This window comes from Quercus suber, unplaced genomic scaffold, assembly GCF_002906115.3.
Source record: "Quercus suber isolate HL8 unplaced genomic scaffold, Cork oak 2.0 scaffold_60, whole genome shotgun sequence".
Taxonomy (NCBI): Eukaryota; Viridiplantae; Streptophyta; class Magnoliopsida; order Fagales; family Fagaceae; genus Quercus; species Quercus suber.
The window spans coordinates 848373-920461 of record NW_027069525.1 but is presented as its reverse complement, the minus strand read 5'-3'; the positions used below and the strand labels follow the sequence as shown (position 1 = coordinate 920461).

Here is a 72089-nt window from a genome sequence, read left to right as displayed (position 1 = left end):
TGGAATCAATTGTTCATAATGACATAAAGTCATACTCAATTTGTGATAATGTATCTCAGCCATTAAAACTTGATTTGATGATAACTTTCAATCTGATGATTCAATTAGGGCTTATGACCAGTTGATTTAATTGTTACGACATCAAGATCATTTTGATGAAATGAGATTAATGATCTAATGGCTAGAATTAAGATACTTATTTCCAAGGTGAAATTACCATTTTACCCTCCATGTGAGGTTAAATGTGGGTTGTAAAATGAGGTGTCAACACCCATGCAAAGAAAAGTCCCTCTTCTAGGGCCTTAACTTTGGCTTCCAGTGGTTCCAAAGGTAGAGGTAAGTGTTTACTCAGAGCAACTGTGACTCTTCCCGCGTCATCCTTTATAACAGCCCCCACACTGTGCATAATTGCCTTTTCCTCCTATCTCATGTTACCTTAACGAACTTCATTCCAATTGTGCCAAATACCCCATGCCACCATGATCACAAGTTACATAATTTCTTCTAAAACGTTTATCCAAATTTCAGGTGCCACAAGAGATCGATGAACTCGGGAAACACCCTCCCTTTGGCATCAAACAAGATCCTAGTAAGCTTCCATACGACGAGCTTTTTCACAATCCCATAATGCATACCCACTATTCTTAAGCTCACAACCACATACCACACACGTTGGATCATTAGTAACCCATCTATGGTATAGATTGGCCTTTGTTGGTAATATATTCTTACTTGCTCTCCCTGCAAAGGATTTGACCTTGTTAGGAATATTAAGCCACCATAAAGTTTTCCAAAAGCCCTTCTGATCTTGCACATTGGATGAACCCCTAGAAGCACTATTTTTTCCTAAGATCACAGCTAATTTATAAGCGCTCTTAACCATGAAGTTCCCTTTTGGTGAGTAAGCCCAAACTATTTAGTCAGCGGGTAATCTTGCACTTAAAGGATACTCAATATCATATGTCGAAAATATTTCTTTGATCATTGCTGATTTCCAATACCGTGTATAAGGATCAATAAGAAGAGACACCCTTGCATCCAGATGTACAATCATGGGTTTGGAGATAAAATTGAATGTACTTAGTTTGTGCAGCCACTTATTGTTCAAGATATTAAGAGAAAGCCCATTACCCACATGCCACCTATACCCTTGTTGAACAAGAGATTGCACTGCCATATTACTTCTCCATGCATAAGAATGGTGGCTTCCTAATTTGGCTGAGAAGAACTCCCCTTTTGGGAAGTAGCGAGCCTTGAACACCCTATAAACTAGAGAGTTTGTAGCAGTTTGCAAGCCCCATCCTTGTTTGGCCAACATTACTAGATTGAAGGCTTTTAAATAGCGAAAACCTAAACTACCTTCCTCCTTGGGCATGCACATCTTCTCACAACTAAGCCATGCCATCTTATTCTTGTCATTAGCTTGACCCTACCAAAACCTATGCACTATGTTAGTCATTTCATCACAAAGGTTGTTAGGAAATAGGAAGTTTAAAGACAGTCATAGTATATATTGGCATAGCCTGGGCCACTGTATTGATTAAATTTTCCTTCCTTGCATTGGAGAGCAATTTTTCTTTCTACTTTAATATTTTATTGTTCAACCTCTCGATTAGTTGGTGAGAAGTATTTCATTTATTTTTCCCCACCAACGATGGCAAACCAAGGTACTTCTTATGTTCCTTTATGACAAATGAGCCCTAAAAGGAGAGGAATTGAGCAGCTCGCAAGAGGTTTCAATACTTACAATCAAAAAGTCAATCAATAAGTCTAGAGACAATGAATTTCACATAAGTTTAGGGTGACAAATAAGTCTAGAGACATAACAAATTTCACATATGTTTAAGGTGACAAATAGTTAATGATAGACAAAGTAGAGTTAGTGATAGGTCCATATAAAAATCAATAATAACATGGCAACTCAATAATCATAAAATTTGTTGCTACCCTTCAATATGATAAATCTCTTTGTGGCAAAAGAGTAAATAGTCCACTTGTTACATTTTTCTCTTTTGGACAAATTAGAACTTACTCACTTGTGGTTTAGCTGAAATTTAAGTTGTCTACCTGTAGTTTAAAATTTGACACTTTACCCACTTGAAATTTGACTGAAATTTAAGTTACCTACCTGTGGTTTGAAATCCCATAGTGTAAGTGTTTTGCATTTTGGATCTTCTATTTTTATGTTTTTTGTGTTTTTAGAGGAGAGAAACATAAAATTGAAGCAAAATTACATATTTAGCCATGTTTTTAATAGAAGTGGGTTAAGGAAATCTACCTAAACTAACCTTAGGTGGGTAAAATCTTAAATTTTAAACTACAAATAGGCAACTTAAATTCCGGCCAAACCACATGTGTTAGTTGTAATTTACCCTTTTTTTTTTTGGGAATACCATAGTTTGTTTTTGAGAAACTTAGGATACCATAGTTAAGTACAACAACAGGAGTCCACTTGTTACTTAAGTCGTCCAACATTTGCTGGGCTTGCCAATTATGCCTTCGTTTGGGAAGTGCGTTTTGCGCGTTTCCTAATGAAAGCATTTTTTTTTATTGTGGGTCCCGTGCACTATTCACGGGACTCACAAGTACCTTCATTTAACAACTTTTTCTTTAAAACTGGGTCCCACGATACTATTCACACATTTAAAAATTATTTTGTTACATTGTTTGTAGTTTTCAGTAATAAGCGGTATCTAAACAGACCCATAGTCTTTTACTAGATATTTTGTATTTTTCTATCACGATAATAAGAAATTATTGCGTACTCCCAGAGTACTATAAATGCGTACTCTTTCCTCTCACATGAATGATGAGTCCCACTAATTAAATTCATGGTAGGACTCATCATTCATGTGAGAGTGGAGAGTATGCATTTATGGTATTTCGAGAGTATCTAATAATTTTCCCATGATAACTATGGGGAATTCAGTCGGATTTGATTTTTTTTTTTCTTTCTAGTGTTAAAAGTTACTTAAAAGTTAAAACTTATCACAAACAGGAAAAAAAAAAAACATTTACTTACATAGAGTCAGCCATGCCTTTCGAAACAAAACGTCAACCAACTAGGCTTGAATTGAAGGGTGATAACTAAATTAATAACTATAATCGGAATATTCAAAACAAAAAAAGAAAGTCTTTTAATAAAAAAATCAACGTGGCTTGATTTATCTTGTCTTAGTTATATATTTATATTCAATTTTTATTAAAAAGAAATACTTAAAAAGCAATTTCTGAACTTTAATAACATTTTTTTAATAATAATGTTTTTTTTTTTTTTTTGGGGTTAAAACATCCCCGGTCCTTATTTGCAACAAGTAAGAATTCTTGGATTAATTCTTAATTCTACTAGTACGTGCACATAACTAGTTTTACATTTATATTTTTTTATTGTAAGGACAAAAGCCCAAATTTGTCTAGTGGGCCTTGGGCCTTATCTGGGGACGTGGGTGTGTCCGAGGAGGGGTAGGTAATTAAGAGGGGCCCCATGCGTAGAGTCACATAAAGAAGGAACGGAGGACTAAAGTCCGAGGAGGAACTCCTTCTCGGATACAATGAATAACTGATCAAATCTGTATTTCAGCAGTCTAGGTGACCTTCCAGGAGGTTTCCACGATAAGGATGAGCCTCATACACGTACCAGAGCGATAAGAACTTAGAAATATCTAATAGAAAAGCTGCTACTACCGCATTAAATGCACTGCAGCTGCTTTTCTGGCCGCATTTATGTGGAGAAGACCCATGAACAGTGTAATCTTGGCTACTATAACTCACAAAAAACTAAAGAGAATATCTGATGAGACATGCACTCAAGTGAAGACTTAGATGATTAACAAGTGTAGGATCAAGATGGTAGAAAATGACTATATAATGTAAGAGACCTTCTATGAGGAGGGAGGGGAAGAAAAATAGAAAAGAAACACTGTAGCAATCAAGGTTGTATTTGTAAACAGTTATATTGATTTATACCCAGAATCGTCTCCCCGAATAGTGAATTTATTCAACCCTATGTATTCTGTTCTTGTTTAATCATCTTCTGAATCCATACTAGTCGTTATTAAATTTACTAGGGCCTAATTCTTTAACTCACACTCTACAAATTTATTGTACTGGGCTCACGAGGCCATCATCCCATTCATCTTGGGCTTAGGCCACAAATTGTGTCCCTACATTTATATTTTGAAAAATTTCCAAGATAAAATGAAAAGGTTGGAAAAATAAAATTAATAATAATTTACCATATATTTTTGGCCTCTAAGAGTTATCACTTATATTTTAATCTTAAAAATTGAAATGATTTTTGTAGGGTTAGGATTTGTGGCCTAAGTCCAAAACAATAAATTTGTATAGCGTGGGTGATAGAGCTAGGTTGATTGTGAAATTCACAACGGTTAATCATAACATCCAAGTATAAACCATCATAAAGATACATGTAAAGATGAAATAAGTTGAAGTCCGAAAAGTCTTATAATAAATTGAATAATGATTACAATTCTTAGGGCTACAGTAAAACATTTTTTTTTCTCTCGTTTATCTTCCTCTCCCCTTTTATCAAGAGCTCTTCTTCTTTATATAACATCCTTCCCCATCATCCCCATCGTCCACTTGTTCCTCATTTGGGTATCTACTTGAGTGTATGTCATGTCATATATCTTTTTTAGCTTTTTGTGAGTGGCGGTAGCTAAGGTTACACTGTTCAGGGGTCTTCTCCACATAAATGCGGCCAGAAAAGTTGCTGCAGTGCATTTAATACGATGGTAGCAGCTTTTCCTTTAGATATTTCTTCGTTCTTATCGCCTCCATACATACTCAGAGCTTATCTTTATCATTGGGGTTACTAAGAAGATCATTCGGACCTTCCACACATTTGATTAATCAAGACTATTCGTATCCGAAGAGTAAGACCTCTTCGGACCGCTGACGACCTCTTCGGATTGTATTCCTTCTTTGTTTCCAAGTATCCTTATTCTAGATGGACTCCATCTCAGTCGGTTCCTTCTCTTCAGATACGCAGTAATTCTCAAATAGGGCCCTAGGCCTATTATGTAAGGTTGGGCTTTTCCCCCCACAATAGCCTTTCAAAATTTTAATTTTTCCCTCGCATCCGAGGAGAAAAAAAAAAAGATTTTGACCTATCACGTAGTAAAAAGCTTGAAAAAAAAAACACATAAATATCCAAGCTTGCACGTGTGTAGGCATAGATGCAAGCGCTTCATCATTGTCGCTGTCGTTTCCGTATTCCCAAAGCGCTGTATTAATTACTCCAGGCGGTGTTTTGTCTTTTGCATCCAATGGTGGGTCATTGATCTAACGGACATGGTTCTTCTTCGCGATTTGGGCGGGATGAATTACACCCTTTCATCTGTCCCCGTATATAAGCCCTCAGAGGAGGTTATTTCTTCTTTACCTTACGAATACTCAGACTATCCAGTGAACTCACGCACTCAAATCCTTCAATCTCCTCCAATCACCTGTCTTATTACTTCCCAGAATCTACAAAAAATCCTTCTGCAAATTCAGAGATCATTTTCTAGTTTCGTCTGTGTAAGTTTCTACCTCCTTAATTCATCATTCTCTTCTCGACCAGGGTTCTCAACCTTTAAACCCTTATCTCCCGATTATTGCTTCGAGTCTTTCTTAAAAATGGGTAGATTTCCATACTTTGTCGATTGTCCTACCTTAATAAAAGAATTTAAGCAGACCTATGGTATACTGCAGGGGGTAAATTTGAGGTATTGCCCTCCAGAGCATATATTAACTGACCGAAGAGAGGGGGAAGTCATAATCCCCATGATAGCCTTCATTGAAGGGGGAATGACTCTTCCAATAGGTTCTATCACCATGAACTATTTTCGCAATCATAGACTTTCTCTCGAGCAGTGCGCGCCCAATACCTTTAGGATCCTAGGAGCCATTGATGCCCTGAACCTTCATCTAGGATTAGGATTGACCTGGCGTGACTTGGTACATATGTATGAGTGTCATAGCCAGAAGGGAGCAGGATATTACCTTAAATTCCGGTCCAACACCGTTAGACTTCTCTCCTGCCTTCCCAAGTCAAATAAAGGGATGAAAGACGACTATTTGATCGTCTTGGGCACGTGGCATGACGGTCTTCACTGTCCGACCCAACTAGGAAAGCCAAGTGTGGCTTCCTAGACTTAGGATCTCTAACAGTAGATTTATGATCTTCACTCTTCATAATCTGTCTTCTCCTTTATGTCATTATTTTCCAGTTTTCTGACTAAGTTTTTTTTTTTTAAATTTTATTTTAATGTTAACAGATAAGGATTACACTTCTCCTCGGCTTAGCCTCACCAACACAGCCGCACTTAATTATTTATTACGCTCGGAGATCTTTGTGAGTAAAGACGGACAGCTTCGGTCCGTTCCTCTCATCCTCGGCTACACGCCAAAATCAACCGATATTCAGCCAGTCGGCAACGCCATTACACAAGGTGATTATCGACTTTGGCGAATAGACGTCGCTTGGCATGACTTCTTAGCGCCATACGACCTTGAACCCGTACCACACCCAAATCCACAAGGTGTGCCATTACTTGTTCAGCCAGTTCAGCAAGTCCCCCTTGAACCGGTGGTTGTAGGCGAGAGGGTTGGCTTCTCGTCCTCTTCACTAGATGAATAAATAGACAAATTCAAATTCGAAGGAGAAGCTTCAGGAGGGGTTCAAGTGATACCATCCTCAAACTCCGAGGAGGAAATTGATAGGCAGTCCAGTGTCCATCCTCCAATTCTGATAACTGCTTTTCCAGAAGACTCTTCGGAAGAGGAAGACATGTCAGACTTAAAGGCTTTGATGAAGAACAGAGGCAAGAAGGTTGAGCCGAAAGGGACTGGGAGTTCCCAACCCGTGGTGAGTTTGCCTCTACCGCCACCTCAGGTTCCTGATCTCGGCTTAAAGCCCTTGCCGGATCTGAGGAAGAAGAGGCCCTTCCTTGAAACTGAGGAGAGCGAGGTGGTGGTGTTACCAAAAGCAACCAAGCAATAGAAGGTGTTGAAAGACCACTGGAGCAAAAGGGCCTCATCTACTGAGAGTCGAGATGACCCTCATATTGCTGATGTGCGCCGAGGGCCACGCACATGGTCTCCCAAGTTGGAGTTGGACGGCGCTCCTATTCCTTGGGATACTTCCCTTAGAAACTATGATGGGGGAAGAGCAGAAATATTAGCTGACGCCTTGGAGCAACCATTGCTCCTTCCTCGAGACATGGATTCATATAGGCGCTTTAGCCAGTATGAACTCTTCATGTCCCTAAAAAGGGATTTGGCCATGGTAAGTGAGTTATTCCAACTCTTCAGTTTGGGATGTTAATTTTTGTTTGTTTCATGCTGACTCTTTCACTTTGCTATGCAAATTACTCAGTAAGTCTTTGCGGCTGAAGAGTGGAACAAGAAAACCTATATCGAAGCCCAAGCGGAGGCCCACTCTCGGTCCGAGGTAGAAAAGTCTTTGGGCAGCCTAAAGGAAGAGTTTTTTCAACTCTCTGAGCAGCTCAAAAAGGTAACTAATGAAAGGAATATTCTTAATGCGGGCCTGCAGAATGCTGAGAAGCAGGCCGAAGCCCAACGCAAGCTGCTAAATGAGACTGAGACCAATTTGGCAACTGAGAAAGCGCTTGTGAAGGAACTTCGCGCCGAACTTCAAAAGGCCAGGGAGACTGCCAAGCTGGCTCAGAAGAATGCTCAGCTGGCTAAGGAGGCGATCGAGGCTAAAAGAAAAGCAACATACCAGCTAGGGGTGGAGGAGACCGAAAAAGGTCTCACTGAGCAGTTTGCCATGGTCAGTCGAGACTATTGCGATATAACATGGGGCAAGGCACTGGATGCTGTTGGGGTCCCTGTGGACTCAAAACTGAGACTGCCTGGGAGCATATATTATGACCCTGATATCCAAGAGCTCTCAGGGTTTGATCCCCCTCCTCCAATACAACTCAAGGAGGCCTCAGAGCAACCCTTGGTCAGTCAAGTTCCTTCAATCACCCTCGAGGCCTCCAAGGAGTCTGGCCAGCCTGGTGATCAGAGCAAGCCAGCTGAGGCACCCAAGGATAAGGATGAGGGCTTGGGAAAGAAGAAAACCCCTCCAGCACCTAAGGACCAAGCCCCAGAAGCTGCTGTAACTCAGTCTAGTTAGGCTGCCAACCCCTTGGTCCCTCAAGTGAAGACTTAGATACTTAGGTGTTTTTTTTTTTTTTTTTTTTTTTTTTTTTTTGTACTTGTATTTGTTTTTCTTTTATGTAAGGGATTGTAAACTATTTTCTTTTGATCAATGAAACAGTTTTCCTTTTACTTCTGGTGTCTTCGTTGCATATCTTATGACTTACTTTTGCTGCAAATAACTGTACTTTGTAATTATGGTAATATAGGTAAACATAACCACCATATCATACTGACAATGTACATAACCAAAATTGGTACTGAAAAGAGCAGTTTGTATAAGAATTACTACTAAGTAATGAATGTAACGAGTGATATAAAAGCTTCACAGGTCTTTTCAAACATGCAAAAAGAATGTTATCATAAGTTAGAGTTAATTTAAATACATTTGAGAATTTCAGGCATGACTTATTCCAAAGTTAAACTTCAATAACAATAACTGTACGGAGGTGTTGACTAATCCATATTACCTGGTCCGAGGACTGCAGGCATGCGAATGAGTGTTAATTAACCCAAATAATCTGGTCTGAGGACTATAGACATGATTGAATTTAAGTTTAAACACTTAGAGAACCGTTAAAGAGTGTTAACTAACCCAAATCATCTGGTCCGAGGACTACAGATATGATTAGATTTAAGTTTAAATACTTAAAGAACCGTGAAGGAGTGTTAACTAACCCAAATCATCTGGTCTGAGGACTACAGGCATGGCTGGATTTAAGTTTAAACACTTATAGAACCGTTAAGGAGTGTTAACTAACCCAAATCATCTGGTCCGAGGACTACAGACATGACTGGATTTAAGTTTAAACACTTAGAGAACCATGAAGGAGTGTTAACTAACCCAAATCATCTGGTCTGACAACTACATGCATGACTGGATTTAAGTTTAAACACTTAGAGAACCGTGAAGGAGTGTTAACTAACCCAAGTCATCTGGTTCGAGGACTACAGGCATGACTGGATTTAAGTTTAAACACTTATAGAACCGTTAAGGAGTGTTAACTAACCTAAATCATCTGGTCCGAGGACTACAGACATGACTAGATTTAAGTTTAAACACTTATAGAATCGTTAAGGAATGTTAACTAACTCAAATCATCTGGTCCGAGGACTACAGGCATGACTGGATTTAAATTTAAAAACTTAGAGAACTGTGAAGGAGTGTTAACTAACCCAAATCATCTGATCCGAGGACTACAGACATGACTAGATTTAAGTTTAAACACTTATAGAACCGTTAAGGATGACGAATTGTCATAGTGATTGAAGAGAAGCTTCGATTAATAATAGTACCTGTGGGGGCCTTTATTGTTATGTTGGGCTGGGCTGCCCCTTTGTGAATATAGGCCCAAGTGTTCTGGGTTGCAGGAGTTGAGACCGAGCCAACTAGAACTCAACTTGGCCGGTTTGTGCGCGAACTTATGCCTCGTTTGCCAGGAGAGTGCTTGCCGCAGACTAAGCTGTTTCAGAGAAGAGCTTACGGCAGGCAGAGCTGTGTTAGAGAAAAAAGCTTGCGGCAGGCAGATATAATCGATAAAACAAAATCACATATTCTGGAATGACCAGATAGTTCTTTTAATAAGAAATGACCGAACTATAACATTAACAATCTTTTACAAATAAATGGTAAGGATAGATGGCGATAAAGATTTAATCGACAGCAAATAAATTCAGTTCGGTCCGCAGAAGTAAGGCCAAAGAGGAAGAACGCCACTTTTTAACGCGATAAACCTCCGAGGAAAGGAAAACAGGATTCCTATCGTGGAAGTTAATGGGTTTGAGGGAGGCTGACCTGAATGGACAATTCTCAAAATAATTATAGAAGAGAACAGGGATTCGAAAGGGAGAGAAGGGAAGGGGCCTATCGGTGCATGCCACTATCACTTGCTCTTTTTTTTTTCTCTCTCTTTCTTTTCTTGGTCTTTTCTTAGTGATTTCCACAATGGTTATTTTTTAGTGTTTATCCTCCTTTGTTCTTCTAAGTTAGTTACAGAGTGTTTTCTTTTGAGTTGTGTTGTATTGTTCTTGTGCTTGTTGTTTTTGCACACGGCAGAGGCGTCCTTTTATAGTGCCTGCCGTGACCGATTTTACTATTCTACCCTTTAACCGTTTTCGTCTGGTCTGGGCGCACTCGCAGACCCTTACTGCTCTGTCTGCGAGTCCCTCTGCCACAGACACAGACAACGTGTCGTCTGTTATTCCGCCACGGCACCTTGTCCTGCCGCGGTGATGTTTCTTTCTCTCTCTATCCCTTATGGCATGCACCTATTGGTTCCCACTCAGCCTTGCCTCTTTTGGGTGGTATGTCATCCCAGCAGGACGTATTCCCCAAAAGAGCTCAAGCAGGAATCCCAAAACAGGTCCCCCCCTTCTCCCTACCTCCAAACCATGCCCTCTTACCTCTGACCCATAACCCCACCATGTCCTGTATTGGTTGGGTACAGGCTGGTGGTGTCTGGGTCTTGCGCGTGGTTTATGTCTGAAGGCTGCCTGCTATTCATGTATCTGCCGTTGCTTGCATTGCTTGCTGTCCATTTCTGGCTTCCCGCGAGTTGCTGCTTTGATTTTCTGTCCTCGTAGGGCCTGGGCTTTACCGAGTACTGGGCCTTGTGTTCTTTTTAACCCAATTCTTTTCCCACCGTGTTATTTGGCCTTTCCTGTCGTGGCAATTTGTTCCTGCTAGGCCTCTTTTCAGGCCTGTCATTCCTTTCTTTCCCCCAGTGGCTTAATATGGCCACTGGTGTTCTTGCTCGTGGGCTCCAATGTCCCTCTCTTTTCACTTGGGCTTATCAGGTCCATTTATTTCCTTTAGACTTCCTTGGTCCATTTACTAACTTTGTATTCCATGGGCATTTACTAACTCAATTGGGCTTCCTCGGCCCAATTTCCTCATTCTCATCCTTGGGGTTCATGGGCTTGCAATTATCCCCTACTTTCTTTTTTTACATTACCTTGGGCCTGCCGCGGCCCATTCTTGCTTTTTCATAACATACATTGCCCATGGGTGTCATTTCTCTCTTTCCGGGCCCTTTAGGCCCATTTACTTCCTCAAGACCCATTTATTCATGTTATGGGCCTGTGTCCTACCTTTTCTGCCGCTTGGGCCTAACAGTCTTATTCCATGCCTGCCACTCTTATTGCCTGCTTCGCTGGGTTGGGCTGGCTTTACAAAAACGACTCTCAACAGTACCTTTTGAGGTTATTTACATTCCAACGGCACGGTATCACATGACTATCTAGGTCTTCCAGGAAATATGTCTCAATGCCAGCCCCTGAAGTGATACAATATGACCTTTCCCAATTGGGTCCTAACTTCCTCCAAGCTGGGTTTTTTGCAATGCCCACAACTTTCCTAAGTACCAAATCACCAGGTTCTAGACGCCTTAGCTTTACGTTGGCATCATAGTCTTGCCTGAGCTTCTGTTGGTAATGTGCCAATTGAACCATTGCATTTTTTCTCATTTCCTCAATCAAATTCAAACTCTTTTCTAGCAGCTCATTATTGCCAGTCAGACTGAACGAGCTGGTTTTCAGAGTTGGGAACCTAGTCTCCAAAGGGATGACAGCTTCAACTCCAAAGTCATCGAGAAGGGGGTCTCTCTAGTAGATTTGCGAGGCATAGTTCTGTAAGCCCAAAGTACGTATGGCAATTCTTCCACCCACTTGCCTTTCGCTTCGTCTAATCTCTTCTTTAATTCATTAACTATGACTTTGTTAACTGCTTCTGCTTGTCCATTCCCCTAGGGACAGGTAGGGGTGGAGTATCTGTTTGTGATTCCCAGTTTGCTACAATAATTCTGGAATGCTTTGCTGTCGAACTGTAGGCCATTGTCCGAGATAAGAGTATGAGGAACTCCGAAACGAGTAATAATATTCTTCTATACAAATTTCTGCACATCTACGTCTCGGATGTTAGCTAGAGGTTCAGCTTCAACCCATTTGGTGAAATAGTCTGTGCTGACTAGAAGGTACTTCTTGTTTCCTACTGCTTTTGGGAATGGACCCACTATATCTAAGCCCCACTGAGCAAATGGCCATGGACTAGATAGTGGGTTGAGGACTCCACCTGGTTGGTGTATGTTCGGCGCAAATCGTTGACATTGATCACACTTCTCAACATACTCATGGGTTTTTTTTACATGTTCGGCCACCAATAACCTTGAGTAACGGTTTGGTGAGTTAAAGACCTACATCTAGTGTGACTCCTACAGATTCCTTCATGCAGTTCCTCTAGCAGCAACTTAGCCGCTTCAGGATGCATGCATAACAGGTACGGTCCTGAATATGAGCGTTTGTATAATTTCTGGTACTCGGATAGCCAGAATCTGATCGCCTTTCTCCGAATTTTGTCAGCTTCCCCCTTCTCTTTAGGCAGAATATCTTCTTTCAAGAATTTAACTATCGAATCCATCCAGCAGAGCCTGGTTCTGATTTGGTGAACTTGGATTACATTTCTTCTTGCCTCGGTAGGCCCATGCAAGTCCTCGACGAGGATAACTCTCAGCAAATTTTACGCCGAAGAGGTAGCGAGTGTGGCCAGAGAATCAGCATGTGCGTTACCACTTCTGGGGATGTGCAGCAAATTGAAAAATTTAAACTTCAATTGCAGACATTTAACTTGGCTCAAGTATCCCTGCATTCTCTCATCCTTCGCCTCAAACTCACCTTGTACTTGACCCATGACTAACCTTGAGTCTGAGAACAATTCCACTGCCTTTCCTCCCATTCTTTGGACCATAGACATTCCCATCAATAGGGCTTCGTACTCCGCCTCATTATTTGTTGCCAAGAAATCTAGTCTTAACGATTTTTCAATGATGATTCTCTCGAGAGATATTAGCACTAGCCCCACTCCAGAACCTTTCTGGTTCACTACGCCGTCCACATATACTTCCCAATGGGAGGGGCCTTGTTGAGAAATCATGCCAATCGATTTTTCATCCATGTCCTTCTCTGCCATTACTTCTTCTGGACTAGGTTCCGTGAACTCGGCCACCAGATTTGCAAGGACCTGCCCCTTGACTGAAGTACGAGGCATGTATTTGATATCTAAAGCCCCTAGGATAGTGCTTCACTTGGCTATTCTTCCTGTGTAGTCGGCACTTTGAAGTATGGATTTAAGCGGGAGTTGTGTAAGCACGATGACCGTATGTGCTTGGAAGTAATAAGGCAATTTTCGTGTTCCGAGTACTACTGGTAAGATAGCTTTCTCCAGCGGCAAGTACCTAATCTCAGCCTCATGTAAAGATTTACTCATATAGTAAACTGGCCTTTGCACGCCTTGATCCACTCGTATCAGTACTAGACTTATGGCATAGGGAACCACAGCAATATAGGCAAACAGGACCTCATCCGGTTCAGGACTAGACATAATTGGTGGCCGAGCCAAATAGTCTTTGAGTTGTTGAAATGCTGAAGCACATTCTTCAGTCCATTCAAATCCTTTCCACTTGTTGATCAGTGAGAAGAAATGTTTACACCTATCTGCCGACCGAGAGATGAATTGGTTCAGGGCAGCGGTCATTCCTGTCAATTTTTGAACCTCTTTCGGATTCCGAGGAGACTGTAGATTTTGGATAGCCTTTACCTGATCGGGGTTAATCTCAATTCCCCTATGTGTCACCGTGTACCCCAAAAACTTGCCTGACGCTACACCGAATGAGCATTTGGAAGCGTTCAAACGTAGCTTGTGCCTTCTTAGGATTTCAAAAGTGTTGTCAAGGTCATTCACATGCTCAGAAACGACTTTGCTTTTCACCACCATGTCATCTATATAAACTTCAATACTTTTGCCCAGCTGTGGCTCAAACATCCTTGTCATCATTCATTGGTAAGTAGAGCCTGCATTTTTCAGACCGAATGGCATCACTTTATAATGGTAATTACCAATAGGGGTAACAAAAGCGGTATTCTCCTACTCATCTGGGGCTAACGGTATATGGTGGTAGCCTTGGAAAGCATCCAAGAAACTCATCCGAGAGGATAGCCGACAGTGGCATCTACTAGCTGATCAATTTTCGGCATAGGGAAGAAGTTCTTAGGACAAGCCTTATTTAAGTCGGTGAAATCTACACAGACTCGCAATTTCTCGCTCTTCTTCTTCACCACCACAGTATTTGCTAACCATTCGGAGTAAAAAACTTCTTTAATAGCTCCAGTCTGTTTGAGCTTCATTACCTCTTCTTTGACTGCATCTGCATGTTCTTTAGATGGGCGCCGAGGAGGCTGCTTCTTGGGGACAATCAGTGGGTTGACCTTCAGATGGTGGCAAATGAATTTTGGATCCACTCCTAGGGCTTCATAAGCATTCCAGGTAAATATGTCAAGATTTCTCTTAAGGAACTCAATTAGCTCTTCCTTTTCTGGTAGAGGCATCTGAGATCCGACTTAAAAGAGCCTTTCGGGATTGTCTCCAATTAGAACTTTTATTAAATCCTCACATCTAACGCCTTCATCTAGATTACCGACGGGCGATACCCGACTTTTTAATTGCTATAAATCTCTCTCGGCCCCGGCCGAGGGCTCAATTTCGGGATTGTGCTGGATGGTAACCACCAAGCATTGTCTGGTCGAGGATTGATCTCCACGGATTTCACAAACTCACCATTCAGATGGATATTTAACTTTTTAATGCAAAGTAGAGGAAACAGCCCCTAGCGTATCTAGCTAAGGTCTGACTACAATTACTGTATAAGGGGAATACACATCTACGACAATGAAGTCCACCTCCACTACTTCCGAGCCAGTCTGTACAGGCAGCCGTATCTGGCCCTTCGGGGTGACGATTTTTCCCTCGAAGCTAACTAAGGGAGAACAGTATGGTGTTAAGTCATCAGGTTTTAGGTTCAGCCCCCTGTAGAGGTCAGGGTACATTATCTCCACCGCGCTACTCTGGTCCACCATTACCCTCTTCACATTATATCCTCCAATTCTGATGATGACTACCAGAGCGTCATCATGAGGTTGGATGGTTCCAATCTTATCTTCGTCTGAAAAGCCTAAAACTGGTTGGATAATCAGTCTAGCTCTACTCGGATCTCGGTCAAAGTCCCCTGCCGGTAACCAAGCTATTGACATAACCTTGGATGGCCAGGACCCTGTTTTTCCTGGTGCTGTGAAGATGACATTGATAGTTCCTAATAAAGGTTTCGAAGAATCATTCCTTTGGGGCTCGAAATTCATCTGACCTCCTCGGCCACTAGAGTGATACAAGAGGTGTCTCAATTTACCTTTGTGGACCAGTTGGTCCAAATGATCCTACAGACTTCTGTAATTTTCAGTGGTATGCTCATGGTCTTGGTGGTATTGGCAATAGAGATTGTGATTGCGCTTCTCAGGATTCCCCACCATCTTACTCAGCCACTTAAAGAATGGTTCATTCTTGATCTTTTCCAAAACTTGGTGGACTGGCTCCTTGAACACAGTATTGATTGCTTAAGCATTTGCTGATCTTGACTGCCCAACAAAATCTCTTCATGGCTTGTTGTTATTGTAACGGTCCGACCTGAAATCCCTCCTCTCCTGGGGGATAACCTTGTCCTTACCCTTCCTTTGTTGCTGATCTTCTTTAACTCTTTTATATTTTTCAATATGGTCCATGAGTTGAAGCATGTTAGTAACGGGTTTACCAGACAAGGACGTCCTTAAACTGTGGTCAGTAGGGAGGCCGAGCTTGAACGTGTCGAGGGCCATTGCATCAAAGTTGCCCTCCATATCATTAAACATCTCCCAATACCTATCCGAATATGCCTTCAAGGTCTCACCCTCCTGCATGCTCAAGGATAGCAGAGAAGACAAGGGCTTGGCCACTCTTCGGCATGTGACAAAACGTGAACCAAATGCTTAAGTGAGCTCTTTGTAGGAATTGATGGAATCTGCTTTCAAGCTATCGAACCACCTCATTGCAACCGGTCCAAGACTAGAGGGGAAGACTTTACACATTAGAGGTTCATCTCTGGAGTAGACAGCCATCCTTTGATTAAAGTGGCTCACATGCTCTACAGGGTCCGTTTTACCATTATAAATGGTAAAGGTTGACTGGTTAAAACGCCGAAGAAGTCTCGCTCTTTCGATCCTGTGCGTGAAGGGTGACTTAGAGATTTGATCCAAGGCTTTGCTCATAGCATTGTTTCCTACTCCTCCACGTGATGGGCTTTGAGGTTGCCTCTTGCGACGGTGATCCTCTTCGTATGAAAAGGATTCACTGATTGGTGTTTGAGATTTCTGCTCGTAAGTGACATCTTGCTCGTCGCTCCAATCCTCATCAGAATGTGAAGAAATCCGTTTTCTCTTTGTATGGCGCAACTCCCTCTTTAGCCTCTCAATTTCCAGTTGCATGTTGTTCTTCTCTGCATGAAACACACGACTTCCTCCATGCGATTGACTTCGCTCAGGGTGCGTAGTATGCACACTGCTTTCACGATCTTGTCTTTGCTCCAAATGGAGAAAAGGGTCTATATGTTGGGACGCCCTAGATTCTGCTGGTTGTTGTCCTGGTTTAGCCATTATCAACTGTTACTTCCACTTCTGCTCAAGCTCTTCCCACAGACAGCGCCAATTGTAGGGTTAGGATTTGTGGCCTAAGCCCAAAATAATAAATTTATAGAGCATGGGTGATAGAGCTAGGTTGACTGTGGAATTCACAATGGTTGATCACAGCGTCCAAATATAAACCAGCATAAAGATACACGTAAAGATGAAATAAGTTGAAGTCCGAATAGGCTTATGATAAATTGAATAATGATTACAGTTCTTAGGGCTACAGTAAAACTTTTTTTTTTTTTCTCTCGTTTATCTTCCTCTCCCCTTTTATTAGGAGCCCTTCTTCTTTATATAGCATCCTTCCCCATCATCCCCATCGTCCACTTGTTCATCATCTGGGTACCTACTTGACTGTATGTCATGTCATGTATCTTCTTTAGCTTTTTGTGAGTGGCGGTAGTTGAGGTTACACTGTTCAGGGGTCTTCTCCACATAAATACGGTCAGAAAAGTTGCTGCAGTGCATTTAATACGGTGGTAGCAGCTTTTCCTTTAAATATTTCTTCATTCTTATCGCCTCTAGACATACTCAGAGCTTATCTTTATCATTGGAGTTATTAGAAAGATCATTCGGACCTTCCACACGTTTGATTAATCAAGACTATTCGTATCCGAGGAGTAAGACCTCTTCGGACCGCTGACTACCTTTTCGGATTGTATTCCTCCTTTGTTTCCAAGTATTCTTCTTCCAGATGGACTCCATCTCAGTCGGTTCCTTCTCTTCGGATACACAGTAATCCTCAAATAGGGCCCTAGGCTCACGACGTAAGGTTGGACTTTTTTCTCCACAATTTAATTTTTTTTTTTAAATTGTAAACATATAATTAGTCATTCCATTATGTAATATCACTATTATTCTTGTTGTTTACATGACAAAATTCAACAGAACTTAGTGGCATTCCTTTAAAACGATAAGACTACAAAACAACTATTTTAATATATTTATTATAATTGACTATTTCTTTGAGAGGATTTCAACCTGTAGTGTCTGCTCTGATGATAGTTATTTTATCATTAAATCAAGATACCAATTAATTTTTTGTGTAGGTAGGGATTGAACTCTAGATTTCTTATACAACTATCAGAGACTTCACAAATAAGTTTTTAGTGTAAACTCTTATTTTGTAATTGACTATTTCAATTACAAAATAAAAGAGAAAAATATCATATTTTAAGTCTCTAAAATTTGTACCATGTGTAATTTATGGTTTATTTGGGATTTGCTTATTTTGTTGAAATTAAAAACTTTTTGTTGAAAGTATTATAAATAAAGGTAAAAGTTAGTTGAAATAGTAAAGTGAGACCCATGAATAGTACTAAAAAGTGCAGTGGGGTTCATAAATAATAGCAAAAATTAACTGAATAGTAAAATAAGTTGACAAAAATTAAGCTATCCAAACGGACACTTAGTATGCGTTTGGATTGTGTTTTTGGCCGTGCTGCGTTTGCGTTTGCATTTTCCTTTTTTATTTTTATTGAGAAGCACATTTCACGTGGGAATGTGTTTGTTAGTGGGTTCTGTGCATTGTGCACGACATCCACTACCTCTTTGAACGTTCAAATTTTTCACTGGAACATGACTGTTCAGTGGGTCCGTGCACTGTTTACGAGACCCACAAACCTCTTTTTTCAACAAAACTTTTATTAAAAATGGGTCCTACGGTACTATTCACACATTAAAAATTATTTTACTACAATTTTTTCAGTTTTTAGCAAAGTAAGCGGTATCCAAACGGGCACTTAATCCTTAAGTAATATAACCATTATAATTTTTATATATGTTGCAAAATTCAACCGGCGTTCACTCATAAAGAGTCCTACTCATAAAGAGTCCTAACAACAAGACTACGAAATGACTAATTCGACACATCTATAATTTTTTGAGAACTAAAAACGATTTTAACTTTAACAATTTTAGGACCAATTAAGTATTAAAAAAAAGAAAAAGAAAATCCCTCAAAGAAAAAAAAAAAAAGAAAAAAAAAGTTTGTATGGCGCAACTCCCTTTTTAGCCTCTCAATTTCTAGTTGCATGTTGTTCTTCTCTGCATGAAACACGTGACTTCCTCCATGCGGTTGATTTCGCTCAGGGTGCGTAGTATGCACGCTGCCTTCACGATCTTATCTCTGCTCCAAATGGAGAAAAGGGTCTATGTGTTAGGATGCCCCAGATTCTGCTGGTTATTGCCCTGGTTCCACTTCTGCTCAAGCTTTTCCCACAGACGGCGCCAATTGTAGGGTTAGGATTTGTGGCCCAAGCCCAAAACAATAAATTTGTAGAGCATGGGTGATAGAGCTAGGTCGACTGTGAAATTCACAACGGTTAATCACAACATCTAAGTATAAACCCACATAAGGATACACGTAAAGATGAAATAAGTTGAAGTCCGAAAAGGCTTATGATAAATTGAATAATGATTAAAGTTCTTAGGGCTACAGTAAAACCTTTTTTTTTTTTTTTTTCTCTCGTTTATCTTCCTCTCCCCTTTTATCAAGAGCCCTTCTTCTTTATATAGCATCATTCCCCATCATCCCCATCGTCTACTTGTTCCTCATTTAGGTACCTACTTGACTGTATGTCATGTCATGTATCTTCTTTAGCTTTTTGTGAGTGGCGGTAGCTGAGGTTACATTGTTCAGGGGTCTTCTCCACATAAATGCGGCCAGAAAAGTTGTTGCAGTGCATTTAATACATTGGTAGCAGCTTTTCCTTTAGATATTTCTTCATTCTTATCGTCTCTAGACATACTCAGACCTTATCTTTATCATTGTGGTTGCTAGGAAGATCATTCGGACCTTCCACACGTTTGATTAATCAAGACTATTCGTATCTGAGGAGTAAGAACTCTTCGGACCGCTAACTACCTCTTCGGATTGTATTCCTCCTTTGTTTCCAAGTATCCTTCTTCTAGATGGATTCATCTCAGCCGGTTCCTTCTCTTCGGATACACAGTAATCTTCAAATAGGGTCCTAAGCTCACTACGTAAGGTTGGGTTTTTTCCCCCATAATTTTAATTTTTTTTTTTTAAATTGTAAACATATAATTAGTCATTCCATTATGTAATATCACTATTATTCTTGTTGTTTACATGACAAAATTCAATAGAACTTAGTGGCGTTCCTTTAAAACGATAAGACTACAAAACAACTATTTTAATATATTTATTATAATTGACTATTTCTTTGAGAGGATTTCAACCTGTAGTGTCTGCTCTGATGATAGTTATTTTATCATTAAATCAAGATATCAATTAATTTTTTATGTAGGTAGGGATTGAACTCTAGATCTCTTATATAACCATTAAAGACTTCACCAATAAATTTTTAGTGTAAACTCTTATTTTGTAATTGACTATTTCAATTACAAAATAAAAGAGAAAAATATCATATTTTAAGTCTCTAAAATTTGTACCATGTGTAATTTATGGTTTATTTTGGATCTGCTTATTTTGTTGAAATTAAAAACTTTTTGCTGAAAGTATTATAGATAAAAGTAAAAGTTAGTTGAAATAGTAAAGTGCCATGAATAGTACTAAAAAGTGCAGTGGGGTTCATAAATAGTAACAATAATAAACTGAATAGTAAAATAAGTTGACAAAAATTAAGCTATTCAAACGGACACTTAGTATGCATTTGGATTGCGTTTTTGGTCGTGCTGCGTTTGCGTTTGCGTTTTCCTTTTTTATTTTTATTGAGAAGCACATTTCACGTGGGAATGTGTTTGTTAGTGGGTTCCGTGCATTGTGCACGAGACCCACTATCTCTTTGAACGTCCAAATTTTTCACTGGAACGTGACTGTTCAGTGGGTCCGTGCACTGTTTACGAGACCCACAAACCTCTTTTTTCAACGAAACTTTTATTAAAAATGGGTCCTACAATACTATTAACACATTTAAAAATTATTTTACTACAGTTTTTTCAGTTTTTAGCAAAATAAGTGGTATCCAAACGGACACTTAGTCCCTTAAGTAATATCACCATTATAATTTTTATATATGTTGCAAAATTCAACCGGCGTTCACTCATAAAGAGTCCTAACAATAAGACTACGAAATGACTAATTCGACACATCTATAATTTTTTGAGAACTAAAAACGATTTTGACTTTTACAATTTTAGGACCAATTAAGTATTAAAAAAAAGAAAAAGAAAATCCCTCAAAGAATAAATAAAAGAAAAAAAAAGTGAAAAAAGAGCAAGTTGGAAGCAATGGATCTTGGTATTTTTAAATTTTTATTACAGTTTTATTATAAAAAAAAATAAAATAAAATTGTCATGGTATTATTTTCTCAATCCTTTCCTCCTTGTTCGTATAGTAGGGTTGAGGTTGCAGCAGATAGACGCCACCACTTTCTTTCTTTCGCTCTCTCTCTCTCTCTCTCACAATCTATCTCACACCGCAGCCCTTTACTAAGTTATAACTATTAAACAAGACAAAACCCCTACTCTTCCAATTCTCTGTCTCTCTCTGTCTCTGTCTCTGTCTCTCTCTGGTTCTTGCTCGCTTGCTGTGAGAAACAATGGGTGCTTCGCTGCCTCCAAAAGAGGCAAACCTCTTCAAGCTCATTGTTGTAAGCTTCCGATTCCCTTTACTCTCTCTCTCTCTCTCTCTCTCTCTCTCTCTCTCTCTCTCTTTGTTTCAATCTCTTTCCTTTAATCTCGTTCTGTCTTATTCACCACAACACGATCGAACTTCATTCACTTTCTCTTTCCTTGTTTCCCCCTAAAACCCTAGATTCTCTCTTTTTTTTTTGGGTATTTTAATTCTGTTTAGCTTTATCTATTTGTGCTCTGAATCTGAAAGGGAATACTGGGTTTTTTGTGTGTTTATGCTTTGTTTTATTTATTTTCGGAGGAAAATGGAAGATTTTGTTAACTGGGTTGGATTAAGAAGTTCAGTTTAGTAGTGGAAATACAAAGATGGAAATTTGGGTTTTTGGTTATTCCGCTGATTTTGCTTTTTGCTGGGAAATATGAGTGATTTGGTCAACTGGGTTTTCTGTGATTGTGAAAAAATGATTTAATTCTGGTGGGATTGGATAGTTTTGAAATGAATACAAAGTCTACATGTTTGAGTTTCATTTTCTTTTCATATGCCATTGGATGTGTGGATAATGGCAATCAGTTTTTGAAGCTGTACAACTATGGCACTGCATACTTTGTAGACATGTATCTATGTAGGGCCATATGTATGTATTACTTAGGCAATTTTTTATTTTTATTTTTATCGTTGTACGCATTTTAGAACGTAGATGTTTTGTGATTGTTAATTGAATCTTCATTTTGCTATGCAGAAATCATATGAAACTAAACAATATAAGAAAGGGCTGAAGGCAGCTGATGCCATATTGAAAAGGTTTCCAGAACATGGAGGTACGTCTCATTTAAGAGCTCTAAAGCTATTTTTGGGGAAATGAATTGGGCACCTGTTAGCCTCACTGAAAAGAGCTTTGAACCCCCGTAAAGATGTTTTGTAGTTATTTATAAAAAAAAGTTGAAATATTTGGATCTCTTAGGAAAAAAGCTCTACAATTCTTTGTTCATGCTTTATAAATCCAGAATTTTAAAGCACAACTCACTATTATTTGTCATGAACGGTCAAAATTCTGAAGCTCTTTTAAAGTTAAAAGCTTCTTTTCAGTTAAATCTCTTTATTGTGTAACCAAAGCTCTACTGCCTATGGCAATACCAAACGTGCACAAAGTATTTTTGTTGTCTATTTTCTTTATTGTCTGGACATATTCATTAGTTTTAGCCTTACTGTCAGAATTCACATGTTTTCTATGTGGTATTTTCTCTGTGAAAATTCACAAAATGGGACAATCAGGCACAACATAGAAATGCATTTCCTCAAGTGCAAATTATTATGAGAATTAAGGGTACTAAGAAAAACATTGAAAGTGAATAATATATGAAGAGCCTGAAAAGCTATGCAATTTATTTAGTGGCTGTTGAATCAACCTCCTGAGGGAGCAAGCTGAGCATAAAAGAACACTTGACAAGTGCAAGTGAGAAAGGACATTAATTTTCTTTTTTAAAAATAATTTTAAATTTCATGATCTGTGTTGGAGAATGGAAGTGCTGATGAACTGCTCAAATGGCAACTCCATCCCTTTTAAGAGCATGGTGAAAGGTGAGGTTGTAAGAACGTGGGTGTGTGTAATCACCTGTAAGAAAATTTTTGGGTAATGGAAGTACCTGAACTTGTGTGAGGATAAACTCTTTTAGCAAACCGAATCCTTACTTCACAAACTGCAGGAAACTAATTTCTTGGCTTACCAATGCTTCCTTGACCCGGTTTTCTATTTGTTTTAAATTCAAACTTAAAATTAGAGTTCAATTTATCAAGAAAAGAAGCACAAGTAGCATAAAATCCTGGTAATTTTACTACTAAAAAAGCATTGTAGTTACAGATTTATATGCACAGTTGCCAAATGTTCATTTACTATGTTGATCCTTGTTCTTTTTTTTCTTTGGGAGGGGGGTTGTTATCCCCATCCTTTCATAGTTTGATTTTCATTTATATTTTTTCTTAATTTGTATTTTTATGTCTATTCATTTATGTTTCCTGTTTGCCTCATGGTTTCCAGAAACTTTAGCTATGAAGGGTCTGACATTAAATTGCATGGACCGTAAAACTGAAGCGTATGAACTTGTCCGGCAAGGGTTAAAGGTAGGGGGATGTTGTCTCAGACTATTTTCTAACTAAAACAGCTTTAATTTCAGAAACCATTGTTGTATAATGTAATGTTGGGCTTAAATGCCTATATTGGTGCAGAATGACCTCAAAAGTCATGTTTGTTGGCATGTATATGGTCTCCTTTACCGGTCAGACAGAGAATACAGGGAGGCAATTAAATGCTACCGAAATGCACTGAGGATAGATCCGGAAAATATTGAGATACTTAGGGACCTGTCACTCTTACAGGTATTTGTTAAATGCTGATCTCTTCTTTGATGATTATGATTAGTGAATAATTATAATAATAATTAATAACTATTAGTATTATTATTCTTAAATTGGTAAGTATGCAACTACGAGCCCACGGTCTCACTCTCCATCCTGTTCTTATGGGTGAAGGATAGCTTGCTGCAGATTAATTTGGAAAACATCTCTATGCTAGTCTTTTACTTTTAATGACCATACCAAGGACTGTGATGGCTATAAGTGTTTGAAACTGGCATAGGACATGACAGTCTTCAAATTGTATTAAATTTGTGGACGCTGCTTGATATCTGCAACAGAGTGGAAGGAAATTCTATTGGTAGTGACTTTTTTACTAGTCTTGTTACTAATGCTGGCGTTTGTGGTTTGCTTCTTTCAAATTGTTATTTGTGAGTCACGGCATTTGGCTGTCAAAATATATTGTTGAGGCTCTGGGGCATATTCTCTGCCTGCACGCCTGTACCTCTCATGGTCCTTTTAAACTCAATATTATCATCATTTATTGCAAATTCTTCTTAGAGTTAATCATAGTGAAAATACCTGTTAAAATTTAAAAAATTCCTTAGCTGACATTAGGTGTGACAAAAACAATGCATCTCTAGTCTCCCTGAAGCACCTCTGAAGAATTTTTCTTGAATATTAATCTGGCCTTTTAGATGCTTGATTTCATAAAGAAGAAACCCCAATTCAAGTAACCATATTATGTAACTAATAAGTCTTTCCATTTGAATCACAGATAGAGCTTGCTTAAAATTTTTTTGGATACAAATTGAACAATGTATGTAGAGTCACATTGCCACACTCGCCTTTTGGGGGGGGGGGGGTGGGGGGGGGTGGGGGATGACCTTTAGATGCATATTTGAGTTGGATGGTTGTTCATTATAGTTTGTTCTTATCATAGCAATGGCCTTTAGATTTTGTCAATATTTTTTGGTGCCAATGAGCTCTAGCTCAAATGACATGTCCTCACTTTGTAAGAGCAAGGAGTGTGCGGTCGTAGGTTCAATACTTACAGTGTATGTATAACTTACCAATAAAAAAGCTTGTTTGTCTCTTCCTTTTTCTCTAGTCTTTTTGTGGTTTTTAGGATTTTCCATTTCGTTTTGTTTTTGCTAATGATGTTATTTACCTTTCATGTTACAGGCACAGATGCGGGATTTGGCAGGTTTTGTTGAGACAAGACAGAAACTTCTGTCTCTGAAACCAAATCATCGCATGAATTGGATTGGATTTTCTGTTGCCCATCATTTAAACTCAAAGTATGATTCGATCCTTGGATTTGCAATTTTCTGTTGCCCATCATTTTGTACAGTTTTTCATTCTTATGCCTGTTAATAGTATTACATTATGAGTTCTTATTATCTTCTACTGTTCCACCAAAATGGTGGTTACCGTAATTTAATGATAACTACTTAATATTAGTTGATTTGCGTGTGTTGAATATGATCTTTAATTCATTAAATCAGAATCAGCTTCCCTTCATTGTGGTAGCATCAATTTCATTGTATGTATCCTCATCTATTTACAGTATAGCTGATATCTATTCAAGTTGTTTAATGTCTTGAATTGGAATTTCTGTGACCACATATTTCTCTTCCGCTGCTTTCTCATGCTTTTCCTTTTAAAATTTGCTTTATCTGCTCAGTGTAACATAATCAGCTGTGGCACATATCAATAAATCTGTCGACAGAGGAGAGTGTACATATCCAATTTGTCATTAAATCCATGCAGACATGACATTTATCAATGTGATTTAAATGTAGTGAGAATGTAATTAAAGGATTGACTGCTTGAACTCACTCAAAAGAAATCTGAACAAATTTTTCCACATGTGGATGCCTGGATGATAATGCTGCATGTAGCAAACTCTTCTTTGATAGGGTGCTCATTTATCTGGCACAAGAATCTTAAGGAGAATTTTATTGAGGAATGCCAGCTTTTCTCTCCTTTCTTTTGTTATATTGATGGTTCCTTATTAACTTTCTTTTGATAGGTAAATGCAACATACATGCTACACGGGATTGAACCCGGAGAATTCTTTATTTATGGGGATGATTTCTTTTGGCAACTATGCTGATTAGATACCCAGTTGGGCTTGTTGTATTGTTGGTAGCTAATTTATCTTTATTTTTTTAAGCCTTTGATAGAAGAAGTTTGATCAAGTTATTTCACCTTTGTAACTCCTGGATTTACACACCTGTGATCCATGAATTTTTTTTTTGTGCTCCAGTTCTATGAACTGATATTTTAGGTCCTGGATTGATTGAATACCCTAAACAAACATTTTTTGTTTATGTATCAGTGCGTCAAAAGCAGTTGAAATTCTAGAAGCATACGAAGGGACGCTAGAAGACGATTATCCTCCAGACAATGAACGTTGTGAGCATGGGGAAATGCTCTTGTACAAGGTATGATTGCTTATGACACACATTATTTATTGGTAACTACATAGGCACCTGGTGGTTCTTGAACCCTTCACCTTACTCTTACAAGGGAGAGGAGGTGCCATTTGGTCTTGTGCTCATATGTTTAGATTTCCTTTTTCACTTTTTTGATGCCTGCTTCCTGATTTAGACTTGTACATATAGTGGTTTGCTATTATTTAATGATGATGATGATGATCATTATCTTTATTATTTATTATTATTATTCTATAAACCTATGCTGAATACTCCTAGTGCCTAGTGCCTTTTGTTGAGAAGTAAGAATGTTTTCTTGAAAGTGTATGTCCAGTGACCTTGAAGCTGTTTCTTAGTGACATTATTTTCAAAAACATTGCAATCACAAATTCAGTTCATTGGTTTGACCTTTTATGTCTCATGTATATTTTTCATATACATTTTTAATAAGTAATGGTATTTTATTTAGAGAGAAGATTACTTCATGTTCACGATTAAGAACACAAAGTAACTTAAAAAAGTTACAAAGAATTTACACAAAAGTGAAGTGAATATTTGAACTTGAGAATGGAGTTTTCATGTGTAAAATCCCACGCCCAAGACCAATTAAATAAAGTTCGAATCAACGAGGATTCCAACTGATCTGTTGCTCTTTGTATCTTCAAAAGTGCGGATTTTACCTTCCCTCAATATCAACATCAAACATAGCAGAATAAGATTCCAAACATTTGAAAAGTGACTTTCAAACCAAATCCTCCATCCAAATCACAGTTTTGCTATTGATTTTGCAACACTCGATGATTCCCAAACACCTATGCCTCACAAAATATTTGCAACATCACAATGGAGTAGTAAATGGTCCATTGTTTCCCCCTTGCACTGGTACATACAGCACTAGCCAACTAAAGAGACCTCTTTTGGGAAGGCTCTGAAAGACACCCTCTTTGGGGCCTTAACACACTAAGTTCTCTTCCAAGGGAATGGAATAGCATTGGTACCTCAGACAACATTATAATAGGAATGAGCATCCTATTGTACCCCTCTGGCTAGGCAAGTCTAAATATAACTGCGGCATCTTTGTCAACTGAGCACATTTACAAGTTAGGGTACAAATCCACTCTTTTAGAAAATGGTGCACACTCCATTTATCGTGTTAGATCCTTACTTGTGTGTCATCCCCTTCATTGACGGCCCCATTATGAAAGGAAAGAACCAGATTGGATACTACGCTTACACTTATGAGTCCCTCTACTTGGTTTTGAACTCCAGCCACCCCCTCCCCCCCATACATAAAAGCTATCGCCTGCTGCCATAAGTGTGAATCTTCATTTGCAAAGAACCATGACCATTTCCCCATAAGGCATGATTAAAGCTCCCAATTTTCCTAACCCCAAGTGACCTTCAGCAATGGGTGAACAAACAAAATTCCACGCCACCAAAGAGCATTTGGACTACTCTTCTGAGGCACCCACAAGAAATTTCTATGTATTCTCTCTAGTGTATTTGCCACAAACGTGAAAATAGTTAATAAAGATAGATAATATGTCGGTAAGCTTGAAAGTGTACTCTTCAACAATTTTAGCCTCCCTCCCTTTGGCAAAGTAATCTCTTCCAACGAGGCTGTCTACAGTCCCTTCTCTAAGATAGGATTCAACACAGAATGTGCCTTAAAGGGGGGATGGGGACCCAATGGCATTACCAGGTAATTCATCAGCAGGTTCCCAATTTACAGCATAGTATATCTGCTAATTATGTTCCCACATTACCTATAGGTACCACTTCAGTCTTGCCTAGGCTAACTTTAAAATCTGTAACAGCTTCAAAGCAATTCATCACCATTCTGATATAAAGAATTTGTTTAGTATTCACATCACAAAATAAAATGGTATCATCAGAAAATAAGAGATGGGAGATACTTAGCCCCTTGACAGCAGGTCCTGCCTGGAATCCTGTAATAAACCCCCCTCCGCAGTTTTCTTCAGCATGATGCAACAAATACATAACTAGTATAAAGAGCAGTGGGGATAACGGGTCACCTTGTTGTAACTGTCAAGGGGTGCTAAAAAAGCTAGAAGGGGAACAGTTTTATAGAACTTAGAAATGGACTGTAGAAAACTAGAAATACATGCATGAGACCAACTCCACTTCTCACCACCATTCTACACAATAGATAAAGTTTTGCATTCCAACTTCTTCATCTCCACTTCTCGCTAAACCCCATTCAGTAAGCGTATGAGCACCACACCCAAATGTATGTTGCACTTCTAGTTTCTGTAATCTCTTTGCATGCATCCCTTTCTCCTGAACAAAATGGTTTATGTCCTTTTTTTGAAATTTTAAGTAATTTAGATATCCATTATTCTGGAACAGTTTGTTCAAGATTAATTGATACGTTTTGGTAAAAATTAAGAAGCATAAATTCTACGGATAGTTGATAGGGTCTTCATTTTATTTTGGAAGCATGAGGTTCAATTTTTTGTTGACCTGCATGGTTACTTATATAGAAAACAGAACTTTGATTGACAATTCATTCTTAGATTCTTTAGGAAGACTGATAAATTGCCATATAGCTTCTAAAATACAGTACGAATATTGGGCAAAAAAGTGGAAAATGGGGTAAGCGTGTAGGTTTAACTCATTTCATATTGGCATACTAGTATCAGAAAAAAAATTACAGTGCAACATACTTATCAAAAAAATTACAGTGCAACATGATATATTTTCAAGCAGTAGAAAAAACAAAGGGAAAAACCCTGTTGGTGCAAGGTAATATTTTATTCTTATGCTAATATAAATCTCTGTGAAGTACAGCTTCCTGATACTGATCGTGCCAGCATATTCTCATATCTAAGGAACCATCTTGTCATCTGGACAGATGGGGCAATTGCCCAAGTCAGATACATATCAAGCAATATACAAGTTTTTATTAACTCTTTTTGCATAAACTCTTTGGTTGTTACTCTTACTTTTTCAGGCATGAATGCTTAGCTTAATATGGATATGACTCTTTACATAAAAAATGCTACATTATATGTTTGATGGTTATATTTATATAAATTGTTTGTCCAGATTTCTTTGTTAGAGGAATGTGGTTTTCTTGAGAGAGCACTTGAAGAGTTGCACAAGAAAGAGTTTAAAATTGTGAGTATTGTTATATGTGTTGCGAGGATATTATTACATTATTAACTTTAATTGTTGAATATTTGAAGCATCAGATACCAAACATTAATCCTCGCACATGGCTTTCTAGGTTGATAAATTGGTTTATAAAGAGCAAGAGGTTTCTCTTCTGGTGAAGCTTGGTCGCCTGGAAGAAGCTGAAAAATTGTACCAGGCATTACTTTCCATGAATCCTGACAATTATAGGTACTTCTATAGACACTTTAAATCTTAAAATTGAAAGCAGAATCTATCTGGTTGAGTTCATTTGATTGAAAAAAATCAATTTTCTTATCAGTTTCTTTTGATTGCCTGTTTGGTAATGTGTAATGAAATTACACTTTTTTCAAAGTACATCTGTTTTAAACTTCACTTTTTTTAAGGTAAAGCTTTTACAAACTACCTCATTTTCGAAAAGCTGAAAATTAGGTTGTACCAAACAGGACCAATAGGGGGATGAGCATTGAAAGTGGCTCATTATGTTGGTTGTTGTTTCTAGTGTTAGTGAATTGTTGTTTTTTGTAGCCTACATATGCTTATTTATGATCCATGTACATTTGACAATAATATTTTTTGATTAAGATGTATTATTTTCTATTTAGCCATCATGTTTCCTAGTCTCTCCCTCTCTCTCTCTTGTGCTTCTTAAATCTTATTAAGGGAAAGCATTGTGGTTGTTGAAGATTTTCTTTAGTAGAAAACTGCGAAGTAAGAAGGGTGTTTGGAAAGCTAAGATCCCTAAGAGGATGGCATTTTTTGTGTGGACAGCGGTTTATGGGCAAATCCTTACATTGGATAATCTCAGGCTTAGGGGGCGCTTTTTGGTGAATCAGTGTTGTATGTGCCATAGGAATGAGGAAACTGTGGATCATCTCCTCCTCCATTGTCCTGTAGCTCACTCTCTGTGGGTTTATATGCTTCAGTTCTTTGGGACCCAATGGGTCATGCCAGGCTTTGTGGAAAGCTTGGTGTATTGTTGGAGTTATTGGCTGGGTAAATTTAATTCTGACATTTGGAACATGGTTCCCGGCTGTTTGATGTGGATTGTTTGGACGGAAAGAAATCGGCGCTCTTTTGAGGATACTGAGAAATCCTTGGCTCAATTATAAGCTCTATGCCAAAAAACTTTATTTGATTGGTCTAGATGTTGAGGCTTCTCAGATTGCTCCACTGTTTTGGAGTTTATTTCTTCTCTTAGTATTGCTCTTTAAGTTTTTTCTTCTTGTTTGTTGCTGTTTGTTTGTTGGTTGCATTTCCTTGTGTTCACCATCATGAACACCTTGTATTTGCTTTGTTCTATTTTTCAATGTGTTTAATAATACTCTTATTACCTATCAAAAAAAAAAAAAAGAAAACTGCGAAGTAATACTTCTCCTGAAAGATGCAATGTGCTCATTATGCAGTTCATTCTTTTGGAGATTAAAATTTGTAGTTGGTGTTAGTCCTGGGCCTTTTGATGCAATCCACATGGTTTGATGTAGAGAACAAGAGCTTGTGAAGGGATATCAATTAGCAAGAACACCCACTACTTTCCTAAAACAAAGGAGAGAAAAAAGTCATACATTTGTTTGAAATTTCATTTTATACTTATTAAAAAAAAACTGCTGTTACAACTTTTGAAAGCCTTAAATTAGATAGCAGAATGTTGCAGTGGCAAAGTCACAATTGCAATCACTAATTTAGAAATATAATGCATAGTTTTAAGAACTGGACCTGACCAGCTGGTCTGACTCCTCAGTTCAAGTGTGAAATGGGACATATCCCGTTCCAGTCCACATTCAAAAACCAGAAAAGTAAAAAAGCTGGTCAAAACTTGGAACAGGAACCAGTTGAATGATTTTGAAATTTTTTTAATAATTGTTGAAAAGTTTTTTAACTTACCCTTTACATGCAGTACTTCTTTAATAAAGGAGTAAATGGCCAAGCAACAAAAGAATGTTAAGCCCATTAAAAAACTTGCCCATACAGGGTGCTTCGAATTCTTTGTTTCCTTGGAAGGGTGTTTGGAAACCAAAGATTCCTAGGCGAGTGGCGTTCTTTTTGTGGACAGCTGCACATGGTCAGATCCTCACTTTGGATAATCTAATGCTTAGGGGTCGCCCGTTGGCTACGGGTGTTGTTTGTGTTGCTGTGATGGAGAGTCGGTAGACCACCTTCTTCTTCATTGTCTTGTTGCTCATTCCTTATGGACTTTTATGCTTCAGGCTTTTGGTATTCATTGGGTTATGCCAAGTTCAGTGGCGGGTTTGTTATCTTGTTGGCATTAATGGCTTGGGAAGCATAATTCGGACATTTGGAATTTGGTTCCAGGGTGCTTGATGTGGATTGTGTGGTTGGAACGAAATCGTCGTTCCTTTGAGGATAATGAGAAGACGTTGGATGAGTTAAAGGTTTTATGCCAACGTAGTCTTTTGGAGTGGTCTCGTTGTTGGGGTTTTACTGATTGTTCTTCTCTCTCTGAGTGTATGTTTTCCCTTAGCTTAGATTCCTGATTACTCTTTTTGTTGTGCTGTTTGTTCTATTTTTTCTTATTGTTCATTATCATGAACGACTTATACTTCTCATTTTCTTCTCTTTAATAATAGTTTTCTGATTACCTATCCAAAAAAAAAAAAAAAAAAAAAAAAAAAAAAAAAACTTGCCCATACATTCAATGATTACAATTCTTGATGGAGTGTGGTATTTATAGAGGAATACCAGTAAGACTTTCATTTCTCCAGTGTGGGATTTTCAATAAGACTTTCTCAGAGAAGAACAAGTCCCACATGGAAAAAGAAGTTGATATTATGAATGTCTTTGACTAATAAATGAGCCACTCTACCCCTTTGTCTTTCATTCTTTATGTGTAAAAAGTCTTATATTGGAAAATTTATATGATAATTGACAAGAAGTAAGTCTTTATAGATATCTTTCGTAAGTGATTAAACTCCATACACCCCTTTACGTTCAGATTTACAATATTATCAACCCTGAATGTTCTTGCGTTCTAATTTTTGCATTTTAATAGAGGCTTTCACGATTGGGAGTTGGGTTCAGTGAATTCCTTTCTAGGCTTAATCTACTCCCAGATGCCTGGGGGTGGGGGGTGATAGGTTGAGATGGTGTTTGGTTGGGAGTGGTAAGTTTAATGTTCGATCTTAAATATTAATATAAGGCTATTCATGGAACAGCTGTTAATTCATTTCCTTCAAAGAGTATTTGGTGTGTTAAGGCTCCCAAGAGTGTGTCCTTTGTGTGAACAGTAGCTTGGTGTAAGATTCTTACTAATAATAATCTTCATATGAGGGGTTTCTTCTTTGTTTTCTGGTGCTGTATGTGTTGTTGTAATGGGGAAATGATGGATCACTTATTGCTTCATTGTGATGTTGCTTATGTTTTGTGGAGGAGTATTTAAGATATTTTGAGTTCTGTGGGAAATACCGTCAACAGTAGCAAATATAATTTGGATGAAGGAATTGGTTTGGGAAGCACTTTTCAGATGTTTGGAATCCTACTCCGTTATGTTTGATGTAGATAGTGTGGAAGGAAAGGAATAGCCGTACTTTTGAAGACAAGGAGTGACCCCTTGATCAATTGAAGTTCTTGCTGTTTTGTACCTCGTTTAATTGGTCTTGTGCTTGGGGTTTTACTCATTGTAATCCCATTTTGGAGTTCCAGGACTCCTGTTGTTTTCCTATATGATTTAATGAAGTAATCTTCTTTTTTTTTGAATAAATAATATTACTTTTCAAAAAAATTCAAAGCCATAAGGTGTTAACTAATTGTGTATATTTGCTAAAATAGAGTGGAAAACCATATGTAACAAAGTTTTTTAGTATATATGTACCATCATGTCTGACAACTTGGATTCTTTCTAAACGTACTGAAACTCCTGTTTTCTGATAAGTAAAAATGTACTGAAACTCCTCCATACAAATTTCTAAATTTTCAGGTGATATACCTAGGAAAGAAAAGAAAAGAAAAGTAGAACCATATAAAATCTAAAGACTTGATTAACAGTATCGATTTAGGTATATGAATTTGCAATTTTTTTTTTTTAAATTTTTAATTTTATAATCGAAAGAAGGGAGAAATATTGCAACTAGAATATACTTAAAAGGATTATTATTATTGTAATGTTAATTTATTTATTTCTACTTTGTTGTTTCTACTTTTTTAATACAAGGTGTTAAACATACTTTTTTTGTGTGGATATGTACAAGGTGTGAAACATACTTGAAAATTTTTTAATTTCTTTTGGATATTTTTTCAATAAATATTTTTACTTTTTGACTTACTATGAACCTCTTCTATTTATTGTATTCATAAATAGTTATGAATTAAGTTGTTTATTATCATTTATTATATTATGATATAATTATGAGTTAAATTATTTACAATGTCTCTCGTTCAACCATTGATTGGATACTTGGATCACAAATCAACGAAAGCACTCTCTATTCCTGTTCTTTGTACATTCCGGTTTTTAAAATTATGATCTAGTGGCTCTAAATTTATCATACAGTGGTAATGTGATTATTACATATAAAACTTAAATCACAAACAGAAAACATTTTAAGTTTAAACATACAAAACAGCAACTAAAAGAAACCAAGATTGATCTCACAAGCTTATGGATGTCAAGGGTTCTATAACGTTAGTAAAAAGTCTTCTTCCACATGCTTTCTACACCTAATAGAGTACCTTAGTGTTGTCAGATTGGTTATTGACCTTATGTATGTGGAAATTATATAGTAAGAGTGGTGGGTATACTTCATGGTCATTCTTAAATCTTAGACGAAACTATAGATCAATAACTTTCATATCCTGATTTACATAACAATTTTCATTGTGAACTTTGTTAGTTACCTGCAGAAGAAAAGAAACAAAAAAGGGGGTTGAACACATATTTTTCACTTATGTCTGTCAGAATCATAGTTTGTTTTGGGCTGTTTTATGAAGCTTTCTTGCATAATATCTTGATCATTGCTACCTTTGACTTTTCAAAAATACTTGTCCTTTCAGTTAAAAAATGAGTAACTCTAGCATTTTTAGCAGGAGGAACTTGTCTTATGAGTTCTCTCTCTCTCTCTCTTCTACCTACTGTGTACATACATACTATATGTCTCTTTGCGATTTCTTGCGTTGTACTTCTAGTTTTTTGGTGTGGACTGATTTTTATTATTTTGCACTGTTAGATATTATGAAGGCCTACAAAAATGTGTTGGGCTATATTCAGAAAATGACCAGTTTTCTGCTGATGAAATTGATCAATTAGAAGCCTTATACAAATCTCTTGGGCAGCAACAGAAGTGGTCATCTGCTGTTAAGGTAGCAATTTCATTGATTTTTTTTTTTTCTAAATTTTCAGGTGATATACCTAGGAAAGAAAAGAAAAGAAAAGTAGAACCATATAAAATCTAAAGACTTGATTAACAGTATCGATTTAGGTATATGAATTTGCAATTTTTTTTTTTTAAATTTTTAATTTTATAATCGAAAGAAGGGAGAAATATTGCAACTAGAATATACTTAAAAGGATTATTATTATTGTAATGTTAATTTATTTATTTCTACTTTGTTGTTTCTACTTTTTTAATACAAGGTGTTAAACATACTTTTTTTGTGTGGATATGTACAAGGTGTGAAACATACTTGAAAATTTTTTAATTTCTTTTGGATATTTTTTCAATAAATATTTTTACTTTTTGACTTACTATGAACCTCTTCTATTTATTGTATTCATAAATAGTTATGAATTAAGTTGTTTATTATCATTTATTATATTATGATATAATTATGAGTTAAATTATTTACAATGTCTCTCGTTCAACCATTGATTGGATACTTGGATCACAAATCAACGAAAGCACTCTCTATTCCTGTTCTTTGTCCATTCCGGTTTTTAAAATTATGATCTAGTGGCTCTAAATTTATCATACAGTGGTAATGTGATTATTACATATAAAACTTAAATCACAAACAGAAAACATTTTAAGTTTAAACATACAAAACAGCAACTAAAAGAAACCAAGATTGATCTCACAAGCTTATGGATGTCAAGGGTTCTATAACGTTAGTAAAAAGTCTTCTTCCACATGCTTTCTACACCTAATAGAGTACCTTAGTGTTGTCAGATTGGTTATTGACCTTATGTATGTGGAAATTATATAGTAAGAGTGGTGGGTATACTTCATGGTCATTCTTAAATCTTAGACGAAACTATAGATCAATAACTTTCATATCCTGATTTACATAACAATTTTCATTGTGAACTTTGTTAGTTACCTGCAGAAGAAAAGAAGCAAAAAAGGGGGTTGAACACATATTTTTCACTTATGTCTGTCAGAATCATAGTTTGTTTTGGGCTGTTTTATGAAGCTTTCTTGCATAATATCTTGATCATTGCTACCTTTGACTTTTCAAAAATACTTGTCCTTTCAGTTAAAAAATGAGTAACTCTAGCATTTTTAGCGGGAGGAACTTGTCTTATGAGTTCTCTCTCTCTCTCTCTTCTACCTACTGTGTACATACATACTATATGTCTCTTTGCGATTTCTTGCGTTGTACTTCTAGTTTTTTGGTGTGGACTGATTTTTATTATTTTGCACTGTTAGATATTATGAAGGCCTACAAAAATGTGTTGGGCTATATTCAGAAAATGACCAGTTTTCTGCTGATGAAATTGATCAATTAGAAGCCTTATACAAATCTCTTGGGCAGCAACAGAAGTGGTCATCTGCTGTTAAGGTAGCAATTTCATTGATTTTTTTTTACATCTTCACTTTTTAGAATGAAAACATTATGTCTTGCTAGGTTTGCAGTTTTATTTACACTTTTTCTAGTTCTTGTCTTTCATTGCTATGCTGAAAATTCTTATCCACTAAGTTTTAAAACCATATATATTCTTTTGACTTTAGAGTGCATTGCCATTTCAGTGTACAGTGGTGGTTGTACATCTTCCTTAAAAGTAGCATGGATATCCTTGTATTGTTTAAACAATGATGGTGGATGCTTTGACTTTTGTAGGTTCAAATTCTGACGGCGTCTCAACACGCACACACATTTGTGTTTTTGCATTTGTGTATTATATTGAATATGATAGATGCTTGGTTTTATGTTTTCAATACCTTTTCTGTTACAACGATTTCATGATTTTGTTTTTTCATTACCAAAGTTATTGTTTGTTTTTAGCCAATGACCTATAAGTCAAATGGTGTCTGATGGTTTTCCCAATAGAGACATCTAGGGTTTGAATTCCCCCTCCATCCACTTAAAATGTGTTAAATATATTTATTTTTTGTTTTATTCTTCTTTTTGTTGTTATCATCATCATCACTATGATTATTGATAAACTTCCATTTATCTCAACAGTTTTAGCTGATAAGAAAATGTGAATTTAATTAATCATGTACAGTGTGTTTGGAGGAAGGGAGTACATGTTTAGGGGGAAGGTGAGGAGAGGGGAGGGGAATGGTCATATAAATTGACATTTATGGCCTCCCTCTCTCCCTTTAAAGAAATGTAAACAAGGTCTGTTAAATCCTCCCAAATTTTCATGCTCTTTACCTTCCCCTTCCCTGTACTCCCCTTCCATCCAAACACACTGTTAATCATTATTCTAACACTTTATGTGTGGGCCCAAGCTTTCCCTCACTTAGTGGGGGTTCAATGTGTGGAATTTTTAATTTTTAATCGGAGCTGGAGTGGATGCATGGTTCGAATTTAAGACCACCTGTTGTAATACCACGATAAACTTCAACTCATCCTAAAAGCTCAAGTTGATATGAAACGATGAACTTAATAGCTTCACCATTCTTCTAACAACAATGATGTGCTGGTTCATTCTAATGTAAAATGAATTATATAAATATTCCTTTGGTTGATCCCTACTTTTTTTCCCTGGCCTCAGAGAATACCACTTGACTTTCTACAAGGCAACAGGTTTCGAGAAGCAGCCGAAAATTATATTAGACCTCTCCTAACAAAGGTTTTTATGGTTCTTTCTTATGCCATTGTTATTGGTCTGCTAATATTGGGTTTAAAGTTATGACTGTTCTTGGTGTGTTTAGGGAGTTCCTTCATTGTTCTCCGATCTCTCTCCTTTGTACGATCACCCTGGCAAGGTTGGTATTTTTGCTCTTAAAGATCATCTAGTATAAGAGTGATATTCTATTTAAATGTTTTAGAAAATTTGATGCTCCAGTTGGACATTGTTTCAGCCAGATTTTTTTGCTTGTCACTCTTATCCAGGCAGATATTCTGGAGCAACTTATACTTGAGTTGGAGCATTCACTAAGGACAACTGGCCAATACCCTGGGAGGTAATACATGCTTTTCTTCACTCTCATGTTGTATTGTAATAGACACGTCAACAAATTTCTGTGGCACAGATGCCAAATTTCAAATATTGACACAATAAACAATATTCTGATGCTGTCCACAATATTGTTGAACCCATTAACAGATTCTGCATTTTAGTGTATATTGGGCTTTTGATTCCTTTTCCCCCCCTTTTAGGGAAATAAGAGCTAATATTGGTAAAAGCATGCTTAAAGTGGCAAGCCCATGCTCTTTTCACCTCCAAAGTGAGGCGGCACGCTGTTGGGAGTTTTTCCAATTTGCTCAAACAGTGTTGTTTTTAAAATTGTTTTTAAATTCACCAAATGTGATTTGTAGCCATCTAAATTAATACTATATATATATTTTTCCATATATATATATATATATATTTTTTTTTTTGGTAAGTAAGAGAGATGTATATTCAAGAAGCTACCTCATGAAAACAACATAAGGCAGAACAAAGATTACAGAGAAGGAAACAAACATGAAAAAACAACAAAACAAACAACAACCAACAAAGAACAAAGAACAAAGGAGGGAATTAAGGAACATAGGGAGAGAATCACTAGAAGATATGGAAATAATATATATGTATGTATATTTGGTAAGTATTAAGATTTTATTAAAAACCCAAAAAAGGAGTCACCCAAAGCCTCAAATTACAAATATCCATCAAATCACAAATAGAAGATATGGAAATACAGTCCCTGGCGGACATCCAATCCAACAGAGTTCTTAAAAAGAACAGTTTAAAATCCGGTATGTTTCTTTTGATGTCTTCAAAACTTCAAGCATTCCTCTCCCTCCAAATACACCAAATAATACAGTTTCTATGCTTTCCAAAGCGCCCTTGCCAAGCAGCAAGCAAATCAACAATGGATTTTGGCATGACCAAATCCAGTAGATTTATATAAAAGTCAATTTCATGGTATGGTACTATAAACTGAAGCCCACCCCTCCACCTTTAATAATTCTAGAGCATACCATTTGAGACCCAAGTCACTCTGCACTACACAGCACACATACCCCTCTCTCTCACAGTCTCACCAAAGGAGCTTGAGTCAAAGATTAATCTTTAGTTTACCATGTATGCTTCTCTCTCTTCTCTCCGGTCTTCTTGCTTAAAAGCATCCCCCCTCCCCTCCCTTTCTTTTCAACTGTTCCTATGAGTTCCCAAAACCCAGGATCCCTCTCTCTCTTTCTCACACCCTTCTCCCCATAGTTTCCCACAAGCACAACCCTTTCCTTTTCTTCTTCTTCTTCTTCTTCTTTTTGTTTTTTTTTTTTTTTTTTTTTTTTTTTTTTTTTTTGATAAGTTGTCCCGAAACTTTATCTCTGATCTGCTATGTCCTGAACCCACACCCCATTTGTTCTCCTCTTCTTCATCTTTTAAATTTTGTTTCTATTTACTTATCAAAAAAAAAAAAAATTTTGTTTCTCTTAAATTTTTCTGCTTGTTACTGAAACCCATAACCACCCCCCCCTTTTTGTGGAGTTTTTCCTTGTTGAAACCACTTCAGCCCTTTAAATCCTAGTGCTTTTTGGCCTCTGCCTTATTGGGTATTATTTGATTCAATCATGTACTTCATGTCTTCATTATAGTCATGGCTACCAAGTACCCTGGTTGTATATATATATATATTTTGTCAAATACCAAGGTTGTATATATTATGTAAAGCACAAGGGAGTTATTTAAAATGTTATATTTCAATTTACATGATTATTTGATCACTTGATTGTTTCATTGCCCATTAATAATTTTTTTCCTTCAAATTTGTGACATTATTTTAAAAAAACGTGTGCTCTACTTTAATTAGGCATGCCCTTGCACTTTGTCCCTAGGATCCAGGAGGCCTTTGACTTTAATTGGCCCTGTGCTTTTACCAGTACTGATAAGAGCAGCCAATTATTCTCTCATGGAAAATAGTTCACTTGGGTTGGACCATTAATGTGGGAAAAGTGAATTTGGAATGTCAAACTAGTTAGAGAATCGGTTTGGTATCAAGTATATGTTGAATTATCTCTCCACTGATGTTTGTCTTACTACTTGCAGGACTGAAAAGGAGCCCCCTTCAACACTTATGTGGGCATTGTTTCTATTGGCTCAGGTTGTTGGCTCTTTTTTTTTTTTTTCTTTTTTTTTTCTTTTTTTTTCCAACCTTTTCTTTTACACCCTTATTTATTTTCTTTGGGAAATTTTCTTATAAATTTTCTGTTCATACAGCACTACGACAGACGGGGTCAATATGACATTTCTCTATCGAAAATTGATGAAGCTATCGAACACACTCCAACTGTGATTGATCTGTACTCTGTCAAGGTCTTTGTATATTTTAAACTCTCCTTCTTCAAACTTTTGATTTTATACATTCTCTGATTAATAACCTCCATGGTTTTGCATTATGGGTAGCTGTGTATCTATTTTATTTATTGGTGCTTGGCCATTCTGTTCTCTAGTTTAAGTTCTCAGTTTCCTTTACTGCAATATCCAAATAATTAAAGTCATCCCCTCCCCCCAATACCACCCCCTTTTTTTTTTTTCTAAGTTCAAATTTTGGTTATGAAAATATGAATGACTAGGCAAATATATGGCTGTCAATAATGCATACCTGAAAATATCAGTTGAATAGCATCTCAGTTGGTTTGAATTGTGCCTACCTTAATGGTGTGGTTGTTAGGCAAGTACCCAAGGATTACTCCTGTGGGGGATTTTGTTGTCTTTATGGTTTTCTTTGATGTGAAACGGGAAAAACATCAATTATAAACATTATTGCGGATTTTTGTTTTTGTTTAATTCTCTAAATATTTTAGTAACTTTGAGAAGTTTGGAAGCTCGTAAGTTTGATGTTCTTGAAAAATACTAATTCTGCTTGTCTTTTGACCAGAGTCGAATATTGAAGCATGCGGGCGACTTGGCAGCAGCTGCTGCATTGGCTGATGAAGCTAGGTGTATGGATCTTGCTGATCGTTACATAAACAGTGACTGCGTCAAGCGTATGCTACAGGCTGATCAGGTTTGGAAGCTTCCTTTCATCTTCTGTTGATTCAATAAGCTTTGTATTTTTGCATAATTCTGCATTTGCTTTATTGAAACTGCTTTTTTGAAGGTGGCTTTGGCAGAAAAAACTGCTGTATTGTTCACAAAAGAAGGGGAACAACACAACAACCTTCATGACATGCAGTGCATGTGGTCCGCCTCTTTTTCTTGCTGAAATTGCTCATTGCGTAAAATAGATATCTTGGTTGTAGATGTTTAATGTGCTATATGTTATTTTTCATCTTTGGAAGGTATGAACTTGCTTCTGGTGAAAGTTACTTCCGCCAAGGTGATCTTGGACGGGCCTTGAAGAAATTTTTATCTGTGGAGAAGCACTATGCTGATATTACAGAAGATCAATTTGACTTTCATTCTTATTGCTTGAGGAAAATGACTCTGCGCACCTATGTGGAAATGCTCAGATTTCAAGATCGTTTGCATTCTCATGCATATTTCCACAAAGCAGCAGCTGGGGCTATCAGGTGAAACATTCTGTTGGTGTGAAAATCAGATTTTCGATGATTGACAATGAAATGCTAGTCTTAGAGACATGCTTTGCTGTTCGTCACTTTGCATTTGAAACTTTTCTGGTGAACCTCATTGCATTAATTTGGTGCGTCTTTGAAGTTTATGGGAAAGTTGTCAATATCATACTAGAGGCTGTTTCAGTTTGGTTAGGGGAGCATAATATTTCTGTAACCGGTTAATACTGGTGTACTGTTTTAGGATTACAGTTATTTTTATGATTATGTATACATTTATATGTTTAAAACATAGTTAAAAATCAACATATTTTATAAGCCCCATATATAAATAGCAAGCTATATAAACCCTTTTTACTTTTTCTTCTTCTTGTACCAGCCAAAACACCTGAAAGACCCTTGGTAAAGCCGGTTCCATATCTGGAATATTTCAAGGTGGGGTATTCGTATCAATTTAGTGGCCTGCATGGTACGGTATTGACCACGTTGGTTTTCTTGGGCAGATAAAATGCTTTTTAATGTTCATGTTTGTGTCAACTGTGTAATGTTTCATTGCTATACCCATTGCCTCTGAGATGGACTTCGTTGCCTTTCATTTTTTTATCTGAATTCTGACAACTTTTCTTTCTGTTTTGTATGCAATTGCTTTGCTCATTGCCTTTGAGATGGTACTTTATCTCCTTTTGTATATTTAAATACTGGCAACTTTTCTCTTTCAGTTTTGTCATGACTTTTGGTGGTAGGAATGAGTTTTGTTGTTATTACTTGTTAAAAGACTGTAAATATTGTTGTATCAAATGACGCATTCTCTGGTTTTGTTTTGCTCTGTTTCACTTATTATTAATTTACTTTGTATAGGTTCTTCACCAAACATATGCATCAGTCATTTGTAAAACACGCTATGATGTTTATTGTTATGTTTGTCATCATTCACTTGCAGTGTAGTGCATCTAGTCTTTTAATTGTTGTCCTCATTTCATATTTTGAGTTTTTGGATTTTGAGGTGCAGGTGCTTTTATAATATAAAGCAGTCTGTTCATGCGGATCTATAGTCCATCCCAAAGTTTTGGGACTAAGGCTTTGTTGTTGTGCTTTTGTTGTAGGTGCTATATAAAATTGTATGATACTCCTTCAAAGTCAACAGCAGATGAAGATGATGAAATGTCAAAGTTGCCTCCTTCTCAGAAAAAGAAAATGAGGCAAAAACAGAGAAAGGCAGAAGCACGAGCTAAGAAAGTATTGCTATTTATCTGTGCTTTCTGGTAATTATTCCTGCTTAAATGGTTTTCATACTAATGTTTTGCTTTCTTTTAGGAGGCAGAAGAAAAACATGAAGAATCAAGTGTTGGTGCTGCCTCTAAGTCCGGAAAACGACATGTCAAACCTGTAGATCCAGATCCTAATGGGGAAAAGTTGTTGCAGGTTCTTGCAATCCTACTGTTGGCTTATCTTTTTCTTTCCTTTTTAATATTTCTGACTGCTAAGAAACATCTTTAGATTGCTGGACAAAGTGTTTTTCTTAAATCCTAAGATAAATATCAGCGTATCTCATGTGAATATTGTTTTATTTAGGTTGAAGATCCACTACTGGAAGCTACAAAGTACTTAAAGCTGCTTCAGAAGAACTCGCCCAATTCCTTGGAGACACATTTGCTTTCTTTTGAATTAAATATGAGAAAGCAGAGAATTTTGCTGGCCTTTCAGGTAGTTTTATGTTGAAATTTGTAACATTGAAACCCTTTTTCATTGTCATTATCTTCTTTGTTGGTTGTACAATGTTAACTAAGAGTTAGACTTAGATTAACACCCATAGGTTGTCTGCAAGTTACAATATGTAATTGAAAACTGAGTACCTTTCTACATTTTTTGTCTTGACAAAAGGCAAGTTCTATATTAATGGGATTTCTCTCTTATTTGTCTATTTATTTATTATGGTTCACCAGAAAACTGAATAGTTTTTGTTACATACCTTGTAGCTCAATCACACTTATGCTTGCAGCTTCATTTTAATGTATGATGGTAAAGTAATTTGTTGTTCTTTGTCCTGTAGGCTTTAAAGCAGTTGCTAAGGTTGGATGCTGAACACCCAGATTCACATCGCAGCTTGGTATTGTAGCTTTCTTTTACTATTAGTCAACTGACTTGTTCACAATCATCTTCTGCATTTCCTACCCTATGCCTCAGTGTTGGTGGTGGTGGTTTGTGGGTTTTTCTGGGGTGGGGGGGGGGGGGGTGAGTTGTGTTTTATAAAAAAAAAAAAAAAAATTTAAATGTCAATTTGGCTATTTTGGCAATTTGTTATGCTGTAGATTAAATTCTTCCATAAAGTGGGATCGATGGCTGCTCCGGTGACTGATACTGAGAAACTCATTTGGAGTGTTTTAGAAGCAGAGCGTCCAACAATTAGGTACTCTTGTAAATTGTTTTTATTTTTAATATTTTAATGCTGCTCTATAATGTTGTTTATCCTTTTAAAATTGCCTACTGAATGTCTATTTATTCTTTTCCTGTAGTCAACTGCATGAGAAATCTTTGATTGAGGGAAACAGGACTTTCCTTGAACAACATAAAGGTCATAGTCAACCTTTACCTAATGTGCAGTATGAGAACCTCAACATTTGCAGCATTGTAATGACACCTCCCCACCCCACACTTCTTTTTTTTTTTCTCCTTGCAGATTCTTTGATGCATAGAGCTGCTGTTGCAGAAATGCTTTATGTTTTGGAACCTGATAAAAAGCCAGAGGCTATCAAATTAATCGAAGAATCAACTAATAACATAGTACCCAAGTAATGCGCCTTAGTAATTTGTTTTTGTTTTTTGTTTAATATTTAATTCCTTTGCCTTTTGTGTCTTCAATAGTGATTACACATTGAACCTCTACATGTTATTATTATAATAGAAATGGAGCGCTTGGACCAGTCAGGGAATGGAAACTCAAAGACTGTATTGCGGTCCACAAGTTCCTAGGAACGGTCCTTGTTGACAATGAAGCTGCATTGAGTAAGTACCATGCTCCTCCATGTTGACTGTATATGAGAAATAATATTTTTTGAAGCAAATATGTAATATTGGTGATCATAGTGTATTTAGGTTCTCCAAAATTATGTTTACTTGGTTTGAATTTCCTAAATTGTCCATATTACTTTAGCATTCTTTGCATGTTCTGTTTTGCCAATATTTCAGCTTCAAGATTTGCCATCACTTATAAGGTCAACAACAGTAGGAAGATAAACCTTGTAATCCTTTGTTGTTTTTATGCTGTAATGCAATGCCATCGAATGTATGGTTGGTTCTTTTACACTTGTTATAGGTTTCAGTCTTTAAGTCTTTAGTTAATGGTTGGTTATAGATAAAATTTTTTGGTCTCGTGTTTGAGTCCTAAAATGTGCCTTTCTTTGCAGGTTAGTACCTTGTCAAAGTCTTGTATTTTCTCTTTAAATCACATAGTCGTTGCAGATCAATACACATTATTTATTATAGACATTCACATTATTTTCTGCTACCTACTTGTATTTGGTCTTAATCTATTGTCTTTTGAAGAACAAAGGATGGTGTTTGACATGGTACTAGCACTTAGTACAACAATAAACGGATAAAATTTCTATCATGTTCTTGTTCAGATTGATAGGGGTCAGGTACGGTAATTATGTCCATGGTACCATAATCTTCTTTTGTTGTAGGATGGAAGGTGCGTTGTGCGGAGTACTTCCCTTTCTCTACATACTTTGAGGGCAGCCTCAGCTCTGCTGTACCTAACTCAGCATACAACCGGATATGTAAACGGTCTGAAAATGGGAGTGCAAACCATTCAGGTGGTGAAACTGGAGATTCCCTTGCATCAAACGGAAAGCTAGAGACATTTAAGGACCTCACCATCTGACCTTTGATGTTGCATGTGTGCCTCTGCCATTGTATTTCACTATTTTGCAAGTCACCATACAAAATCCAAGTTGTGACTGAGAAATATCAAATATGTTGGAACTTGGAAGAGGAGGTTGCAGCTTGTGGATGAATTTGGGGTTCTTCTGCAAGTTCTGGTGATTGCGAGTACTGTTGCTTTGGGATAGGATTCTTTTTATTTCACCAGTTATATATCTTGCCCAATTCAGAGATGTATTCCATTTGCAAATGTGTATAATGTTACTTCCATTGTGTTTTAGGGTTGAATTTTTTATTTGCTTACTTTTTCATGAGATCCTGGACAAAGGTGCTCCCTGGCTTTGAGTATATGAGAATGATAATATTTTTATCTTCTGGGTGGAGGGGAGAGCGACATTTTCGTTTTTGGTAGTACATGGTCCTACGTCCAGCCAGCATAGTTATTTGTACTTTGCCCATTTGATGGCTAATTTATTATGTATAAACATTAAATTATGTGAAAATTTTGCTGTGGAATTCACGTGTATTACTGCAATGATCAGCCATAGTTTCCTCAAATTTTGAATTTGTACTAATGTAGATCAATAAACCTGATTTAGCCAATCTTTTGCAAGCACATCTCATTTATTATACAAGAATGTACGGCTTTTTAATTTGAACTACAACGTTGAACAAGAAAGGCTAAAAAGAAGTATGTTCTTATCACGGTTACGCCTAATGAAATGTTCACAATTTTTTAGTGCCAGTATATTTTCCAAACTATTACCAAGGAATTATTGTCGCAGCCACAACTTGTTTTGATTTAGTAGTTACTCTTTTGCAGCTGGTTAGTAAGCTCTGGTCTCGGGATATTCATGGGTTCCCATGTCTGGCTTGTATCAAAAGCCCAAGAACTTGAAGGCTTATAATCAAAGAAATTTAACAAGGATCAGTTTGGGGGCTTATTACTCGGTACAGAAAACCAAAGGGGAACCTGAGCTAAACCTAGACCAGTTTGGTCTAATGCAAAGCCCAAACCAATCAGAGTTTTGCAGATCGAAAGAGAGAAAACTCTCTTCTTTATGGCCTTGAGCTATGTTGAAGAGAGTTTTATGAAGCAGAAATCTAGAAGAAATTGGCTAAACCTGGAACCTGGGTGATAACTGATAAGAATACTGCTTTCTTCCATAGGTCTGTTAAGTTAGAACAGCCAAGGACCACGTTTTTGGGTTCTATTAGCTTATGAGTCTCCCTGCTCATATTGATGTGGACAGTCTATAAAGTGGTGGACAGTATAATGTCACGTATTCCTTAAGCAAAAAAAATTCCTAGCATCAAGGTGAGGTGATAGTGGAGATAAAGAAAGACAACGTTTTCTATGGAAGGGGATAAAGTTTTTTGGGGAATCTTGGAGTAGTGCAGGATGATGTCTCGGGGAATAATGCAGGATGATGTCTTGAGGGCTATGCCTATAGGCTACTTTTTCACCTTAGGTAAATTGTTAAGTAATGTAAATTTTACGATTGTCACTCTTGGCTCAAAAGTGTTAAATCTCTCTAAAATGGGCGATTTTAGACTATACTATTGTAACATTTTCAGTATATACAAATGTATCACTAAGATCCTTACCAATAGGTTAATGCTCTCTTGTTGATGTGATGATCCTCAAATAAATTTGAGAAGTATAACTGAGGATATACTGTTGGCTTAGGAAGTGGTAAGAGACTACCATATGGAGAAAGAGGTGGCTAAGTTGATCTAATGAAAGCATATGACTTAGTAGATTGGAGACTCATAGTTCGATGTTTGGCTGCATGTGGTATCCCTGTCAAGTTCTTGCATTAAGTGGGCTACGCATTAATTCAAGTATTCTGTTTCATTTAATGGTAATCCTGTAGGCCATTTTAGAAACCGCAAAGGCTTGAGGTGTGAGGTGATCCTTTGTCACCCTATCTCTTTGTTTTTTGAAATGGAGCTACGAAGGAGCATGGTTTTAAGTTCCGCCAAGCTAAAAATTACTCACCTGTGCTTTACTGATAATTTGGTGGTTTTTGCTAATACTGACTAAGCTTTTATAATGATTTGTTCAGGGTGTTCTGAAAGAATTCAAGGCTCTATTAGATTTACGAGCCAGTTGCAGTAAGAGTGGAATCTTCTTTGGAGGGGTTCTAGTAGAGATAAAAGCTCAAGTCTCACATGTATAGAGTTAGTTGAAGGACAAATTGTTAAATATTTAGACTTACCATTGATATCTGGGAAGCTTCCAAGCAAGGACTACAAGCGACAGACAAGATCTCAAGTAGAATTAACTCTTGTTCTGCCCGAAAATCACCATTTGCTGGTAGTCTTCAATTAATTCAACCAGTCTAATTTCTCATGATATGCAGTGTAACTCTTTATTCGTTCCCTCCAATATTTAATAATTTTCGCCAAAACTCTTGTAGCTCATGATGGTTGGTATCTAATCCCCCATCCCCAACTATTGATGTATATATATAAAAAAAAAATTCAATAATTTTCTTTGAAAAAAATTTAATATTTAGTTTTTTATTTTATAAACAAAATAGAAAAACAATATGAGTAATGTAGTGATTTGATCATATGATAATATATGCATGCATGTGTTTTTACAAATTTAAAAATTGTATGATACAGTGGCTAATATAAATAGAAAAACAATAAGAGAAGTGTAGTGATACATTTGTATTCCTGAAAACATTTTCAGCCCGCTCAAAAAATATTTTATGACGAAACAAACGCAGCCTAGGTGAAATGATTAATTCTGACATTTTAGAAGTGTTTTACTGTAGATTTTGATATTTTCCGTTTAGTAATGACGTGATAAATACAAAAGATATCTATGATTGGATCACCTTAAAAAGTGACGAGAAGCCAAGCCCTTCAAAGTTAAAAGTTAAAACCCATAAGGATTGCAATGAAGAACTAAATATTATATATACATTACTCATCGAACACCTTCAAGCAATGGGGTACAAGGTGGGCTGTACCAGTGAAGGGGCAGATAATAGGAAAGTTTTGTCATTTTTTACAAAGCAACATTTCACAGATGATAGAACGCAGGATAAGGTAAATTTGCACTCTTTTCAAGTCCTCAATATTATAAATATAAGCACGTACATGCCTTATATGATGCTGAGGCCAAACCACCTTTGCTGGTATATTGTTCTCAGCTGCTATCAAATCACAAATGCATCATTCTTCAAAACAAATGGAATTTGCAAGAGGTTTTGCATGTGATGTGACTCCATGTTGGCAACAACAATAAGGGTATGAAACTCAAGGTGTTATAACACAGAACTCACCGGATAGGTCACACCAATGGCTGACCTGTGTAGTGTCTTCTTCACTCTACTGCTGGCTGGTGTCTCTCTCTAAAGATGAGTTGACGTTGCACTCGCTGACCTCACTTTTACAAAGGGGACATAATGCATTGATCTTCAACCATTTATCAACACAATCCACGTGAAAGACATGAAAGCAGGGCAGCTCCCTCAGTTCATCATCGTCTACATATTTTGCCAGGCAGATACAACAAACCTGCACCAGGTTGACACAGAAGGTGAGCATAGTAGATGCAGTAGGCAACAGGTAACAGAGACAATTTCCTTTTTAGGTGGGGGGCAAGGACCAAAAAAAAATGCATGTATGCTAACTAAACTATAACAAATTGATAGTAATTACTAATTACATAACCCATACCTCTCCAGTAGCCCCTTATTCTTATTCCCATGTCCCCTCTTTTTCTTTTTTTCTTTTTGTGTGGGTTCAAATACGAAGTACTCTAGATAATTTTGTGAGTTATGGGGCACAACTACAGAATCAATACCACTTTGTCCCATTTGAATAGGAACTTATGAATAAAGTTAATACACATGACAAGCATATTCAGCAACTAAGGCTAAAGAGAGGCAACTGATATGCAAATTCAACTGGTTGCACAAAAGGAGCTCAAATTTCTAGATGTTTTAAGGAAAATTTGGCAGAATTCTCCAAAGTTTCACCCAATCTGATTGTGGCAGCTTCTGTCAATCCAAATTCAGTTGGCCGGTAGCTCAGTTTGAAGACCATGAAATAAGATGACACAAGAACTTAGTATCAAACTCACCGCATCTTCTCCTGATATGGAACGTTCCTTTTCTGTTCCTGCAGCCAAAAGCCCACCTTCACCCACTCCATTGATTTCCTCATCCTCAACGTTTCCATTTTTCAACTTGAACTTGTAGGTTGGCAGAGCATTGATAGATTCTGTGGTTGCTCCTCTAGCCTGAGAAAGATCCTCACGAAGGCCCAAAACAGAAATTATGCAAGGCAAGCAGCAACAAATTGTTGCACATAGTATGAAAGGCATGGCATATCCAATACAGCTGAAGGTAAGAAACACTATACATAACCTGCAGGGAAGGCAACAAACAATTAGGTATCTTCACTAAAGGAAAACCATTGGCAAACAAATCACTAGTATGTTATTAACTGGTACCTATACAACTTGGGTGCATTAGAGGGTGAAGAGTGACCTCCAAATATCCACACATTGCCCACAACAAACCAGACCGCAAAGAAGCAATCTAAGGCCATCTTGAAATGGTCAACTAATCCATTGAGTCTGAAAATGAATAAACAAATCCATCAGTCATTCGCACCATCTATTGAGCATGAAAACAGTTGGGAACAGCTCCAACTTTTTTACAGTAAACTTTGGATTAGTGTCTACTTGGTTGTACACAACACAATAAACTCCATTAATTTACACAAGTTTCTGATTTTGCTCTTCAGGCTACTTTTACATTTTAAAGAGTGCTCCTGATATTAACTTTTTCCATGTGCAGCAACAATCACACTTAAGAAAGCCAGCTTTGCCAATATAATCCAAGAAGAACGAAGGGTTTACACAAAGGACACAATACTGACAAGATTAAATATTGACTAGTTCATTCAATAATCATAAAGGCACCACAATTGGCTTATTCTCCTCTACGAAAGGATTACAAGCCCAAAGCAGATTCTAAGCCAAATTTGACTTATTTAAGAAACTAGTATTATTAGGGAAAAATAAATTTTATTCAATTTTGAATGCCACAGAGTAGCCCATTTAGGAATAATTTATTTTCATAAGACATTCAAACTGTACCACAGAGTTCAACATTTCTTTTGAAACACACTTTGAGTGACTCCAATTGATTGTCAATACAAAATATACACAAATTCAGGTCATACATGAATACTCATTTTAGAAGCTTCCAAAGGGCAAAAATGGAAGATCTTACTCCCATTGGTCACTTGATACTTGATACTTGATAAAACTGTATCTATGTTTCTTTATGTATTACCAAAGCTCCAGAAATATTACTGTTAATTTTTTAATTTTTTTGTTTTATCAGTAAGAAAAGAACTTTATTGAAATAAATAAGAAAAAGGTCGAGGCCAAAGTACACAGGGAGAATACTAAGGATACTCAAAAGCAAAAAGAGAAGAGAAAAGGTACATCAAAACACAGATGGCATGAAGCATCAAGCCACAGAAAAATTGTCCCAAAAAGCCATAAAGTCTATGCCGGACCCAGAATCAGAGCAATACACCTGCTGCCACTCTGAAACTGTGCCCAAAATCAGAGATTTAATATGAATAATTGAACTTTCCATCCCATCATATAACATGAGAATTCCTTTCCCTCCAAATATTCCATAATAGACATGTGGGAATTGCACCCCAAATTGTAGAACAAGTCTTCTTACCATGCAGACCAGGAAGTAAGCAATTCTGGAACCCACTTAGGCATTACCCAACTGAGGCCCAGGAGAGAGAAATGAAATCCCAAAGCTCACCCGCAACCACACAATGCAAAAATAAATTATCAATGCCCTCCCCATCAGATTTGCACATTATATACCAATCCGAATGACAAAACCCCTTTCTGCAGATTATCAGTAGTTAAAATCTTCCCTTTCATCGTGGACCAAACAAAGAGACAAACACGAGGAGGGACTCTCACCTGCCACACCTCCCTCCAAGGAAAAGAGCCATCCCCCCCGTCGTCTCAAAATCTGATAGGAAGAGCGCACTGTAAAGCCTAGATCCTTAGATGGAATCCAAATAGTCTATTCTCCTGAAAAGGATTAACCTTGACTAAATATAGCTCCAACAAGAATAAAGCCATAGTCTCATATTCCCAATCATGAAGTGACCAAATGAATGTGGGATTCCATTGAGTAGCCCCATTTGACTCCCCAAATATTCAGCTACAAGAACATCTCTATGTCTGGCAATTTCAAAAAGATCCAGGAATCTTTCTGAAAAAGACACATCACCCCTCCAATTATCAAGCCAAAACCGGATGCTGACCTGTTCCCACTTCAGAAGAAATGTTCTCTGAAAACCAACCCTTGCTTATGTATCTCCACAAACTAACACCATAAGTCCCCCCCACCGTGATTGTGCACCAGCCCCTCCTTGACACACCATAATTTGTCCCAATTACTTGCCCCCAAAGAGAATCTGTTTCCACCCCAAACTGCTACAACCATCTACCTAATAAGGCTTGGTTGAACACCACAAGCCTTTTAATCCCCAAACCACCCTGGTTAATAGGATGACATATGGACTCCCAATGTTACTGTTATTATTTATCAAAAAAAAAAAAAATGTTACTGTTATTTCTTAAAGAATATAATAAAAATTCCAAAAGAAATTCAATTATTCTAGTGCATAAACAATTCCGTTGTATGATATGTAATTGGAATTTGATCTATTTCAAGCATACTGTAATGATTGCAATCACCACTGCTATCACTGTCTCAATTCTTGCAATAGAACCACTACCAACTGCCAATTCATGAACACTGAGATGATATCACATGACCATCACTCCAGTTACATCTCTAACACCAATGTCACATTGCCTTACTACACCATCTGCTGCCAACAACATCACTGTTTTATACATGTGCTTGGTGTTTGCTTATTTTCTAGTACTAATGGCTAAGGAAGAAGGATAGAAAGTTTACAACATATATCCAACTGCTGCTTAATGTAGTAGTCTAGAGTCTAGACAAATTTGGCAAACTCAGCATAATTGTAAATTTGGTTTAATACTACTCAATAATGCCAGCAGAATTAGTCAATATACAGATAAAACATTCTGCTGAAAAAAAAAAACAGCGTTGTATATTATCTTCTGATATTAAACAAGTTGCAATAATTTCAAAAAAGAAAAAGAAAAAGAACGTTTTAAAATTCAATAAAAGACAAATTTAACATGTTAAAACTCATTAACTTTCCAATATGTTCATTGAATCAATCTATTGCATCCATTCCCAACCAATAACTAACAAGGAAAATTATTTAACAGATGAAAAGAGATTGAGGTCTTGTGGATATAGGATTGAACTTTGTGGGGACCATACATCACCATGATAAACCTCAACTTCAGTAACTAAAATGTATTCATATTCTTTTGTTGCCAAGTATGTGACAGGGAAGCAGCATCAGTATGACTACAATGAATCCTTAGGGACAATACATCACAACACAAACTAAACAACAGCAAGTGATAGATAGAACATTAATATCTATTTTCAAAATTAAAGGCACAACCAGAGATTTGATTAGTGAATGAACATAGTCAAATGCAAAAATACCGTGTACTAAAGGTTCCAATTTGATTGTTCCTTGAGAGAGATTCTGAGGTCCGAAGATTTTCCTCTTCTGAAGATTGAGCGACAGAGATAGCAGTATAAGATGTAGGTTCAGGAGGATTGTTTAGAGAAGAGCCTTGACGTGATTGAGGAGAATCTTGCTCAGTTCCCTGGTTGCGGTTACGATAACGCCAATAAAGAATAGGAAGTGTTGCAACACAGCCAGATGCATAACCCACGACCCATGCAAACAATGGGGTTTGCGGAGTCTCATTTCTTGACAATGACAAAACAACAATAGATGCTATAATTTGACTCACAGTGACAATTAGCTCAACAGAGATCCATAGCCCAGAATTCAATGGGCTCCTACGGCGACGACCATAGCCATCACCTCTTCTCCTCAATGAGGAGTTCCTAGAGTTTAATCTATTTGATGAAGACAAAAAATTTTGATAAGAGCTGGGATGTGTGCTACTCGATGGTCGATCTTCATGCTGATTTGAATCCATTCTAACTGAATGATCATCACGAGAAGAACTTGATGAAGCATCATCATTTCTAGATATATCAAGTATGTGCTCATGATTGTTATCGCTTTCTATCCGCTCCATAAGCAAAGGGTATTGGTCAGTTCGAGCGTTGCAATTTGTTTCAAGAGAAAGATCATCCATCTAAGTCAGCCAATGGACTTCTAAGGCGAGAATGCATAGATCTGTGGTAATGAAATTTCCGACTTTTTGCACTTTTTCCCAAATTCTCCTTATGAACAAAAAACTTGTCTAATACGGTGAATTTGCAACAAGATCCCCGCAGCACTTGGCACTAAATATCCAAAAACATTCAATTTTCATTAAGATTCATATGCAAGCTGCCACAGAATCAGAACTAGAATAAATTTCTTTACTTTAATGTTACAGAACCCAGTTTCGGATATATTATCAAATCCGAAATGCAAAATCCCATAATTAGTAAAACGTGCAATAACAACTTGCCAAAAAGCTGACCAATGGTATAATAAGATAAAACTGGCACTTACAAGATTCATGTGACATTTAAACATTCATAGTATATACTTTCTAAATATCTTGTGAACAGCACTTCGAGAAAAATCAAGTATTAACTCTTATATGATCAAACGATAGCAATGTAGATGGTCAAATGATAGCAAGATTACATGAATAGGTAAAAGCAGACAGGTTAAAAACATTTCAATTGATAGAAATTTAAAAAATTACACCAAATTCTTAGCTTTGTTTTTCCTAAACAAAACCCAAAAAAAAAAAAAAACTTATATATAAACAATTAAGCACATAAACATCAAGATTAAATCCATGAAAAAACATGACTACTATCCTTCTAAAATGAAATTAATTTTGCAGAATTCAAAAAATGGAACTTATGCACTGTACAACAACATCACATTTTCACCAAAATCTTAATCCTTGCTCAACAAACAACATAACAAGCACAGAAAAGTCTCAAAGCACAGAGACCCACTAAATAAAAATCCAAACCAAACCCAAATTCACAGAATCAAGTACCAATATCAAGCTCAGAAACAAAACCCACAAACCAAATTTTCCATATACATATAAATCATCAAAAATCACAAACATTTGACCATCTTAAACCAATAAAAAAAAAAAAAAAAAAAAATTCTTTACCAGAATTGAATAACAGAGAATATCAGATAAACCTTTTCTTGTCTTTTCCAAGAGACTTCTCAATTTTCTCGAGAAAATAGAGCGTCAGCTAAATTTTTGCTCCATTGCTTACGCAAACACTTTCACAAACAGAGAGAGAAAGAGAGAGAGAGTAAACGTTGATATCAAATAAAAACGGTGGGGTCTCAAACAGTGTTTCACTGGATGGTCGGAAGGAGAATGTCTGGCGAAGACGTATTTGGACCGTCGGATTTTCAAATGATTAACTTTATGAATTATAATTTTTTCTCCCAAAAAAAAAACTTTTATGAATTATTATTATTTATTTTTTGGTACTATTTGTTTTTCATTATTATTATTTTTTATATTGGCAGATATTCAGGGTCACTTGTCAATTTCGTTCTTAAATGTCTCTGCATTTGTTTTGACTCAAAATATTTTCTGGTTTTTTATTAGAAATATATATATTTTTTTCTGGTTCAAAAAATTTTTTAGTCAAAATTTTTTGAGTAAATTTTAAATTACACTCTTAAAGTTTAGAGGCATTTAGATTTTACACCCTTAAATTTCAAAATTTAGAATTTACTTCTTAAAGTTTGGAGTGTTTGGATTTTACACCATAAGGTTTTAGAATTTGAATTTTACCCTCTAAAGTTTGGGAGTTTTTAGATTTTACACCCTAAAGTTTTAAAATTTGGGGATGTAAATTTTAAACACTCCTAAAATTTAGGAGGAAAAAAAATCCAAATTCTAAAACCTTATGGTGTAAAATCCAAATATCCCTAAATTTGAGGGGATAAAATCTAAATTCTGAAACTTTAGGGTGTAAAATCTAAAAAGCCCTAAACTTTATTTTCAACTATTTGTTTGCAACTTTTAGGAAAAAGTTTCTCTCTAAACTAGTTTGGAAAGAAACCATTTAAACTCCTTATATATTTTTTTTTATTGGATATAAATTTTGAAAATCTAACAATTAGAGTACATTTTCTTATTATATACTCCATACTTATAAAATTTCGAAAAGATTAAAGATCAATAACTATGTCATTCCATAAATAAATTAAAAAAAGTCATGTCATTAATCAAATGTTTAAATTTCAAGTTTTTGTAGTATAAATTATGTATATAAAATAGGTTTATCGATCAAATAGTAAATAATATTCAATTTTAATGAAATTTGACATGGGTGTTAAAAGTATAGAGAACATGTAGTCTAACGGTTATATTTTCAAATTCACATCTTATAAAAAATATAGAAAAATTTGAAAGGTTTCTCTCCAAACTAGTTTGAAGAGAAATATTGTCCCAGTTTTTATATGTTTGTCTCTACAAAAAATTATGCATGCCTAAGTATAGAATTCAATATTCAATAAGTACAAAACATAACAAAAATATATCATAGAAATTTGTAGATCTCAACAAACTTTAACAAACTAAAAAATGACAGAGAGAGATTTAGATCTCAACAGAAGATTTCAATAGATATTTTGGGGGTGGTGGTAGTCGCAAAACACAAATCAGTCGGGGATAGCAGTGGTCGCAAAACGGAGGTCAAGATTAGGGTGGTGGTGGCCATGAAACATAGATTAGTTAGGCGTGGTTGTGGAAGAGAAAAAGAGGCCGATTTTGGCGGTTGTGGTCATTGCAAAACATAGATTGGTTAGGGTGGTAGTGCTTGTGAAATGGAGGTCAAGATTGGGGGTGATGGTGGTGCAAAACACAATGAGAGAGAGAGAGAGAGAGAGAGAGAGAGAGAGAGAAGAGAGAGAGAGAGAGATTTCCTTTGCAATTGGGGATGACGGTGGAAAGTGGTAACACAGTGGCTCACGATCGAAATGGAGTGAGTCCTCACTTGATCTGCTACTTCGAGTAAATGAGAAATCAAATATTTTGACTAAAAATAAAGTGTAAATCATTTTGCGCCAAAATGTTCAAACTTTTATGGTTAACTTGAAAATATTTTCTGCTTGACCAACAGTTTCAGTCGTACCAAACACCTAAAATTGATGAAAAAATATTTTCATCAAATAGAACAAAAGCAGCCTTTCATTTTTGTCATTTTATCATGGTTATATTATTACCAACGTTGATCCTTTCGTCCATAAACCACGGTTAGCCATTAAGAAAAAAAATGTATTTTCAATACTAAAAAACTATTAAATTTTCTTTAATACCATTAACCTTGGTGATCGTTAATGAAATTCCTTCTTCTTAATCACCATATACATCACTAAAATTATCATACTTGAAAGCTCGATATTCTAAATGCTAGAGCTTGTTTAGACCCCCAATTTTAATTGCAACTTGATTAATTTTAATCTAAACACACTTAATGCAGAATATACGTGATTAACAAATTAATTAATCAAAGCATATGAACAAATTAATGCAAGGCAAATATGTAAAGGGCAGTAGGGAAAAGAGATTCAAACCCAAGATAACACGATGATGTGTTATCAAGAGGAAAACTAAGAACTTGGCGTGAAAACATCTTTGCGACCCTCTAAGCTGAAATGATCACTAGTAAATAAGTTGGAATAAAGGATAACCAAAAAACCCTCGAAGTTTAATCTACTTAAAGCACTTGAGCCCTACAAGCTCTAGTTACTAACGTACTTCTTGGAATCTTGTCTTCACTATCATTAGCTTCCCGGATTTTGCAATACCGCCTGATTGCACCTTAAGCCTTACTGGTTTATTTTGGCAAAGACCTGATGATTCTCAAGCTCCAAAACACCCTCTACACTCTGAATGGGTGTGAGTTGTGTTGGTACAATCTCCTTTCAATGTATGACAATGGGAGAGAGGAAGTAGAAGAGATTACAAAGAATTCTCACTTAAGGATGAGTAGCTCTTTCTAATATGGTGGATGTTGTAGAAACCTCTCTAGGGTTTTCTTCTGAATAATCTCCTTACAATTTTGTGTGTAATGAGGGTATATATATAGTGTGGGTGAAGAGTAGAAAAGTCACATTTAAAATCCAGCTAGTCAGAGTATCTCGCGGGTTGGCTAAGTCGTGAGATACACTGACATTTCAGCTTCCAGCATGTGCCCTTCAACTGTCTTGATAAATCTTCACTACTTAAGACTAAATCCATTTCCCACAAAATATAAGAAAATAAATTAATAAAATTACAACACTTTTTATCATAAAATATATCCAACTTAAATGTTATGTAAAAACCATAACTTTACAATACTAAGGTTCCTTGATAGTCATCAAGCTTTGATATCAAATCAAGGAAGAGGATACCGTATCATATCGTATCGGTATTGAAACTCTAACGTTTCGTACCGGTTTAAATACCAGTTGTATCGGCTATTTACCGACCTATTTTGGGCGTTTCGGCTGGTATCAGCGAACCGGCCGGTATAGAAAAAGCCTTTTTTATTTTTATTTTTATTTTTAAAATTTTAAAGTTTTGTAGTTTTCTAATTTTTGTAAGCGTAGAATGATAACTTATTTTTATTAACATATTTGTTTTCTTAGTATGCAATGAACAATTAAGCTTTATGTTTTTTATATTGTGTTTTTTTATCTTTTAGTTGATGCTAAAGTCTAAAACCATAAATAATTTGTTCTGAATTGAGGTAATGTTTTATGGTAAACTTTTATTTTTATTATATATATATATATAGCGGTAAATCCGAAACGGTACACCGATATTGACCGGTATCGAAATATATCATTTTACTGGCCAAATCGGTATAGCCTTCGGTATGAGATTGACTCCCTTGCTTCAAAGCCCTAGTTCCTTTAGGGAATTTCATATACGGTCACTCTATTGTCTTTAATAATTACAATCGCCTCAATTAATGGCACATAATTCCTCCTCATCAAAATAGGGAGAAGGCTAATGGATCCATGGGAGAACATGGAGACCTGACCCATGATAAAACTTTGAAGTGATCCATAGTCAAACTCATTATTTGGAGAAGTACATGTTTGTAGAACTTCTAAACTAAACTTTTCTTGCTTGTAATTTCAACGTGTGGATCAAATAATTATAACATAAATGCAATTTAATGAGTTCATGCGTGATTCTCAGAAATTTTTTTTTTTGAGGGAAAAAGTGATTCTTAAATTGAATTGACATAAATCATGAAATGCATGATTACATGAATTAAGATATGTTCACTTTCCATTCTCAAAAAAGAAAAAAAAAAAAAGAAAAAGAAAAAGAGAGAGATATGTTCACTTTTACATGTGTGATGTTATGCACAATCATCCAATTCCCATAAGACAATTTCTCGGATGTCAATGATGAATGGATTCAAGATAGTTTTAGGATATGTTGAAAATAATTATTCAAATCTTACCCGATGTTTGTGGATGAAAGCTTGTATGTTTTAATGATAATCATCCGTTATTAAGGTTTATGGTTGCATTCCCCCAGTGCTTGTACCTATCCAAAATTTATTCCATATGGACTAACATTTTTCTTATTGATTTTAGGTTTTAATTCATTATTCAATCTCATGTTTTATTTTTCTGAACTTGTTTATATTATGTATGGTGTGGTGTTAAGGAATAATTTTATTTGATATAATGATGAAATTATAATTAGCCATCAATTCCTAACTAAGAGACAAATCTTCGGATTGAGCGAAAAAGGTGCTTAACACCTTATCTTGTCATGAATTCTTCAAACTTAGATTGAAGGGTTTAATTTAGTTCTTTTCCTTTGCAATTTTATTTTTTTTTATTTTTTTAAAATTAGTTTGAAACTGAGAATCAAAGAATTATATATATATATATATATATATATTTATTTATATTTCTTTTAGATTGTAACGTTTATTTTATTTATTAAAATATAATTTCATATGGTTTTATTGATTTTTTACTAAAAAAAATGAAGTGACAAGTCCATTTCACATTTCTCTATCTAGGAAATAAACTTCATTAGTAGAACCTTCATTTACGAGACTCACAATATAGGAGTATAGTATACCTTAAAATCTCAGTTCTCTCCATCAGTACCACGGCAGTACTGCTGTTGCAATGTCAAACCATCATTTATTTATGGCACACATGGTAGGAGGATGGTAAACAACTACGAGTCTCAAATCATGACTAAATTATTTCTTTTAAGGTATAAAGTAGATGCGACTAGCATTTTTCATTAAGTCATTACAAATGAAATCAAAGCCTTACCTAATTACCCTTTGTGGGTTTGGAAACATTATCCCACAACATGGGTCTTGTGAGGATGTCTAGGATTTAAGTGAGGGCGATTGAATTGAATTTTTTAATTGTGTGTTATGTGGGTGTTTGTTGAATGCCACATTGGCATATACTGGATCCATTTGAGCTTTATAAACAACTATAAAAAACCTTAATTTATGATTAGGCTAATCTTTTTGGGGTATAGCGCAGATGTGGTTAGCATTTTTCTTTTGATAGTCATACTAGGTGTTATTTTAACTCTTTATATTGATATTTGTATTGCATTTTATTTCAACTCTACATCTTTTTTATATGTGATCGATCTAAATGAAAATGTATTCTTGTAAGAGTTCCTTCATTGAATTGCTTTTACTACGATTGTTTCAATCTCAGTTCACAACAAGTTTATCAGTTGGACCTACCTAGCACAAAAAAGCAAGAAGAAAAGTGAATATGCACAGCAGTTGGACCTACCTCAAGAATCCAGCTAATGTATTTTACATGGTTCACATGCTGATTGATATCCAAATCATTCCATAAAGGCTGCAAATGTCAGGAACATTAAGGTGAGTTGTTTAAAGTAGGTATGGAGTGATTGCTTCAACAAATGCAAAAACCAGTGGATGTTGTTGTAACCTTCACATATATTTCCAAGTTTTAAGAACTTGCTGCTAAACCTGTTCGGACATAATCTGCTGTATCAACATCAAATTGCAGGAGTTTTTTCTTGTCCACATTGATAATAGCGTCACAATTCATTCCGTGAGGCTCAATCTCTCTGCCCTACTTCCTTTACGAACGATGATTTTCTTGTCTTCTTATTAATCATCATATACAGGCTACATACAGCCAACAGAAAACAACCACCATATATTATGGAATCCACAAGTCCAATTACATGGAAAAATTTCAATTTTTTTATAACTTTTAAAGTGACATTATATAATTTATATAAATAAAATTGGTGTTTGTGGTGAGTTCATATAAATTAAATGATATTCACCACTTATAAATTTCCACTTCAGCAAATTGTAAAAAAAAAAGAAAAAAAGATTTTTATTTATTATTGTTTTACGTGTGTGTGTGTGTTTCTAGCATTGGTCCTATAATACCAATGAATAAGAAAGAATCAAACTTCAAAAAGTTAAAAGATTTCAAAACCAAGTCAATTGTATTTGATAGGGGTAAATCCCAGGATAGACAGATTGAATTAACGAGGTTAGACTTTAGAGACAAAATAACCAAAGGAGATGGTACAGTTGGTGTAACAAAGCTGGTAGACGGATTGGCGACGCGGATGGAAAGATAAGGAGACGAACAGGCACTTTTGAGTGAATGGATAAAAAGGAGACGGTCTATTGAAGCCACGTGTCATCCTTATGGCATTTACATGGCACCCATGTGGCATGGGTAGTCTCCAAGGATTCTAGTATGGAAATATCTTGTGCTCCACGCCCCACCATAATTATAGGCATCCCTATAAGGAAATAATCCCGTAAATTGCAAATATTGATAAAGATCTTCCCTACAAGGAAATACCCTCTCCACCAAGAAATTAAGGTCGGCTCTACACTATTATAAAAACCCCAAAACTCTCACAAATCAACGTACGTATAATTCTCCTAGCTTTGGCACTCTAGAATTGTAGAAATTTTCTTTAACTTAACCTTCGGAGGGTATTTTTGCCCAGTATCACATCGGTACTCTCTGCAAGGTCTACTTTCTTTCCGTTTCGCAGGTTTTGTCAAGAGCACGTGAGGACTGTGTGGCTCACTGACAATTTTTGGCATCATCAGTATTATTCTAGTCTAAATTTATAGAACTAGAAATTCTAATCCTATTTGTATAAGCAATCCTAAGTTTCTAACTATGCTACAAGTTTTACATAGGGTAATCTAGGATAGCATATGGTTAGTATACTATATATATATATATATATACTTTTCAATAAGTTTCTTGTAACACATGGGCCTCAAAAATTAAGAATTCGTTATAGGCTTTCTATTGGATATAAACTAATTTTAAGGCTGAATTACATTAATTTCTTGTGTTTATTCTAAAATGGTATTATAGAGTTATATATCTTGCATTTTCTATCATAATATCAAAGTAATCTCATTTGTACTAATTAATATCAAAGTCATCTTACTGTAAGTTTCTTTAAAAAACATTCTCCTCACTCTCCCTTGTGTGTGTTAAAAATACTTAGTATTCTAAAAAAAAAAAAAATGATATGTGAGCAAGGCTCCTGTGGCTTCTACTAATGATGAAGGCCTTAGTTCGCCTATTTTTATCATTTTCTCAACTACTCTTAAAGGTCTTAAATCTTGACTTATTCCTTGTTGTGGGCAGTGTCTTGACAAATTTATATGGATCTTCACGCGTCCTTCTCAAATATGATTTACAAAAAAAAAAAAAGCAAAATGATCTTCACATATGTATCTTTCTTCTCTTGTCATCTTTCCTTCTGATCATGTTATAACACATAGAGCTGGTTTTGTTTTTTGTTTTTTGTTTTTTTTCTGGCTTCCAACTTATTCCCTTCTCTACATCTTTCAATATATTGCGATGCCTTTATTGTAAGTTGGTAACACATAGAGCCTTTTTTTGGGAGAAGCTAACACATAGCTAGTGCTTTATAATAAAAATATATCCCTTGGGGGCATTTCATCATGGATGCAAACTTGAAAAGCCGAAGTGCCGAACTACGTTAATCATTCACTTTCTCCTCCTGCTCGCATTCTTTCAAATATTTTCTTATTCTAAGCTATGTCAATTATTATTATTATTTTTTTTATTGCATGCACATTTGACAGTCAAAATGGGCATTTGCTTCTTTCGCCAAAAGTTTCTAGCAAAATACTCCATGTTTGAAATTATTTTGAAATGCCCCTATTTTGAAATTCGATTTTCTAAAAATCAAGTTTCAATTTAAAACTCGATTTTTGGACAATCGAGTTATAGCGAATTGAAAATTATTTTATTTTATTTTATTTTTTGTGGAACTCGAATTCTTTGAATGGAACTCGAGTTCCAGAAATTTTTTTTTTCTAAGTTCAATTTCGCTATAACTCGATTATCCAAAAATCAAGTCTTACATTTGAAACTTGATTTTCTAAAAATTAAGTTTCAAAATAGGAGCATATTTCTAAATAGTTTCAAACATGAGATATTTTGCAGGAAAGTTTGTGAGAAAGGGATAAAACTTCATTTTGACCCACATTTGACACTCAAAAGTTTGATAAGTAAATTGCATGATAGGAAGAAAATTAACCAATTTATGGACAAAAAAAAGTCTCTACGGACCTCGTTGCACGAATAAGAGTTTTGCCAGAATTGTAACCACGGACAATAATCCAGTCACATTTCAGGGTCTTTCCTGACGAAGAACAATTCATCCAAGTGTCCACTTGAACAACATCAACCCTTCAAAGAAGAGAAAACAATGTCACTGCATGTCGTCGGAGGATATATAGATATATATATATATATATATGACTTTGAGATCGATTCCAAAGTGCACAATTATCGCAAAAGATATATATACTATATGTATATGCTTTACGAAGTCAAGAATCTTTATTTTAAACTGTTTTTTTCTTTCTTTTTTGCGGACTTCATTTTGAATATTTGCTACTAATAAAGAAGTATATATTCCCATTATATAGCTACGACCCCTAGCCTTCGACTTGGGACAAGCTAAAGGCTTCAGCACATACCTTTTTTGCTTATAAGAATATAATGTTAGCATAGTCTTCTGTCAATCCTATGATAAGAATATGTTATCAAGATAATTAAAGAGATTTTTTCTTCTTGAGAAAGAAGATAATTAAAGAGCTAAAAACATATATTATGTTTAAATCAAAGAATTTAATTCACGTAACTCCAAGTTAAAAAATAGGAATATGTAAACTAATAAATAAAAGATAATTAAGGTGATGGAATTTAGGAGAAGAAATATATAAACGAAGGTTTTTTTTTTTTTGGGAGAAACAAATATGAATAGCGAATATTTTCTTACCTTTCTCTTAGGAAAAAAAAAAAAAAAAAAACAACTAGTGAATATGACAACACATTGATTTCAACATATGACTTTAATGTAATTGATGAAATTAGTGAGAATTTTAATAATTTTTTGGAATTAATAAAATCTTTACTAAATTATAAATTAAACCTCTAAAGTTTGGGGCAATTTTGATTTGGCCCCTAACATTACTTATATATATATATATATATTAATAGGTAAAACTGAGAGAAAATTCAATTAGATTTCAAACTGGACTTCAATTAAAGTCTAATTTTGCGTAATGTGTCTCATTTAATTTAAGCTTTTAAATTTTTGTTCCAAGTGAGTTAATTTAGTATAAAAAACAAGGAGTCTAATATTAATAAACCTAGGTAATATATATATATATATATCTATATATACATATATATAAACAAAGCTTAGAGAAAATTTGATTAGAATTAAAATTAGATTTTGTCTTTGTTAGCTTTTCATACAAATTAAATTGTTTAGATTTTTTTTTTGAACTAATGAGTGTTTTTATTTTTTATTTTATTTTTTAAATACTGTTTCTATTTACATATTTTGTATGTGAAAATCTTGAATGTAATAAATTGTAATTAATCTAAACGATCCCATGTACTTATCCTCATTCAATTTAGGAGATATTATTGAGCCAATTTATTATTTTATTTTGTGTTGTATTTAGTAAAATTTCATGGAGAGTGATAGTGAATTGATATTGTATATGTAGTGTCCAATATTGATTTTTAAAATTATATACATAACAAAAATGTAATGAGAAATTTGGCATGGCGTAACCAATATCATTAAATTGCAAAAAAAAATTATTTTAATATCTCCAAATATTTTGACTGAACGAATATCTTATATATTAAATAACCTAAACTGACGTCTCATTGTAATTTATCATTTCTAACATGCTAGTTTTTTTAATTGAAAGTCCTTCCGTCCATACACGAACCTTTTTTTTTTTTTGAGGGGGGTCCATACCTGTACTTAAGTGGCTGTTAAATGCAAAAAGTAAGCTCAGAATGACTATTATTCAAAATTAAGTAAATTTTGAGTCCACTAAATCCTCATCCAATTAAATTGTGCCACATCGTTAAGTTAAAAATAATTCAACATTTACGGATTTCAAGAAAGAAAAAAGAGAGTTAAATACCAAAAGAGATGGCATTGATGGCAACCATACTTTTCCAGGTAACAAGTCCCAGTCCTAACCCTAACTGGACCAACAACGCAACCATGAGGTCCGAACTATGGTACAATTTGGTTCTATCATGTACAATTCTAAGAAGGATTTGGGCTTGGGTATATGCCTTAGACAATGTGGAAATTGCTGTGGTTCTCAAAGAGGAGTACAAGTTGGAGATTCAGGACAAAGAATCAGATTTAGTCTCTCTCTTCCTTTGCTAGGTAGGGTATTGAATCAGATCGGGTCTGATTTGAATTGATCTATTGGATTTATGTGCTGGGTGGATTTGAGTCTATTGGCTACTAGGTGGGGTAGTTTATGTAATTTTATATTTTTTATAGAATTTATTTCATTTTTTCAAGTTTTAAAACTTATTTAATTGACATGGAATAATGAAAGGGAGAAGACTACGCAACAAATCAGGAAGTATCTTTAGAAAGGGAGAAGACTACGCAAGACCTGGAGGTAGCAACACTGAAACAGAAAGTAAGGAACCATGCACTTGGGCCGAGTGTAGCATCCCAAGTCCAATCATCCAAGTTTAGGCCTCAGAGTTTTGCTCTTAAGCCCATGCAGGAACAAAAGGAGAATGTGAGCCTTTCTCAACCTGGGATTAATTTTCACTTGGGGCTGTCTTCTCCAAAACATAACAAGGCCCAAAGTACAAAGAAACCCAATGGTGGCACCCAGAGGAAAATTAGAGAAAACAGAGAGGTCCCTGGAACAGAGAAGACACAGAACAGGGAGGAAATCCGACCGCAGGAAGAAAATAACACCGTAGATGGTACCATGGAGATTGAGATGGCGGACTTGGGAACAAAAAGAAGAGCAAGGGTACCTCTTGCAGAACTAGAAAATAAAGAAAACAATGGGAAGAGGGTTAAAATGGATGGTGAGATAAAGGAACTCGGTATGCTCTTTGCACAACAGTTGGGATCGGCGGTGGATGCTGCGCAGCCCGCCGGACACAATGAGTGCCATCAGTTGGAACTGTAGGGGGCTTGGGAACCCCCTAACAGTTAAAGCACTCCAAAAAGTGGTGTTGGAGAAAGATCCCACCTTAGTCTTTTTAATGGAGACTAAGTTCGATGTTACGGAGATGGATGGAGTCAAACAGAAGATAGAAAGGCAGCAAGGACTGGTGGTTCCGAGTGTACGTAGGGCAGGAGGGTTAGCGCTCTTATGGAAAAACTCTTTACAGGTGGATATATTGTCATATTCTCCAGGGCCTATTGATGCAATTGTGTCTGAAGAACAGGGGTTGAAAAAAATGGAGGTTCACCGAGTTCTATGGCCACTCGGAAACAAGGAAAAGAGGTGAATCATGGACTCTGTTGGAGAATCTTAGTCGTCGAAATCAGTTGCCGTGGGTATGCATGGGGGATTTCAATGAAATATTGTTTGCCAAGGAGAAAGTTGGCGGTGGAGTTAGGCCAGAGGGGCAAATGAGATGCTTTAGAGAGACAATTAATAGATGCAGATTGAGAGACCTAGGATATGTGGGCTCAGATTACACTTGGAGTAGACGTTTAGAAAGCGAGGATGGGTGCGAGAAAGACTTGACTGAGCCTTGGTGTCCACGGATTGGGCAGGTGTTTTTCCTTTGGTGAAGCTCCATCACCTCTCCAATTGAGTTTCAGATCATAGCATTCTGCTGCTCAAGGAAACTAGTTTTCCAAGGCAACAAAAGTGGCAATCAAAGTTGTTCCGTTTTGAGTCTATGTGGCTTGCAGATGAGAGATGTAAAAATGTGGTATTGGAGGCATAGGAGAGGGGTTGTACTAGTCACTCACAATGGCCTTTGGAAGCTTGTCTAGAAGAGTGTCAAACATCCTTAAGGGATTGGAATAAAAATATTTTTGGGCACGTGGGAAAGCAAGTTGCGGACTTGCAAAAAAAGCTCCAAATGTTGGAAGCCATGAAATACGCTGCTACGAATATGGATGAAATCCATGCAACGAAAATGGAGCTTAATAGGTGGCTGGGAATTGAGGAGGAAATGTGGCGCCAAAGGAGTAGAAATAACTGGCTGAAGGCAGGGGATAGAAATACCACATTTTTCCACACAAAAGCCTCGAACTGGTATCAGCGGAATACTATTAGCAGAATTATGGATGTAGACACCGGGTAGATAGAAGATGGAGATCAAATTGGGCAGAAGTTTGTGAGCTATTTTAAGGAGCTATTCACTACTTCATGATCGAAGGTGGAACAAGAGATGCTTGATGCAATCCAGCCCAAGGTCACCGAAAGGATGAACTACACTCTTACACAAGACTTTCATGCTATGGAGGTAGGGAAGGCACTGAAACAAATGCACCCTTTAACGGCTCACGGACCTGACGGTATGCCTCCTTTATTTTACCATCATTTTTGGCCCACTGTTAAATCTATTGTTATTCTTACTGCACTTGATTTTCTAAACCATGGTGTCTCCCCCCCAAAATTCCATGACACTCATATTGTGCTGATTCCCAAAATTAAGAATCTAGAAAAAGTAATTGACTATAGACCGATTTCTTTATGTAATGTGGCTTACAAAATAGCTTCAAAAGTGGTGGCGAACAGGATGAAATTAGTGTTGCAGGAAATCATAGGAGAGAATCAAAGTGCTTTCGTGGCGGAACGGCTCATAACAGACAAAATCTTGGTGGCACATGAGTTGATGACCCATATAAGCAAGAAGAAGAAAGGGAAATGTGGCGAGATGGCTATAAAGCTGGACATGAGCAAAGCATATGATCGGGTTGAATGGGAATGTTTGAAGCAGATCATGAAGAAGCTTGGATTTCATGAGAAATGGATAGACACTGTGATGCGGTGTGTTTCCTCAGTGAAATACGCGGTAAGGATTAACGAGCAGCCATATGGATTAATCCAACCAACTCGAGGGCTGAGGCAAGGCGACCCTTTGTCGCCCTATCTCTTCCTCATCTGTTCCGAGGGCTTGTTTGCCTTGTTAAACCATGCAACACAAAGAAAAACAATCGAAGGAGTGGCTGCCTCAGCTAATGGCCCTAGAGTGTCTCATTTACTTTTTGCCGATGACAGCCTAGTGTTTGGAAGAGCAACAGTGTATGAAGCCACAGAAATTCAACGGATCCTCAAAGTCTATGAAACATCCTCTGGTCAACAGTTAAATTGCCATAAAACCTCCTTGTTTTTCAGTCCAAATACTGAAAATGAGGTAAAAGAAATGGTGAAAACTATGTTTGGCGCACAAGTTATAAGACCTCATGAAGCCTACCTGGGTTTACCTTCACTTGTGGGAAGATCAAAGAATAATACGTTTGCTCACCTAAAACAGAGGGTCACCAATAAAGTATCGGGTTGGAAGGAAAAGTTATTAACACCTGCGGGGAAGGAAATTTTGATTAAATCTATGGCCCAAGCAGTGCCCTCACATACCATAAGTTGTTTTCTATTGCCAAAGAATTTATGTGAAGAGCTTACTAGTGTGATTAGAAAATTTTGGTGGGGTCAGACCGGAAATGAGAAGAAAACTGCATGGTTGAGTTGGGATGTGATGTGCGTGCCAAAAGACAGAGGAGGACTTGGCTTTCGTGACTGAGGAGTTTCAATTTAGCCCTTTTAACCAAACAGGGATGACGGCTTTTGACTAATTCCAACTCTCTATTTAGCCAAGTGTATAAAGCAAAATATTTCCCACATTGTAACTTTGCTGAGGCGACAATGGGTCAAAGTCCATCCTATGCATGGCGAAGTTTAATGGCGGCACAAAGCATTGTACAAAGAGGTATGAGGTGGCAGGTAGGGAATGGGAATAAGATTAGGGTGTGGCATGATAAATGGATTCCTCGACTGTGCACATATAAGGTTATTTCAAAGGAAAAGCCTAACTCTGCCAATGCTCTGGTTTGTGAGCTCATAAACAGAGGAACAGGGGAGTGGAATATAGACAAGCTAAATAGTTGGTTCTTGCCTGATGACAGGGACGCTATTATGGGCATCCCATTGAGCTCTAGTAACACTAATGATCGACTAGTTTGGGCCGAGAATAGAAGTGGGAAATTCACTGTTAAAAGTGCTTATGCACTAGCCTTGGAAGAGAAGATGCAAAACACCATGGCTGGCTGCTCGAACGAATCAGCAAGGAGGAAAATATGGAAGACAATTTGGCAGATGAGAATACCACAGAAAATAAAACACTTTGCATGGAGGGCTGGTCGAGACATTCTAGCCACAAAAGCTAACTTGGCCAAGCGGCTAATCACGCCAAATGGGCTGTGCGATCTATGTGGCAACAACGAAAAAACGGTCTATCACCTGTTGTGGGGCTGCGATCATGCCAAAGAAGTTTGGAAGAATAGTAAATTTGCATTGCCGTTCGAAATCTCGACATAATGGAATTTTTTGGATGTGTGGCGAACCTTTAGGAGTGCGAACATTCTCGGCTTGGACAAATGAAGAAATTTATATCTATATGTTGGAGTATATGGAAGGATAGAAACGTTCTTCGAACAGGTGGGAACGGAAAAGCAGGTAGTACGATTCTGCGGAGCGCCACGCACCTGGTTGAGGAACTTTGGCTCGCTAACGAAGAAAAAACAGAGTACCAAGCAGACCCAGTGCTTTTGGCCTCTTGGCAACCACCACGTCAAGGGTGCTATAAAGTAAATATGGATGGCGCGGTCTTCAGGAGTAGCAAGCAAGCAGGAGCTGGTGTGATCGTCAGGGACGGTGCCGGCGAAGTGATTGCAGCACTGAGCAAGAAGTGGAAGTGTCCATTGGGTGCGATTGAAGCTGAAGCCAAAGCATTCGAAGCAGGGGTTAACTTTGCATGGGAGGTTGGAATTAGAGAAGTAGAGTTCGAAATGGATTCGTTGATGATTTGTAATGCTCTGCATGGACTGGAGTCACCGCCCTCTTCAATAGTGAACGTGCTTGCTGGAGTTCGACACCAGGTCTCATCCTTCAGGCAATGGAAGTTTACCCACATTAAAAGATAGGGAAATGTCCCTGCTCATTTATTGGCCCAACATGCTAGGAATGTTGAGGACTATGTTGCATGGCTAGAGGAATGTCCTAGCCTGATAGAGAATGCATGCATGCAAGACAGAAATGTAACTCCTTGATTTATTTCCAATAAAGTTCAGTATTTTCCATAAAAAAAAAAATGAAAATAATATGCCATAATTTGGTTGGACAGACTAAATAGATGTGTGTGATAGGCTTAGGCGTCACATAGTGGACACATCAACATAGGTATGGGCGGAAGGGCTCCCAATCAAAATGATAGATATATAACATTGAAGGATCAAATAAATTTTTTTAAACTTTAAGCAGTGTTAATGGTCATTTTCGCGACAAATTTTATGGCCCGACGGAATGGCTAAGCCCAATTGCTTAGCGGGTCAAACTAATGTATTTTTGTCAATATATTTAGCTCTGTTGCATGGTCCAAGCCTATGCGAATCGTTGGGGAATTGAGTAGGAATGGTTCTGGCGGGTGTGGGCTAGTTCTCATTGGACTTTTTACATAGGCCCAGCCTGTACGTGCTGTGAAGTGGGCTATGGACGTTGGGGGCATCTAAGGCCCATGAAGGAGGTCCAATGCCAGAAATTTCCACCACAGATTTGACTCCATGCTCTGTGTGACTGTGCCTCTAATTTTCAGTCCAACTCCATTTTCCCACACCAAGCAGCTGACTCTAAGAAAAAGCTGGGCAGTCTAGCCCACTCAGCCACCCAAATGTAGTCTTCCAAGGCCAACAGAGACCAGAGGCAGCAGCTATAAAGAGGAAGCAACTTTATTTCCATAATCATGCAAAAAGCAACCAAAACCTTTCCCTAAGCGTAAAACATAATGACCAAGTCATAGAAATAGCATCTGAAAGGTCCAAGGGCTTCCTCCCACCTAAAAACTGGTCACAAGCATCCCCTAGAGCTTGATATAAATATGCATCACCAGCCCACAAGAGGGGCAACGTTTTTCCCTACAAAAAACCCAAAACTTTGACACAAAAAGCCCAGTCAGCTACCTAGTGTATGGGACGATTTGAAGGCTTGGGGGTGAAAATATTGATATGGGGGAACTCTCCCTCCCTTGCTCAAGACCTCCATCAATTTCTTCCTCTGTGTGACTGTGGGCTGAAATTTCTGACTCATGAATATATGATTTCACACTTTCTTGTGTCTTCATTTTTGTATTGTTTTCTCTTTCCATAAAGCACCATTAGCCTTTGTGTACCCTACATTGCGAATTTTGGGCTTGGCTCTCCAAATAACTAGCAAATTTAACGAACCCAAGGGGAGTTTTGGGCTCATTGCTACAATCTTGGCTTTTGTGGCAAAACGTTCCCCGACAAGCAACAAAGTGAAAATTACTACAAACTTTATTAAGAGTATAATTTTAATTGAGTCTAAAATCTTGAATACAAAAAAGGAAACGTGGTGATGTATAATTGCCAAAATAGTAAGGACTTGTGCCAAGAAAAGAGCAATAAGGACTTCTAGGGCTAGATTTGATCTCCAATTTTACTTTTTACTGTTTACATAATAATTATAATACAAAGATAATTGAAAAACCAAGTAAAGGCAATAGTATTATATTATTATCAAATAAAAATATTCTTGTTTCATTAAAGAGTGTTTCAATGGATGTAATGAACAATATTTCAAAAATAATATATATATATATATATATTTTTTTTTTTTACAGAAAAGTTTTAGTGGTTGTAATTATATATTGCATCAATCACTACTATGTGGCTTTGTCACATTGCTAACACATATATTTAATTCAAGAATGATGTAATTTGGTGTAACCACCTAATACAAAAACAAAAGAACCGAATGAGGAATACATTTTATTGATACTCAAGAATTTTGCATACACTTATACACTAACACTCACCCACTTTGATCTCTTCGCAGAAAACTGGAACAAAAAAAGTCGCCTAAGCTTACCTTTAAGGAATAGCGATGGTTTTATATTGTTTGCAATTCATACGAAGATTTAGTAGTAGCTTTATTTTTAAATTTGGAGACTTTAAGATTTTAGGTGTAAATATAAAATAAAGCTAAGGTTTTACTTCGCTTTTAAATTAAGTTGTGAACAATCAAATTAAACCTTGTAATTTTAAAATTTTTATGATTTGAACCCTTAACGAATACTTGTTGACTAAAAGTGATCGAAATTCACATAAGTTGCACCTCAGACAAAGATTGGGCGAATGATATAATACATTACCAAGTGCGAAATTAGAACTCCAAAGGGTCACTTAACTTGTATCTATTATTTTTTTACTAAATATGGTAGAATCTGAGTAAGAATATTTTTCTTGAAAAATAAATAAAAAAGGTTAAAAGTTACTATCCTATGCATTTGATAATGTTTGGTAATCTAATCTGGGGCTTTTTATAACCCTGATTGGCCAAACAAAACATGGTTGGTCTCAACAAGACATGGTTGGAGAGAAACTCTTTAAA

At 36.5% G+C, this 72089-nt stretch overlaps 3 protein-coding genes across 6 annotated transcripts; 1 reads left to right on the top strand and 2 right to left on the bottom strand.

The window, feature by feature from the left end:
* Positions 1-12685: 12685 nt before the first annotated feature.
* LOC136067140 (uncharacterized) lies at positions 12686-13213 on the bottom strand. Its single transcript, XM_065772493.1, has one exon. It carries the CDS (start codon positions 13211-13213, stop codon positions 12686-12688), a length of 528 nt encoding a protein of 175 aa, XP_065628565.1.
* Positions 13214-21022: 7809 nt separating this feature from the next.
* LOC112013232 (N-terminal acetyltransferase A complex auxiliary subunit NAA15) lies at positions 21023-45501 on the top strand. Its single transcript, XM_065772530.1, has 26 exons — positions 21023-21287; positions 22011-22089; positions 23307-23389; positions 23495-23644; positions 24806-24921; positions 25965-26070; positions 29131-29202; positions 29312-29427; positions 34398-34530; positions 37112-37189; positions 37272-37325; positions 37453-37523; positions 39596-39650; positions 39767-39862; positions 40428-40556; positions 40650-40732; positions 40831-41061; positions 42165-42297; positions 42376-42483; positions 42634-42765; positions 43112-43168; positions 43371-43468; positions 43575-43633; positions 43739-43850; positions 43964-44064; positions 44745-45501. Exons 1-26 carry the CDS (start codon positions 21237-21239, stop codon positions 44942-44944), a joined length of 2703 nt encoding a protein of 900 aa, XP_065628602.1. The 5' UTR covers positions 21023-21236; the 3' UTR covers positions 44945-45501.
* A 2351-nt stretch (positions 45502-47852) lies between these two features.
* LOC112013251 (E3 ubiquitin-protein ligase At1g63170) lies at positions 47853-54475 on the bottom strand. Of its 4 annotated transcripts, none has more exons than XM_065772528.1 (5): positions 54242-54475; positions 52578-53445; positions 49421-49546; positions 49049-49334; positions 47853-48480 (listed from the first exon to the last, which is right to left on the bottom strand). In XM_065772528.1, the coding sequence occupies exons 2-5, from the start codon at positions 53246-53248 to the stop codon at positions 48292-48294; spliced, it is 1272 nt and encodes a 423-aa protein (XP_065628600.1). In that variant the 5' UTR covers positions 53249-53445; positions 54242-54475; the 3' UTR covers positions 47853-48291. The 4 variants fall into 4 exon arrangements, with proteins under 4 accessions (XP_065628600.1, XP_023901407.1, XP_065628601.1 ...); XM_024045639.2 differs by having other exon boundaries at positions 52578-53399; XM_065772529.1 differs by having other exon boundaries at positions 54274-54475.
* Between the last annotated feature and the right edge of the window lie 17614 nt (positions 54476-72089).

Excerpts from the sequence above, each read along its gene's own strand:
- LOC136067140 (XM_065772493.1), bottom strand. The coding sequence starts at position 13,213 with ATGCCTCGTACTTCAGTCAAGGGGCAGGTCCTTGCAAATCTGGTGGCC.
- LOC112013232 (XM_065772530.1), top strand. The coding sequence starts at position 21,237 with ATGGGTGCTTCGCTGCCTCCAAAAGAGGCAAACCTCTTCAAGCTCATT. Across the intron at positions 40,557-40,649 it reads GTATGCTACAGGCTGATCAG|GTGGCTTTGGCAGAAAAAAC; the intron begins GTTTGGAAGCTT and ends GCTTTTTTGAAG. Across the intron at positions 43,169-43,370 it reads CAGATTCACATCGCAGCTTG|ATTAAATTCTTCCATAAAGT; the intron begins GTATTGTAGCTT and ends GTTATGCTGTAG.
- LOC112013251 (XM_065772528.1), bottom strand. The coding sequence starts at position 53,248 with ATGGATGATCTTTCTCTTGAAACAAATTGCAACGCTCGAACTGACCAA. Across the intron at positions 49,547-52,577 it reads ATTGGAACCTTTAGTACACG|ACTCAATGGATTAGTTGACC; the intron begins GTATTTTTGCAT and ends ATTCATTTTCAG. Across the intron at positions 49,335-49,420 it reads AATGCACCCAAGTTGTATAG|GTTATGTATAGTGTTTCTTA; the intron begins GTACCAGTTAAT and ends CCTTCCCTGCAG.